This window comes from Lytechinus variegatus, chromosome 16 (genome assembly GCF_018143015.1).
Source record: "Lytechinus variegatus isolate NC3 chromosome 16, Lvar_3.0, whole genome shotgun sequence".
Classification (NCBI taxonomy): domain Eukaryota; kingdom Metazoa; phylum Echinodermata; class Echinoidea; order Temnopleuroida; family Toxopneustidae; genus Lytechinus; species Lytechinus variegatus.
Genome location: NC_054755.1, coordinates 3,475,952 through 3,548,040, shown reverse-complemented (window position 1 = coordinate 3,548,040; position 72,089 = coordinate 3,475,952). Strand labels below are relative to the sequence as shown.

The following is a 72,089-nucleotide window of genomic DNA, read 5'->3' as shown; positions in this document are numbered from 1 at the left end:
TTATGAAACCTGATATGTTTACATTGACTAGCACACTTGATTGGTGTCGGCACTTGACAGGTGAATGAACTTTCCTAGATTTCTTGTGTGAAGAAATCTTTATAAACTGAGACAGTCCCTGTAAACTGGGACGATCCCAATTTTCTGACCAGCGCCTCTACTGTCCATCCTATGAAAAATTCATGGCTATGACTATGAGGCATCAGATACATGATTTAAGGAAAAAAAACAAGGGGGCTCGGGGAGATTGCACCCCTGAAATGTGTCATCACATATTTAAAAAAAAAGTGCCCGAAGCCCCAAGCCCACCTGGAAAATAAAATAAAAAAGGGGGCCCTCACCTCTAAAAATCCCATTCCCAGGCCCAATTCATCTGATGATTAGCTGCACTAGAAAGTTTATACTGCAGATTTAGGTTGCAGGTACTGTGAAAATAGCCCCCCAGAACTAAAACATTTTCCTTTTTGCCTGCATGAATTATTTTTCACACTTTTTGTTGCATTTATACGAGGACGCCGTCACATATTCAAATTCACTGTCACACTCACATCAATTCAGGTGTGTGGGACTGATCATGCATATTTTTATCATTATTAAAACAATCATAGACTAATGTCTGCATATATTTACCCATGTGTGAGGTATCAAGAACAACCGATGGTATTTCTTTTAGTGGGACGTGTCCGCTTCCAAACCCAGCTCGCCATGGAAAGCATCGAAAACAGCAAAAACAAGCGGCCATCTCCACTTATTTTCATCAACAAAACCGCTGTGTCACCAGTTGAGGGCGTACCGTACGTAAAACCCAAATCTGCAATCGGGGTCTTCCGTCGATAAAAAGAGTGAACTGAAGTTTGTTTGTTTATTTATTTTTTAATAGAAATCTCTTTCAAATCTGTTTTAAAAATGTACGGAGATTGCAAGATTGGCCTACTGATAGATAATCAAAAGGCTTCTTCATCAGGTAACAGCAAAAAAATCCACATTTTGTTCTTTCTGGGCGAACAATAATGACCCTTTGTGTCAAGTTTTAGGCTTACTTTCTATAATACGACTCTTTCAAAGAGTAACTTTTATTGCATTACTATATAATTATGTTTGATTTATTTGCCTCTCTGATGATTGGTAAATATGTATTTGTATAAATTCATAAGTGAGACTTGGTGAGATATTTCACGGACAAGCGAAATGTATGTTGTGCACAACAAACCAAATCAACATGCCAGTCTGTCTATAAGTCAATACTTTCTTGTCATGTTCTTGTATTTTATTTGCACCGTCATTTTATTAAACACAAGTTATAGTATAATCATTATGTATGTTCTTGGGTTCCAACCACTGAACTCTGTCTAGTTCATTGATCTTGCACTTCTGATTGGATCGTGTTGTATTAACTGGCTACCATACCCATTAAGCCTATCTGACGTAAACATAATTGTTTTACCGAGACTATCTGAATCATTTAATTGTATACATTAATGGAGGAAGGGAAGTTTTTATATCTCTCTACCTTTCTATCTATCTATCTATCCATCCATCCATCCATCCATCCATCCATCCATCTATCTATCTATCCATCCATCCATCCATCCATCTATCTATCTATCTATCTATCCATCTATCACATCCTGCTAAAAAGTTTACCAAGTAGGCAGGCGGAGCCATGGACCCCCGAAAAGTTTCACGATTAAAGGGTATAGGGAGATGGAGTAAAGAAATGAAGGGGAATTATATCATTTTCTAAACAAAATGATCTATCATAAATGCAATTCTGTATTTAAATTTTGATTCTTGTAATAAAAATTTCGTTCGCTCGTCCATTTTGACAAACAAATTCGGCACCCACGCTATGTCTGGCCCCTCGAATTGTCTCGCTAGATTGCTATGATTTACAGTTTTCTGATTTTAAGGTAAGCCTGATTGAACTGTAGATGTGGTTTGACACGGACGTCGTTAGCAAGAGAAATCATGGGAACAAATAGTCACATACAACGAGGGATAAAAGAAAAATAACTTTTCCGGTAAAGAATCAAACGACTAACTCAACTGAAATGATATATCATGTGTATAACAGACACGTTTCGTCGATGTAGTAAACTTTAATTGTTTACAAACTAATGGCAACAATAATTGATTTTTGTTTTATCATAGCATGCATAAATAAGTGCATACTGAAAACAGAATAGCGGGAAATAATATTGACATATTATACGTTTCCTGATATGCCCATCAAGGATGGGATGGTAATTAATAATCAATTTCCTGCATTTTTTCTATTATGGGGGGCGGGGGTGCTGGTAATGTAGCCCGTTTGTTTATTAAATTTTTGGTACTAGAGAGTAGTGGCGTACAAAATTTAGTTGGGGGGGAGGCTACTTATTTGGTGCCAGTGCTAGAGAGGAAGGTTAATGTGAAACATTTTTTTTCTTTCTTTTCCTTTCTTTTCTTTTCTTAGCGCTTTGTTCAAACGTTGGTATAAACTCTTTATAAATTTTGTATATTATTATCATCATCATCACACTGTTAAAAAATTTATCCTTAAAATAAAAGAAGTTCCTGCAGCAAAGTCGCGAGAACACCTGTAATCTTACCAGATTGCGTAATCTTACAGGAAATTGGTATTTGATGTATGGAACCTGACAAGTTTCCTTGAAGAAAACACAATTTTCCCCTTTTTAAACAGACATGTTCTGTTTAATTGAATTTATGTGTTATGAATTTACAGAATGATTCTGTTATTGCTTTTTGCAAAATCTTCTTCTCATCATCATCATCGTCATCATCATCATCATCATCATCGTTTTTCGTATTGATCATATACTATAACAAGACAGTGTTTGTTGGTTTGATTTTCTTTCTTTTTACTTAATTGATACTTGAAATTTAAGTAATAAATCGTTGTCATTCATTCTGCTCATAATATGATTATGCAATTGATATATATGTTTTGGTTTGTCATAATTATATTCAAGCATTAATGCTTACAATGCCGATCAATCTCCTGCAACTGAATTTATATTCAATGATACATGTATATACGTCTGATTTATTGTCAAAATGTATTTGCTATATTTTTATTATAATTATCATATATGTGGAAGAATTTTTTTAAAATCAGATCAAACCATACTAGGCCTTATCAATATAAATTTGACTACACCTCCATCTTTATACGAATAACAAAGAACAAGAAATAGAATGGTCACATCACCGAGCAATAAGGAAAATTTAGACTTTTTGCAGTGATCAATAGACGAAGGGGGGGGGTGGGGGGCTTTTCACAATTAATGACAATGCGATCATTTTCTTACAGTATGTTTTTTTTACACGATCACAACTGTCACGAGTGGAGTCTCAAGGCACGTGGTGACTGCTCCTTCCAAAAGCTGACACTGTTACATGTTTTAGTTTTTACGAGAGGGGAGTCACAGAAAAAAGGCACTTAACATCGGGGGTGGATACAGCATTTTCCGGGGGGGGGGGGGCTTTTTGTTTATTAAAAATATTTAACAAGCCTAAAGATGTCTTCATGTCCAATTAATGGTCATCCATGACAAGATAAACTTGACAAGCAGAAAAAAATTTCCTCACTTGCGTATGCACGACGTTCTCATCTAACAAATATTTGTTTATGGTTCTCAAGGGGGGGGGGGCGCACCGGACGGGTATGCCCCTATCTGGATCCGCCTCTGCCTAACAAGTGTGATAATGGGCTTTAATGATGAACTATATCACCTACTACAGTTGAACATGCTTTAGCGACCACCCGACCTGCGTAGAAATACACAAAAAAAAAACAGAATGCAAGAGCACTGCCTCCGATTTCAACAATAATGATTAGTCTTCTTTGGCCTTTACTATTTGAATTTCATGACATCAAACATTTAGAAAGACTTCCATCCACTGATCTGAATATTACTATAGAGATCAGTGCTTCCATCTCTCGGAGCTGAACTATATAGGCAGGAAGGGGGGGCGGCGGGATGACAGGGGGAGATGACCGCCTGACCCCAATTATATTAAGTTGTGGAAAAAAAAGGGGAGGGGTAAGTTTTAAGAGGAGAGAGATATGGATTGTTTAACATAAGTTAATCACCAATATTATCACATTCATAAAAAAATGACGTTAAATTGTAGGTCGTTATTTTTTTCAAAATGACCTTATATAGCCCCGCTTAATTCTATGGCTGACTTTTAAAGCATGCATGGGGGCTAGCTGGTTATTCTGCAATAAATATTAAATTGAGAGTAATTATTGTTTATTCGAATAATTGGATATTATTGTCAATAATTGATAAACAGTTGGTTGTTTACAATCACCCTAAAAATCAACAAACACCAAATATTGTGGTTTTAACGTGTTATGCGAATTATGTCCTTCGTTTAGTTCCTCATTCGTTTCAATTCCATTGCCATGCCAACCCCACCGGGGCGTGAAAACTGTGTAAATATAATCCTAAATCATGCAAATAGTTCGATGATCATGAAAGAATGATTCACAATTGAAATAGCTAGCTCTCTCGACAATAAAACTGTGTGTGTCTGATGATACTTACATGATCATACATATTATCACATTGCTTGGGTAGGAATTGGGAATACAACATACATACACATTTTCTGTCATTGTTAGGCTTATTATGACTTCTTCTTTTTTCTTAGATGATGAAATGACAATGCGGGCCTAATAAATATTTCGCGCGTTCGTTTTTTTTTATGTCAAATCAAATGCGGGGGTGAGGACTTCTCTGTCATGGAGTTTGTTTTTATTATGCTTTCAAGTGGAACCTTGTTGTATACGCAATATTTAACCCCAAATTATGAAAAGGAAATCCGGTAAAAATCCGACAGAACTCGGAGATAAGTTTACAAAAATGAGAAACATCGATATTGAGCGTGTTTCCCATTCAGCGGTACATTATTACAGCCATCAATACTGAACTTGCTGGTAGTATAGAACGGTATTCTGTCGCGGATTGCTATTGGATCAATATATCAATTCTGACTTTGTACTTTTACTGAAGGACTCGTGCTGTAAACAGCAAGTGATAGTAAGTATCCATAATGAATTTTACATTATGTTGTAGTTTTGAGATATCATAATTGTATTTTCCAGCTATGCAATATGTTTGTTTGGTCATAATTGTTAAAGAAGCAAATAGTTACATTATTGTGTATAGAAGAAATGAAATAGGTATTTATAACTTGAATTGACACGTTTTTCTCTGAAAACGATTTTTTTTTTTTAAACCAAAGCTACATTTTTTTCTGTGAAACAGGAAGAGAATTCCATCTTTTTGTATTTTGATGTGATCTTTTCAGTGAATATCTGTATACTAAGATAGTCGTTTGTTTCATAAAAAATATCCTGTACAGTGCTTTATGCAGTGTATTTGTTATTCTTCAGTTTTTCTATACTAAAAGATTGATAATAATTGTATTTCCTCATCTTCCAATTCAGATAAAGATTTAAATCTTAAAAGATTTAGTCCTTGCTTAAAAACCTTAGATTTTTGTCGAATCCTTGAAAATTGTAAATTTCTAGGAATCAGATACAGCCACTTTAAAACTCTTAAGAGAGGAACATATTTATTTAAATAGAGAGGTGACGTATTGTTGAAATCGAAATGGTTGATATAAAGCAACGAGGTAAAACCATGTGTCTGTTTTGGATATATAGAGAAAAAAAAAACTTATGGGAATTCGCCCCAACTTTGTACTACATGTGTTTGAATTCGACTTTACTTTTAGTCTCAAAGACGTTTGTTTTTATCTTTCACATGTAATTTGTGACGGCTCCGTTTGTATACAATGCTATGGCATTTGCCTTCCGCAGTTCAGTGTCAGAATTAATCATAAGTAAACATGAACTATTTCCTCTGATTGTATACTAGATTATTGTATTTTCATCTTCGTTTGTTTTAGGATATATACAGAGTCATACAGTAAAATGAAAGTATGGAAGGATAATTAAAGGGAATAAAGACGTACACCTATTTTTGCCCCTTTGGATATATCCCGTTCTGGCCAAGACAATCTGGTAATTCTAGTGTTTCTCAATTTGTTGGAACCCTCATGCTCACTTTTACATTTAGCAACTCTCTGACGCCCACCTGCGTTGAGCCCTGCTGTTCCTGCACAAGATTTTATTTTCCTTTTTTTTAGAGGGGAGGGTGTCCAATCATCCCATGAGAGAGCGAATCGACCAAGCTGGCAACTTTGCGATTCCAATATTGAACGGTCTGGTGAACGCTAGCTGTGGTCGAGATTTTTTTGTGAAAGTTTCAACAACAAAAAATGAAACATCGAAAATTTTCTGGTCTATTTTCTAGTAGCACTATTAACAAAATCATAACCTTTATCTAAGTTTTCCAATTGCACCTTCTTCAATCTCATTTGGACATCATTTTCGTTGACAAGATAAATGAAATAACCAATTTTGCTCACCTGAAATACAAAGTTATATTTTTTCAAGAATCGGTTGGAGGATGTCGGATATCGAAATAAATTTGACTGCCATGTGAATTAGTAGCAAGGCTTTGCCTTTATTAGTCTGGTGATTCTCAAGCTCAGAGGCAGCTCCATGGTATTTGGAATGGGGGTGGGGATAGAAGACCTGGGGGTGTTGACCTAAAATGAAGTCACATGTTTTCTCAATTAAATTACAGGGGTATTGTAGAGTTATGCGATAAAACTCCTCTTTCTTATACCGTTTATTATTTCTTTACTCCCCCCTTTTCATTAAAAAAATCTTAGGGGGTGTTCGTCCCATATCCCTGTCTCCCTGTGCACCGCCCGGGCGCACCCCTTCTCGGCTTCTATCACTTAAGATTGTCCACCTTTTGTATCATTACAGGTGACTAACTATGGCCCACTTTGCTGACCACGAATGTGAAGGGAACGGATGCGATTCGAAGACCAATGTCTCATTCTGCGTGAAGGAAAATCAGATGCTGTGCTCCAAATGCGCCGAGAAGAAACGGCATTCAATCATCAGCAACGGCGATGGTTACGAAGGGAAATGGCTGTGCAAGGAACACGAATCAAGAATAAAATATTTCTGCCAGACCCACCAGAAAATAGCGTGTCAGTCTTGTGCTACCATCGAACATCAGATTCCTTGCAAGCTAATCGATATAAACAGCCTACTGAGAGAGGAACGAGAGCGCTTCTCAGCTTTCCTGCCAAAGTTGGAGCTGTCGAAAGAGAAGGTTGATCAATATCGGAATACTGTCGACTCCCATTCGGCTTACGCAGCCTCTCTCCTCAGGGGCATTCAGAAGTATGTCCTTGAAGCATTTGTAGAAGAGACCCAAAAGGTCGAAGAGGAAAGACTGAAAATGGACAACGTAGCAAGAGAAGAAGTAGAGAAGCAGATTCAAGAGTTGCAGGATCAGCTTCAAAAGCGTCTGCAGCAAAATGAGAAGGAGGCCAACGCAAAATATTTGTCGATTAAAGTTGAGGCAGACGCACTCCTTTCGAAATTAAAGCAGTCCATAGAAGAGGTGTCGATCATTCCAAAACGAATGCAAGAAATGGCAAGGAGTAGGTCTAAAAGTATTTTAGAATTCAGGGAGAGGATTGAGATGATGCTTTTGAATGATCCTCTGCTGTTGGCGCAACGCCACCTGGCGAGTGTCATCGAAGATCACATGATGGATAATCTTGATTGCAGTGTTTTAGAAGAGCTGGATCAGATTGTTGAAAGGATCTCGTTCACACGAGAAGGTGGTAGCAGGGTTGGGGAGCTCATAGGAACAGAGGGCTCTTGGAAGCTTGCTGGAACCATTGACCTCCAGCGTGAGATAAGACTTCCTCTGCTAGCAGGAAGTGCGGACGACAAGGAAGTTGTGATATCTGATGTCATGAATAGGACATTACACGTGGTTAACCTCAAGACCAAGAAAGTGACGCCAGTGATGCAATCGAGTAATCTTGGATGCGTTTCCGACTGTGCAACTCTTGACGAGAGTACCTGGGTGTGCGGAAACTTCTTCAGTGGTTCCGTCTGCTTCTTTAACAAATTCTGGAGACATCGGCGTGAGGTTCGTCTACAGAATCAGACAACGACATCGGGGGAACCTGTATACCTGGACATCGGGCCGAACGGTCAAGTCCTTGCAATTCTTTATGGCCAACCTGTCATCTTTGTCGTCGATGATTCGGAAGGTATCGTTAGAACTATCACACTTGCTCACTGTAAGACAGTCCTTGACGTCCATGCCTTGGTCTCAGGAGATATCCTTGTGCAGTCTGGTATCAACAAATTCACTATTTTTGACGTGAAGTTTGAAGAAAAGAAAGTGATACAGCGCGCTCACTGGGAAACAGCGAGCTGTTCCGTGGACAAGGCAACCAACCTTCTCTACATCACCTTCAAGGAAGTAGGCAAGGAGTCCTATGCCATCGACATCTTGTCTCCAGAAGGTGAGGTGTTCTCGGAGAGGTGCATCGAGTTCCCTGCCTCCCATCTCATGGACAGTACTCCTCGTTGCCAATGCTTGAAGAACGACAAACTCGTCCTCTGCAATGGAGACCAACTTTCCATGTACAAGAAGGTCCTTGGGGTGAAAGACATCCGGGTCCTAAACAGACTGTCGGCTAATTCTCCTGTCGCGGAGAAGTTCATCATACTCGATGACACGGAGAGTATCACATCTGATATATATGTGTGACTGCCTTAATTGATCATGGCTGAAGGAATTTCCAGGGGGGGGGGGCAACGACGGGTAGTATAGTCTATCTCAGTTGTGTGAGGTTGAAGCTACTTTTCCCAAAGCCCAAGAAAGGGGGAGACTCACAAAAGGCACAATATCCCTCTGAGGCTGCTGAAGTTAACAAGCACTATAGATGTTCGGGGTGCTCTTGCGATTTTTATGAGCCTCACTCCGTGTTTGGCTTCGGGAAAAGTAGTTCCCCTCTCAAACAACGGTCAAACTAGACTAATGTAACCAGAGAATAGAAACCAACGAAATTTTAGTTAACGTAGTCTAAAAAAAAAAAGAATTTGAAGCCTCAAAGTGATTACCCGGATCATGTCGAAAAATAACCAGTCAAATTTGTTCAACTGAAAAAGGTAGAACCTTTATTAAAACTTAGAACTCGTCTTGGAACGCTCCCCAGGGAGTGGAGAGAGTGCGTACATTGTGTGCGCGCATGCCAGTTTCTGATGACCAGTGGTCATAATTACATTATTATTATTATTACTACTACTATTATCATTATCATTATTACTATTATTGTCATTATTATTATTGTTATTCTATTATTATTATGATCATTATTATTATTATTGTTATTATCATTATTATTATTATGATTATTATCATTATTATTATTATATTATTATCATTATGATTATTATTATGATCATTATTATTATTATCATTTATTATTATTATTATTATCATTATTAGTAATATTATTATCATCATTATTATTATTATTATCATTACTATTATTATTATTATTATTGATGTTCACTATGTTCAGCGTGGCGTTCAAGAGGATGGATGCCATTATGGCAAAGTTACCATAGTCATTGTAGTTGTCACTCGGTATAAAGCGGGGCCCCTGATGCACAGCGCATGCATTCGTAATTCCGAAGTTTCGTTATTCCGAAGGTTCGAATTTCCGAAGGTTCGTAATTTCGAAGGTTCGTTAGTCCGAAAACGAAATGAGGTTCGTAATTCCGAAGGTTCGTTAGTCCGAAAACGAAATGATTAACGAACCTTATTTCGTTATCGGACTAACGAACCTTCGGAACATCGAACCTTATTTCGTTTTCGCATTATCGAACCTTCGGAATAACGCCACAAATGTTCGGATTAACGAACCCTTTTACGTTTTCGGATCAACGAACATCGAGGTATAGGCAATTTACGTGTTTTGGAATTACGAACCTTCGGAATAAAGAACCTTTGGAATTACGAAATGTAACCGATGCACAGCGTGGGTGGACTTCTGTGAATATTTCCAATAGAAATATATATATTTTAGTATTTAAATGGGGGAGGGGCAAGTATTGCCCTATTTTGCTTGTGGCCATAATCTGTATGGCACTTCTTTTCATTATGTATTCAATGGCACTTTGTTTTCAGGATAATGATTCATGTATATTAACAGATGCTACTATTTTATTAAATACGCTGGTAGAGTATATCAGCTTAATATATTTATGTATATGTATTTACGTATCTTTTGGTCTATCGCATGCAGCTCAATCCATGGTATCCTTATCACGAATGAAAATATCATTAAATACTTGCTTTTGATTGGTTGTCGATTCATGGCACCTGTCGGTTGCAATATTGATGACAGACTCAGAGTTAACATTACGTTTTATGCAACTGATCCCTTGCTTAAACCAGAATTAATCCAATAACATCTAGGCTTTTCATTGTCAGTATACAGTCATTATCATTCGCGTCATGATCTGATGCCATGTACACAGAGGTTGGTTGGTAAGTTGAAAAAACGTAACAAAATAAAGAATTATTTTAACAATTTAAATCTATGGCATTTTCAAATTGCAAAGACATTATTATGATCAATATCGATCAATTGATCTTATATATAATTATGGTGGTAGTTTTCTTATTGGAGCCGCGGATATAGAAGCCTCCAGTCCCTTGTTCCATGTGGCGGAACCACAAAACGTAGAGATTGATAATAAAGTTGACTGTCATTCTTGATTGCACGTACTAATCAACGTATTTAATGGTAAGCATCAACCCTTGCATCAATCGCTAAGCATTGTGTTACCGGGCCAAGATTTTCTGATGTAAATTAGGGGGAGGGGATTCCCAAAGGGTCTTGTTGATGGGTTTTCACGGAAAATGTATTGACGAAATGAAAACCTTGTTTCTTATTGGCCGAGGGCATCATTTCAGTGAGAAATCGATGTAATGTCGCTTGGGAAATCCCGTGTTGATGTTTTAAAAATCCATGAATAGGACCAATATTAATGTTATTCATAGAAATCTATTGATATATATGTTATAAAATCCATGAATATATTTCATATTATTTATATGTAAAAAAATCTTATATTGGAGCTTATACTTTGCATTTGAAATAAGAGCTTTTTCTCATTTGAAATATTAATGACTATAAATGCGTGGTTGGTATCGCAAGAAAGTTCACCTTCGAAAGTTATTTTTTGTATCTCCCTACCTACTGGTGTGATCTTTATCTGGAATATTATCTATTTCTCATGTATCTGGCAAACCGATTTCACTTCAAGTATCATCGCATAATTGGAGAATAAAATATTCTTACAGAAAATATGAGAGAAGCTTAGTAAAACTCTGTTCGTCGTCAGGCACATGAACCAGTGTAGTTTTGTAGAGATCGAGAGAGGGAGGGAGGGGGAGAGAGAGAGAGGGGGTGGGGGGGGGGGGGGGAGAGGAAGAAAGGGAAAGTTTTTTTTTTTCAATTTAGACTAGCCATTAAATTAAAGATAATTACACACACACACAAAAGCAAAACAAAAAATACGTCTAGATATGTTTTGGTAAGTTATTTTAACCCTTTCTATCTGTTAAATGTAATTCATATGATTATAACTGTAAACATTAATATTCATGCATGAATCCTCTTCACAGATTAATACAACTTTTAACCATCATATCAATGCCTATCAATCATATAAATCAGTAAAATATACAAATAAATTGAATTCAAAGAAAAGAATTCGGTCCTTCAGAAGAATATTGTCGTGTTTCTTTTCTTTTTTTTTGGGGGGGGGACATTTTTTAAAATAAGTGACGAAATAGTACCTACACAGAGAAAGAGAGACACTGCCAAAACTCCGGTGTTGATTTAACACCAGCTCGGAATCTATATACGTCCACACCAGAGAAGTATTGAAACAACACCAGTTTGAAATCAAACCGATGCTGTTTGATACTAATTGGTGTTGTATAAACACCTTTCTGGTGTAAGACTTATACCAAAACCGGTGTTGTATAACACTTCATTGGTGTGGACATATATAGATTCCGGGCTGGTGTTAAATCAACACCGGAGTTTTTGCAGTGTACTTGTATATTTAGATGCCATTAGGATTGGTAGGCATATGCCTTGTACTCAATTTCGTTAAACTACAATTTGGTTGAGAAAGTAACATTTGCAACTACATTTCTTCATCCTTGAGAAATTTACAAGATTGATATCAAAATTTACATATGCGATCATAATTATTCATCAGACACATTAGGTCTCATAGAATCAATACTCTGACGAGAATGCCCTTATATTATTCATAGTTCAATTAAATAAAATCAAGTTTCGTTCTCTAAAACGTATATACTACTATTTACTTTATTGCAAGTATAAAATTTGAGTAGTTTGCACGTGCTTACAACAATTTCCAAAAGAACAACTACGGAATTCGAGCAAGAGAACAAACAATTAGTAGATTAGAAAGGGGCGTTATAGTGTATGGTTTAAGGTATAGCCATGTCATCCCATTTCTTGAGAAGCACATCTTGTTGGAGATTCATCTCTCGGCTCTTCTTTCCCCGCCTGCTATGCTTTCCTTTGCTCTTACTCCCTTTGCTATGTTTCCCTTTGCTTTTACTGCCTTTGCTGCTCTTACTGCCTTTGCTGCTTTTGCTGCCTTTGCTGCTCTTACTGCCTTTGCTGCTTTTACTGCCTTTACTGCCAGAGTGAGAGCCTTTGCCACTGCTATCTCCACTGCTACTTCCACTACCACTTCCCGAAGAGGAAGGCTGAGGGGCAGGGGCGGGCGCAGGAGGGGGCTTTGGTGCCGGTGGACGGACTGGTTTAGGTGGTTTAGGAGCTGGGGGTCGGACGGGCTTTGGAGGGCGTGGTCTATTACCACCACCTCCTCCTCCTCCACCGCCGCCACCGCCGCCTCCACCACCACCGCCGCCGCCGCCGCCACCACCGCCGCCACCACCACCACCTCCGGGATTAGGTTTGGGCGCTGGTGGTCTTGGTTTTCCACCTCCTCCTCCTCCACCGCCGCCGCCGCCTCCTCCTCCTCCACCACCACCACCACCTCCTCCCCCTCCACCATTTCCGTCGCACTTACAACCTCCATCATCACCTCCTCCTCCACCACCACCTCCTCCTCCACCACCACCCCCGCCGCCTCCGCCACCCCCTCCTCCACCTGGATTTGGTTTTGGTTTTCCGCCGCCACCCCCACCGCCTCCACCACCACCACCACCGCCGCCGCCGCCGCCGCCTCCTCCCCCACCACCACCTCCGCCTGGATTGGGTTTGGGTTTAGGTTTTGATCCGCCGCCACCACCACCACCACCACCACCTCCTCCGCCGCCGCCGCCACCACCTCCTCCTCCGCCGCCACCACCATTTCCTTTACATGGTTTCTTTCCATTACCACCGCCACCACCACCACCGCCACCGCCTCCACCACCGCCGCCACCGTAACCCCATCCTCCGCCACCGCCGTATTTTCGATTTCCCCTTCCTCGAGCTTGAAGTTCCAAGTCATTTAGTTCCTCGCTCAAATTCTCTTCTTGAAGTGCCAAAGGATAGTTCTCGTTTGGTATCTGTTCACCTGCGCCCTAGTAAGGAAACAACACAAATTTTCGACATACTATCACAGCTTTAGGATGAAATTAAAAGAATAGGCGTTCATACTTTCCATTATTTATGTTATTGGAATATTTGAACAGAGGAATTTTCCTTTAAAAACACGCAAACAAGCTATTGAAAACCTAAGAGAGAGAGATGGGGGGGGGGGGGTGGAGAGAGGTTTTTAAGACGGATACAATCTTACATTAAAACACAAACAACATGTCAAAATCTTATACCGTGTATTGCTTTTTGACGAATTTCATTTTCTTTTTATACGTCGGCACTAAAAAATGAGCAAGGCTTGAATCTAAAACATTCAAGGTATACCCTTTCAGAACTTCACTAAATCGAGTTTATATTAAATTTATCAAACACAGAATGAACCAAAATATAATGGTGGACATAATGCAGTAATATTGTAACTGATAGTGGTCCTAAGAAACGTCCCACTAAATATATTTGACTAGATTTGGCTTCATTTGGCTTGTAATCGTATTAGTAGCGATATGGAGTCTACTTATGATTCTTCTTAAAAAAGCAACTATTTTCAACGAAATACAAATAATGCAATGGCATGAATTTCAAGGGTCAATGATTCTGAAGAGCGTTAAATGACGATTTAAAAATGATTTCAATTGATCAATGTTATACTGAAATACTTGTCTCGGAACGGCTGAAGGCAGTATTGTGAATGAATTCAAACACAGACTTTTATGAAAACCTAATTTGAAGGTATCGTATGGCATGAGACACATGACAGGCAGTGTATATGAGAATATTAAATGATTCATGCACAAACATCGAATTATTCTCTTTGAAAATATAAAGTTCTACTGAAAAGCAAAACTGATGCGAAACAAAATGTGAAATTATTTTCACACATAACATGATTACAGTCCCATCGAACAAACCGAAACCAGAACGACCAAAGATTTTGTGTTATTTCGAATGACACACCATCGTTCTGTTTAGAGTTTAAACTGAGTTGGTTTTTGCTTACTTTTGATGTTTTCTTTCTTATTTTTCTTCTCAGTTATGTTTATTTGAAGTAATAGAAATGCAAACGAACGTCTCACCTGGTCTTCCTTCTTGAGAATAAGTTCAATCAAATTCTTATCGCCGTCATCGTCGGTGTTAGACTTAGCCGGCACCAAACCGACTTCGTTCATCTCATTCTGTTGATCGTCGTCGCCTCCGACATCAACTTCGCCAGGCTTCGATTCAACTTGTCTGTGGACCTGACGAAGCCTCTCATAGCCTGGTCCGTACTCGCCTTCATCATCGGCAACTTCATTGATGTCATCGTTCAATGGTTCGTACAGGACGTCCTCGCCCTGATATTGTTCATACTCGTCATCTTCGTATTCAAACTGCTCATAGTCATCGTCAATGTCACCGTTATCGACCTCGCCATCGTAACCGTTCCCGCCATTTCCGCCATCCAGTGATTCGGCGTTTATGAGAAGGTCAGCCTCTTCGTTTGCCTCTGCGATGCCCTGGGGAAGATTCGCGGTGACTAGACCGAACACCACCAGGAAGAGCATCAAGTAGGGCGGTCTACCTCGCCCCGCCATGACTACAGATGTGTTGCACCATGAACGGAGCTATTACTTTTGACAAATCCGACCAGTTTTCGAATCGAATTTAAAACAAATTCTCCGATACCTGCAGATTTTGCATTGAAGCTTATTCCAAACTAGTTTCTGTTTAAGATGTTTGTTCTAATCTCAAAGGCACTTCTGTCTAAAGTGGATTGGATGGGCTACTGGGCTATGTGGGTTGGGTTTAACATTTACCGAATGCTTCGAATAAAGACCAAGGGTTTTCCAAATAAAGTGGAGACAAGAAGCAAGTAAAGGTATTTGTTGTTTGGAAAGGGGGTTTGATAATGTTATTATAATGCATTATTTAGCGTGCCAATTGGCACTCCAATGGCAAATGATGTAACAAGACAATTTGAGAAACACATGCTGATTACAAAAATAAAAAAAATAGAAATGATTATCACGATGAATACGAAGGTGATGATGATGATGATTATGACGATGGTTGTCATCTTTCAGTTGATTTTTATTACGATTGCGGTGATGATGATGATGACGATGACAATAGTGATGACGATGATGATAATGATACGGTGGTGGATGCTGGTATCAGCAATAATGGAGGTGGTGTTGGTGATTGATGGTGATATTGTTGGGAAACGATGGTGGTATCGGCGATTGGCGATGGTGGTGGTGATGATGATAATGGTGAAACATGCATCGTCAAAATGGAAATTAAAGTGTATTTATTTCATTTATACACGTTGCAGGTTTATCAGCTGAGAGGGTACTCAGGGATCCGTTGCCTTAAGAGCTGTAATGAATTTCAACTTCAAAAATCATTCGCTTCTTGACTTCCAGCCAATCATAATCCCGTATTTACGACTTTTTGGAATAATGTTTGAAGTCGCGCTTAAACGCCATTCTTCCTTCAACAGGCGCCTCAATGACAGTACAACCATTAAACCAAACAATCATTGAATCATAATTGTCATCAGACTTGTGATTGATAATGTTCTGCCAAATGTTACCTCTTTCCCATAAATAAATCATGTAACTATTAATTCATAGACTATACCTCCAATTTGCACACTTGAAAACCAGTAATTTGTGCTAATACTTGAGGAGCTGTGTTAGCTATTTGAATGTCAACAAGCAATCGACATGACAAGTGTTTGAGCATGGATGTTGTTTTTATAGACCCTTAGGAATAAGAAAAGGCATAATTCAAATAGAAAAGTAGTTTATAGGGGGCCGTGATTGAGTACCTTCTCAACCGCTGTTATTAGCAACTTAATAACTTCAAGATTTAAAACACATTACAAACAGTTCATAAAGCTGTATAATTATTTTCCAATTTAAAGATATGAAAATGTATGGTTCCGCTTAATATATAATTATTATAATCTTCTTCTTTTCTATGATCTACCACTTCAAATTATCTCAAAGAGAAATAGAAGTACGCTAGAGGAGGGGGGGGGGGGGGTAAACATAACTAGAAGCGACATGCATGTGATGTGAAGAATATAAATATTCTGATATAATTATGTATTACATGTATAAAAGGCCCTAAAATATGCATAACTGCCATCTTATTTGCATCATGCCCCCAAAAATCAGACAGCAAGAACATTCCATTTTATCAACCCATACCCGAACTTTAATACTTTACACACTCTAAAAACCCTGAGTAAAAGTTTACCCAATCTTGGGTAGAAAGGAAACATACATGATTGTTGGGTATTTTTTTACACCATATTGTGATTTTTTTACCCAACCAACATGCATGTTCCCATTTTACCCAGTATTTGGGTTAAAGGTATTGTTTAACTTTGTGAGCAGCCGATTTAAAAAATTCTCAAACCAAGATGAAACATGTGTACAAGTGCATGTATTAGAACTAATAAACCCTGAAAACAACCATTATTGAGAATGAAAAGCTATAACTACAAGGCAAACCCCGATTTTGTAAATAGGCGTCTTATAGACACCTAAATAGTACACATAAGTGTATGGGATGAAATGAAGATGGTGATTCCGGTCACTTTATATTTCAATTTTTGAAGCACTAAATAATTATTTTCGAACGCAATTTTTTCTGGGCTTCATTTCTGTAACATATCACAGACACAGGTGACAAGTGTGATCTTTTTTTTTAGAGTACAACTTCACTTTTAACAAAATTGATTGAGATAGTTTGCAATACACCAAACACAGACGGAAATCAACCATTCTATGAGTAGCAAGCAGTATTCATGTTGCAAACGATGAAGCAAATATTTGACAATCACCAAACCTCGGCTTCCTGAAATTAAACAATTTGAATGATGCAAAATTTTTACCTTTCTATTCCGTGTTATTCTGAACGCGTAACGTTCCGCTACAACTGCCATGTCATGAACCGAATTCACCAAGGTTAACTATTGTTAATGGAACAGTCACTCCGACCGATGGTATACCATTCTAAATTTTTGTTTTGTAGTGATCTTTATTATTCACTCAAATGAATTTCATACAAACATAATCAAGGAAATATAAAACAAAATGGTAATTGCAGCAGTGCAATACACACATTGAATAACAGTGTAATAAACATAGCAGGCATATCAGAACAGAGACATAATCCGAAATCATGCAAAAATAAAATTTCAACAACTAATGTATGCAGCTAAAGCAAAAGATAAAAAAAAGACGTAACAACTACGCAAATTGAAAGAATTAATGTATATTGAGCATTCTCCCGCCCCATGAGCCCCCCCCCCCCAGTGAGACCCCAAAGCTGAACAAACTAACACACCAACAACAAACAGGAGAAATAGACAGAAAAAACACCATACACATAAAGTAGAGGGAGAGGAAAAATCAACAACAAACAAACAAAAGTCAGGATCAATTAAAAGGAAAAAAAAACAACGAACCGATAACGCAATAGCTTTGATCGAACTGGAATGGGTATCGCTGGTGTGACTGTTGATTGGAAATGACAGGGCAATTTATCAAAATGAAACTATTCAGCTGCAAGAGAGGCTAGCGGGCGCAGTAAACAAATATTATGTACAAAATATCAATATTTTCACTTGTTGACAAACAGTCGGTTAATCACTTTGGAAACCCTTTGTTAATCAGAGCTTTATTTACACGAGAAGGATACTTTTTGGCAAGGTTGATTGATATTGTTCGGGTCTTTTTTACAATACTCTACCAATTTGTATACGATTTGAACAGATCAGATAAAGAGATAATAGAAAATGACATCAAAATGGGAAAGGAATAACGAAGATATGCCATTTTAAAGATTCGCATTATTTCGGTGAAACAGTTCTATCCATGTCTTCGATGAGCAAACTGATGATGTCATTTCCACTTTTGCTCCTTTGTATTGTATTATATGACATTGTGATGTACATTCAAATTTTGTCCTCCAAGAACTTTATAAAAAAATTAATTGGCAACTGCCTTTAAGCATTAGATATTTATTGCTGCAACTTATAAGGGAGACATATAATTATGGTTTCTTGTAATACATAAAACATAATAAATATTCAAGACGACGTGCAAATAACTGTTTACACAAAACATTGGCAAACTTTGAAATTCAATAACTTCGTTGCATGTTATGCTATTTTAATGAAACTTTCAGTGTTTTGCTCGTTGGATTTTTATTCTATTCATTTAAATATATAATTATTTTTAGACCAGATTACCCCTTTAATTGATAGACGATAGTGTTAAATTTAGGGAAATTGTTATCGGATGAACAGTAGATACCAAAGTGCAATAGACTTGGCATTGATACGGGAATTATGCCCCCCCTTTCTCACCTCCATATCTCTCAACCTCTATCCTCCATCTCTAAAATTCCATCTCTTCCTATACCTCCGGCTACCCATTATTTCAACCCCCCACCACCGAGTGCTCTATTGAACCGAAAAAAAAATGATTCGCAATATCCAAGCCAAAATCGAATGGAAGAGGAGAAAAAACTACTTTTTGGACATAATTATTCGTTTTGTTATCAGGATATTTATGAGATAATTTCATTTATAAATGGGAAGATTTGCTTCGAGCCTCTGTGCAGTAGGAAAAAACTTTTTGAACAATTCCCTGATGCCTGATGGAAAGCGGTATTGTAGAAACAGCTTGCATTTTGACCGAAGCCCTACAGTGGGATTCAAACTAATTTCAGACTAGTTGGTTCACACTCATTGTTCTGCAAGGCCTATTAATCATTTTTTATGGGATGACGTTTTTAAAAAAATGTACAAACAAACATTTTCTACAATGTATTTCTGATATGAAGCCTGCACCGTTACAACAATTTCACAAACTTCTCAATTAAAATACTGGTGCTACTTATTACGTAATAACGCACGTTGAAGACGTGTTCGGTGTTGATAATCAATAATATTGATTTTCTTCTGTAGAACCTCTCAAGAAGGGACTCGGAAGTTAAAGTAGAATGGAATTGTGTGAAATAGACACACTGTAAATTCTGCAAAGGTATATTCTTGTTTCCCCCGTTATGATGATATTCTAAGTTCAGTTCTTCGTTAAAAGTTTAAAATGTCGCATTGGAAGTGTCGTGTCGCAGGTTTGACGAATCGCTCTGGACATAGTTTTATTCTTCTAGACTGACCAGTTTATCGGATCGAAGACTTTGCTTGAAACCAATTTCAAACATAACAGGTGAGTATATCTCCTCCTCTCTTATTTATCTTCACGGTTCCAGTAATAACGATATTTATCTTAGTTCCGCTGGTTACAAATATGTGATTGCGAATCTGTTATTTTGTGTAGCATATAGTGTAATTCTGTATAATCACCCAGAATATTATGGCCACTACTTGAGACAAAACACCACTAACCCTATTCTATTTGCTCATCAGGCTTTGGCGAGAACCATCTATTAAATTAACACAAATTTCATGGTGGAAGTAGAAGTAGACATTATTTTTGTCGTTAATTCTTCCACATTCTATAGCTTTGATTATTTCAAAACATTAATAGAGTGTTTACACAACAATTATTTTTCAAAAGTTCTTCACGGGTTAAATTGTCACAGATAAAGATGGAAACAAATTTTAACTTTTTGTCCCACGTCTATTAACTGAGTTAAAAATCCAAACCTTTTCTTTTGGAATCATTTTCTGCCACTTTTTTCTAAATATTAACATCTCTCTTGTATTGATTCCATGTTTTAGGTTAAGAAAATTGGAATCCATGTTTGCCAACCCAAAATACTGCGTATCACTCGCACAATGAGGACAAACCGTGAAATTCGGATCGCCTCGTATTCGGTATTTATCGGCTTTCTTTCGGCTCTCATCCTCGTCCAACTTTACTTGTCGAGATCAGACGCCCGGAGGAAGCGCATCGACGAGATTCATCGAAAACAGGAGGAACGATTTCGCGTATTAGGTGACTACCAAGCAGTGCTACAAGAACCTTGTAAGAACCAGCAACCTCGAGCCTGTCCGCGGTGCCCGGATACAAAGGTTTTACTTCCGGAGTCACTTCATAAATTTGTGGATGATCATATGAAGATTCAGAGGGGGAGTCCACTGGTGATCGCCAAGGCGCAGAGTAAAGGGTAAGCTCAAACAAATTACTTTTATCACTAACGTCTTTTATCCCATGCATATTGACTGCAAATTTAAGATCATCGTATTGATTATATTCAATTATCACAAAGAGGGTGGGGATGTGTGGGTTGGTGGCAGCGATATACCCTTACTATTTCCACAACCAAGAAAAAGGAAGGTAAAGGTCACTAATGATTAAGAACAAAGGGAAAAGATATAGTGATTTCTTTAATATTATGTCAAAATGTATCATAAAATGAGATTTTCATTTTTTTCTCACTCGCTTCGCTCACACGGGATTTTTATGAAATATTATAACACATACCATATTGCGGCCCATTCATTTTTGGGGCTCATTATACGCTCTTGTTCATTATCTTTCATTATTTAGAATTCCAAGTTACTATCTATCAACTCATCCAAAAGAGAAAGACCAAGAGACAGCCCATCTACTATCGGGACAGACAGGTTGGCAGGATAAAACACTGATAAGACTTTGTCATCTAATGAACAACGCCCATGAGGATGCATTCTTTGTAGACGTTGGAGCATACGTAGGTAAAGTATATTACAAACGGTTCCATGACATTTGCTCCTCTATAGATAAATTCCACACTCTAATCAAATCGCCAACTTCAACTCTGGGCTGAACAATAAACCTGCTACACTGTAAATTCCACACACTAATCGAATGACCAACTTCAACCCAGGGTTTAACCATAACCAACCCTAACTTCAAACCTAAAACCTAACTTAAAAAACCATTGCAACCCCTGAACCTAACCCTAAATCTTAGACAATATTAAGTCCTGAGCATTTGTCGCAGGAGCAAATGTCATGTCACCCTCCAGACACACTGGCCCGTTTTCTAAACTCGGGTTTACTTTAAACTCTGGTGTAAAAAATGTGGTTTAACTATGGATATAGCCAATTGTGACACAAGTCACTAGCGGTACATGTTCATACCCTCTATAAAAATATTCGGGCGCCACTCGTGGTGGCTCAACTTAACCCGTTAATTCCGTAAGATGCAGCAGGTTAGGAAGGAAATAGTCCTTAATCAAAATTAATGGGAGATGCAGAAAATATAGGTAGCCAATATATCAAATAAATGGTCTACTATAAAAATGGGAAGCGGGGGGAGAGTATTTCATCAACACCTGTCGTTTCACAAGTTGTCGGATCTTTAAACTTTCATTGATCATCGTATTGATTTTGATTGGCTGTAAAGCTCAGGTGCATGGCCGTTACTGCTCTGAGATATTATCCGACAAGTCATTTCGTGAAACGCTTCCCCATCTTCCAGTCTCGTCTTACATGAGCATGATAAGTTGCGATTCAACTGCGTGCAAACGTGCTTTTATCCCTGGATCTATCTATCTATCTCGTTGCGTCATCTAGGTACCATAGCAATGGGCGTGGCTGCTTGCGGGCATCGGGTAGTTGCCATAGAGCCGCATCATCAAAACTTCCAGCTCCTCCAAGAGAGCGTTGCTCTTAACAGATTACCTGAGGACAGGATCTTTCTCTATAACATAGCGATTGGTAACCAAACGGGAAAGACATGCATGGCAGCTAGCTCCAGTGATCATAGCAATGCCAGGATACCACCCTCAGGTAAGAGAGAAGGTTGTGGGTTCAAATCCCAACCGTGTCGTGGTTTCCTTCCGCAAGGAATGATCCACATTGCGCCTCATTCAACCTTGGGTGGTGTTTCATAAAGCTGTCCTTAAAGTTACGCACTTTACGCACGACTGGAACCTATTCTGAGGCCCTAAATCAGTTACATAGGGATATCATTTAGAATCAAGAAATGATCACCAGTCGTGAGTAAAGTCATTCGTAACTTACGAACAGCTTTATGAAACTGGCCCCAGGTGAGGTTAATGTGTACCTGGCAGAAATCTATTCCTTGATGCGTGTGCGCTGTAAATAATTATGATAGCCATACTAAGACCTTGGTAATAATTTCCAAGTCCTTTGGAAGCGCATGAGACGTTGTATCATAATGTGATAAATGATGTTACTGTTTATCATTAGTAGTAGGCCTACTTAGGAGATAGAATCGTTTGGAAATATGACAGGGAGAGGGGGAATATATCCGGGCGTCCTTTCAAAAGCAGAACAATGGATTTGCCTTTGAGATATTTTAGTTTCATTGGTTTTCATTTGTAGGTAATGCATATTCTTACTATGAAAATTATAACTTTGGATTGCATAATGTATACACACTCTCAAACACACACGCACGATCAAAGAATTGTCAACGTCTTTAAAATCATTGTCCCGCCTCCTCTGATACCGATATTTTCTACTTCAAAAGGGGCCGCCGAACGGTTTTAAATGTGGGGGGGGGCTGACCAAGCAAAAAATCACAATAAGATGGTAATTTTTACGGAAAAAAGTGGAGGGGGCTGAAGCCCTCCACCCCTACGGTTCCGCGGCCCCTGCTCAATAAAACATTTCTTTCTTATCATTCTACAGAACTTAAAACATTGTATTACGGGGCCCAGATATTCCTTTTAGCATTTATTTTTCCTTTTTAGGGAAAATAAATATTTTGCAAGATACATGTATTCAATAACTTGAATTACCGACTATTATAACGATTTATAGAATCCTTCATCCTCCTGGCAAATCTAAAGTCTGCTGAATGGACTCTTTTGTGCCCTTTCTTTTGTAGATCAGAAAAGTCCGCTGTACTGCAAAAATGGGGAAATTCCCATCAGCAGACTGGATGACGTCACAAAGGAACTTCCAGTGTGGATCCTACACATCGACGTTCGTGGTTATGAACCGGCAGTCATCGCCGGAGCCGAGAAACTACTCTCCAGAGATTCCCCGCCAAAATACCTCATGTTTTCCGTTCAACGCCAATACAGCACAAATGCCTTGGGGAATACCCTAGACTTCTCCGATATTTTGGACTGGCTAATTAAGATTGGATATAAACTAAAGACAGCAAAACATGAAAGTATCAAAGTTGGTAAAGAATACCTCGCCCAATTGGGCTACGATACAGATTACGTAACTGCAGTATTTGAACCAGAATCATAGACACTTTCATCTAATCTTTATCTGCTCTCGACCAAGGTGAGGTAAATGCGTACCGGCAGGAAGTACTTCCTCAAAAAGCAGTGCGCACCGAAATAGGTAGACTAGCTCACCCGGGGTAATATAGGAGCGCCTTGAGAACCTATGTAGCAAAGTGGATATGTGCATGCGTTATACAAATCCTATATTATTTTAACTATTAGATGCGAAATTAATCTTTACAAAATATTCTACATGTATGTACAGGCCATATACTTAAAGGGGATGTCCACTCCAGCAACGAGTTGCTTTGTATTAAACGAGAAAAGGCGAATAAGCTATAGACCCCTGAAAATTCATCAAAATCGGATGCAAACTAAGAAAGTTGTGACATTAAAGATTTTGTTTAATTTTTCACAAAACGGTTATGCACAACACAGTGATATGCAAATATTCTAATGTATTTTAATAGTATAAATTGTATAATATTTCAATTTTTAGAGACTTGACAATAAAGAAACTTTTAATCATATTAATATAGGTCGTTTATACATTTTCAAGAGGAATCAAATTTAGTTCCTCATTGTGATGACGATAAGATAAAGATATATGCCATTTCATAAATCAAACGCACATACGCAGAAATAGTGAGTGTATAGTATCATCGGTTACCTTATTTTAATATAACTGTTTTGTGAAATTAAGCGAAGCTTTAAAATGACATAACTTTATTTTACATCAGATGTGAAGCTTGATTGATTTTCATCCTTTAATTTAGATGATTTTTGCTGGTTTGAAAAATCCCTTTACAAAACTAAAATGATGCAATAGATAATCGAAGTATAGTTTTCATTTTTTTTTTGGGGGGGGGGGTAAATGACAGTCCACCAATATGAACCAGACAAACACAATTTGAGTGATTTTATCAGGCCAATTCTCGAGTATGTTTTCAATTGTATGCTTAAATTTCTTCCCACATAATGAGGAAATGTATCGGAGTGGTAATATTTGGTAATACCAGGAATTCTCTAGTGATACGGAAAAGCCTGCTCAGCAACACACCGTAGCTGGGCTGTCAAGGGGAGCATTTTATGAACTAGAATTGTCGGACGTACGTGTCCTCTTGGAAAATCGATGTGTTTCTGAACGAACTCAAAACGCCAAACGGAATGCGAACGTAGATGTCGTAAATATTCTCTATGCGAGACCTCCAAAAACTCAATTGAGGAAACTGGTACGATACGTCTTTTCGAACATTTGCCAAATATGAAGAAAACAGTGTAATCGCAACTTGGGCTTGCCTCACACGTGTATTTACCGACTTGTTTTTAATGAAGGGGGGGTAATAAGCTGATGGGAAAATCCCTCCTTCTTCCAGGCTAATATTTTACTCATTGACACTCCTTTCCAATAAATTAGTAATCAAAATCAACTTACTGTTCAAATCTTCTGCCGAATGCCGTGGGAGGAATTCGTGCAGTTATTTTCATATGGAAAGTGCACTTAAAACGTTAATACTGATATATGAACGATAACGGATGAAGCTTAAAAGTGCCACCGAGATGTTGAGATAATTATCTCCGGAAGTCGACATCTTGATAGCAAAAGATAAGATGACGAGATCCCAGATCTCATCATGTCGACATCTTTTAGAAGAGATGATGAGATGACAAGATCCCGGATCTCATCATGTCAACATCTTTAAGAAGAGATGATGAGATGACAAGATCCCGGATCTCATCATGTTGACAACTTGTAGAAGAGATGATGAGATGACAAGATCCCGGATCTCATCATGTTGACATCTTGTAGAAGAGATGATAAGATGACAAGATCCCGGATCTCATCATGTTGACATCTTGTAGAAGAGATGATGAGATGACAAGATCCCGGATCTCATCATGTTGACATCTTGTGGAAGAGATGATGAGATGACAAGATCCCGGATCTCATCATGTCAACATCTTTAAGAAGAGATGATTAGATGACATGATCATGGATCGAAGATCTTGTCATCTGACCATTTCTTCTAAAAGATGTCGACATGACGAGATCCGGGATCTTGTCATCTGATCATCTCTTCTAAAAGATGTCGACATGATGAGATCCGGGATCTTGTCATCTGATCATCTCTTCTACAAGATGTTGACATGACGAGGTCCGGGATCTTGTCATCTCATCATCTCTTCTAAAAGACGTCAACATGATGAGATCCGGGATCTTGTCATCTCATCATCTCTTCTAAAATATGACGACATGACGAGATCCGGGATCTTGTCATCTCATCATCTCTTCTAAAAGATGTCAACATGATGAGATCCGGGATCTTGTCATCTCATCATCTCTTCTAAAAGATGTCAACATGATGAGATCCGGGATCTTGTCATCTCATCATCTCTTCTAAAAGATGTCAACATGATGAGATCCGGGATCTTGTCATCTCATCATCTCTTCTAATAAAAGATGTCAACATGATGAGATCCGGGATCTTGTCATCTCATCATCTCTTCTAAAATATGACGACATGACGAGATCCGGGATCTTGTCATCTCATCATCTCTTCTAAAAGATGTCAACATGATGAGATCCGGGATCTTGTCGTCTCATCATCTCTTCTTAAAGATTTCAACATGATGAGATCCGGGATGTTGTCATCTCATCATCTCTTCTAAAAGATGTTGACATGATGAGATCCGGAATCTTGTCATCTCATCATCTCTTCTAAAAGATGTCGACATGATGAGATCCAGGATCTCGTCATCTGATCTTTTGCTATCAAGATATCGACTTTCCAAGATAATTATCTCAACATCTCGGTGGCACTTTTAAGCTTCCATAATAACGGAAAAAACAAATACATCAAACTCTGGGTCCTCTTTTTCCTCACCGATGGGAGAAAAATGACGAGACAGCAATTTTGCAACCAGTATAAGGTCATATCTATCGTGGACAAATTTGATACCCTTTCACTATAGAGTGCGTATCAAAAAAAGTTTACACTTAGAAAAAATCCTGTCAAATTATGTATTTGTAATATCCTGAAGATTGTTCCACATTTTAACATTGGTAGAGATCCACTTAAGCAAATGACGATATGACTGTCGAAAAATATTTCCGCTTGAATGAGTACAACTTACTTTTGAAAAAATAGTGAAAATGATTTGCGCAGAACTCTGAAATAGTTATGCGAATAAAAGCAGACCTTAATCATGAAAAGCACGAGGGATTTAGATGATATGTTTTGCCTTTTTTTAACTTGCCAAAAACACTTCGAAGAGTGCGCGCCCCACCCCACTCCCCCACACACCGAGGCCATCGTGACGATATTTACATGATATGATTGACATAAAACAGCTTATGCTTCACTTTCATTTTGTTAATCATTGTCAAGCTTGGGAAAAGTGTGGAGAAACAAGTATTAAATGAAAATGAAATGTAAACCTACTTTAAATGATAAAAACTTAGTTTAAAAAAATGCTGGAGATGTCTGATATAAACTTTTGTTCAGATTCAATTATGTCCTCAGATCCAGCTGGTACAAAAAGAGTAAAGGTTGTGCTTGCTAAGTGTTGAAATTTCAATGTGGGTGGCAAAACTGTTACAAAATGCTTGAATGTATCCGTTTAATTTCAATTGACTAAAAGTGCAAGGGAAATGGATGAGAAATGTTTCGCAGGGTAAGTTTGATTTCGCCGTTCCCCCTTTACACAGCATGGAAACGAGCATTTCTGCGCAAACAGATTTCTGCAAGCTTTACAAAAATGGACAGTGCTCACTTATGTGTAACATTCTGTCAAAACTTTTACTTGCATTCGATAGATGAGACCCAAACCCAAGATCACATGTGAAAAAATACCCACATGTTGTATATTTTTTAATTCCCGGGGCTTTTTCAAAGTGTATTTTTTTATACGCACTATATAGTTGTCAAGCTCAGTGCATTGCTCACCGCTATACGTATAATTAGAAAGTAGAACACAAAATTTAAAACGAAAGTCAAAGAGGCAGGTTTGATAGTTCCGTACTGATCAGAACACATGCATGAGGCACGTAGAGAGCGTGAAAAATACTGCTGCCTGTTATCATGGGTAATATAGAAATGGATGAAATTATTTATGATGGAAAATAAAATAAGATGATAAACCCAAATTGCAGTGTACTATTCTATTCTATTTGTTTTTCCCCCAAGAGATGGGTTGTCCGTACGTGTCTACCTATGACCTACTCTACTTTTGAATAGGCCAACTGAGTGGGTGAGCATTTATCTTTGAAATATTTGTCTTTGTTAAAGTAAAGCTCGAGAGAGAGAAAAGGTGATATGGAAAGGAAAGGAGATGTAGAATGTGGAGAGGGGAGAAAAACTGAGACAGGGGAAAAGGGAGGGGAGAATTAGAGGAAGTGAAGAAGTATGTATGTGTGTGTGTGTGTTAGAGAATGTGAGAGAGTGTATGTAAAATTGTGACAAGGTTAAGTTGTAAGTCTTTATTTACTTTCAATATATGTAATACTTCTCCCGTGAGCTTGTTATATTCAAAATTTTTCATCGAATTGTTTTGTACTTTTAAACATGATTTATTTATAATGAGTGTGAGCAGATCTTCTGGGCAGTGGCGTGTTGGGTGTGTGTGTGTGTGTTTGGGTGTGTTTGTGGTGGGGGGGGGGGAAGTTTGGTCTTTAAGCATTTTTATAATAACTGATTTCATTGTTGATTTTTTTTAAAGATATATATGACTCATGATTTTGTTAAGTTAGTGGAAAAAAGTGAAAATATGAAGTGTAAAGTATTATATATGATTTGAAATGTTAAATTGAAATGTTATGTTCATGAAATCAGAATAAAAACATTATTCAAAACAAAAAAAAAAGTATGTGTGAGGGTGTGTATGTGTGTGTAAGGGAATGTCTGGATGTGTTTGTGTATACGAGAGAGAGAGAAATAGAGAGCGCGGTATGAGGATTCAGAGACATAAAGGGGTTTTAAATTTACATTTAATAACGACATTGTCTTTGTTAGCTTCTAATCTTTAAGAGAAATGACCCTAGCCCCTGCGCGACAATAAATTGCTCCCCTTCGAAACTGCACACGGTAAGCCTAAAAAAAATCGAGCTTCAAATCTTACCTATCCTATTTCTCACATGATTTTGGGAAAAATTCCCCCATATGACAACTCTCACCCTCCCCTTATATAGGGGAAGGCGGGGTAAGTTGTGACAGTTTTTGCTTTTTGCATGTTAGAATTGATATGATTAATAATCTTGTCGAAATAAGTACCTTGCCTTGAAATTTAATTCTTCTGAAATATTTTCCACCTATATATAACTTTCTATCCCCACACTGAAAGTCATCGTGACCTTTGAAAAACACGATGTCAAATGGCTCAACTTGCCCCATATATGGGGTAAGTTTGAGCCACCTTCTGGGGTAAGTTGAGCCACAAAAACTATGTACAAAATGTATGAGGGGAGAACCAGCATGTCAATTTTTTGTTTTAAGTCTTTTCACTTGCTAATTCTCTATAAATACTAACATCCTTTAAAAGGAAAAGGGCAGTCATGTAAATTTGCTCCTTTCAGCCAGCATTTCAATTGATTTTTATGGTTTGTTTGTTTTTTAAGATACATTACCATAGGAATTACCATGGCTCAACTTGCCCCATGCTGTTTGGCTCAACTTACCCCAGTCCGAACTTAGTGCGATAATTTTGTATCCACGCATTTATTATGCATCCATCATATAAATGACTATGACAAGAATGAAGATCCATACCTGGACTAATAATGTTGTTATAATGTCTTTATTATATTCAAAGACATGTGTGTTTATAAAGCACTTATCTATTTCACACTCTTTTTTACTTTTTTGGCTGAAATTCATGTTTTTCCCTCTAAAAAACTACTTTTTGTTTCAAAGTTGAAAACAATGTGGTGGGGTTAGGGGTTATGCTATGGGTCATCAATACATGACACCACCACAATGTCTGACTCATTCATTATTGGCCTGGGGTTGGTGGCTCAACTTGCCCCTATGCTCAACTTACCCCGCCTTCCCCTACTCTAATTAGCGGAGGAAAAGCAAATGTCGCGTAGCCGTTAACACTAATATCTTATTGAAAAAAACCCCCTAAGATATGCATGCAGATGTAGGCTATGAAAACGTTTGTTTGCGAAATCAAAAGCTCTTTCCAGCGAACAGTTTTGAAACGGACCAAAATGCACACGCAAACGTTGGGTGCCCATTTCATCTCAGTTGATTGATAATGGAGCCATGGGGTCACGTGGTCGCCAGCATTGGCGAATCAAAATAACGCGATTCAGCGACACCGTCTATAATGGTTTGTAAATGCATCCGAGTCGCTATTCTGCAAAAAGCTAAAGGGCAACAATTTGCGGGAAAGAAGTTTCGACAACCAAAACCTATACACGATACAACTGTCATCATGCTCATACGAGGCCTGGTCGTATTTCTGAACTTTTTATCGTTCGGTAAGAATATTTTAGAAATTGAAGAATAAACAAGCTCTACTCGCACATTTGCAAAAGAAATATATCGGGAAAGAAGAAGAAAAACAAGGAAGGATGATTGAATATGGATTAATGGGAGAACAAGAAAATTAATAATTATTTATCATTAAATCAATCATATCCATCTAATTGATATTTTCTGATAAAAAAAAAGAACAAAAATCAGAATGAAGAAAAAGTATATCAATAGAATAGTTTCCCTAATTTGTATTCATTTGTAATGATAATGCTGTACTGATGTTATCATGTCACTAAAGGCAATGAGAGGAAGACTATTACATTAATTCATGCTTATATCGGAAGCGGACTTTCCTGAAAATTAAATCCTTATTTTTCTTTAGTTATTTCTGTGTAATATTCCTACATTTGATTATGTTTATGTGCTTCCTCATTTTTTTTTACATATATTGATTAATAATATTCTGTATTTTCTGTCTTACAAGCAAACCTCACCAACCCAAAATTTTTGTTCAATCCTATTTGGAGGTTTATTAATCAATACACTGCAAAAACTCCGGTGTTGATTTAACACCAGCCCGGAATCTCTATATGAACACACCAGAGAAGTTTTAAACAACACCAGTTTCATTTTGGTCTAACACCAGATATGTGTTTACACAACACCAATTAGTATTAAAACAGCATCGGTTTGATTCCAAACTGGTGTTGTTTCAATACTTCTCTGGTGTGGACATAATCCGGGCTGGTGTTAAATCAACACCGGAGTATTAGCAGTGTATTAAAAACCTTAAGGGTTTCCATTTCATTCAAAGTCTCGTTCGTTTCGTCGAATGAAAACGGAAAGCCGGTCACCCGCTGTTCGGATGGCTTCGGTCTGGATTACACCTTGACAGCCTTCAACCAATGTAAGAAAAAACTCCATCCCAATGGGTCCATGGTCCAAACAATTCCAAAGCTCATTCCCTACAGAATGTTTACTGAAGGGGTTGCTTGCCCGAGAAGGGATAGACCAACATCATCGGGGAGTAAGACTGGACACCTAGTTTGTAGATTTCCTGGTAAGTTAATTTTAAAATTTTCATCATAAATAAACAGATCATGAAAAAAAAATTATAAACAAGAGCAATGAGGACGTGATAATAATGATGATAACCATGATGCTAATTTAAATTATGATATAATGATTCTAAAGATAATGATGGTGATAATGATGATTGATTGATGGTGATTTTTTTACCTGATTGCAAAGAAAGCATGAATACTTGTAGGCAAGCAACCAGAGGACCGACGGCTTAAGGACCTCCTCTCCGAAGGACCTGGTAATCAGGATAAATGCCTTACCAAAGGGCACTAGCGCACCCCAAGTGGGAATCGAACCCGGGTCACCGGAATACGAATCCCCTGCTCTATCGACTGATATTTATATCCTCTGAATATTTGACCAAAGTCTCCAGATTATCACAGACCCATGACAGATAATGTTTGCACTAACAAGCAAAGGCTAATTTTTCGTTTTTAAACATTCATATTGCAAAAGTGATACTTACCAAGGCTGCTGGTGTGAAGAGACTATAACTGCTTTCAAATGCCATTGCTCTGACGGATATGGAGGAAAATTTTGCGATCAACATGATCAACACGACGACCCTTTCCCAAGTATTTTAGACGAATTATAAGCCAACTCTATGACCAATCTTCACTCTATATTGAATAAATTTAAAGTAAATCCAGGTGGACCGTAGTCTATGCCAAACCGAATCGTGGATTTATTTTCAATCGTAAAACCATATTTTTCAATCTCGAGAATTTGAATTTAATTCCTTTGAGATTTGAAAATCAACCCTTAGGATTAAAACTAAAACAAAGATTCGCTTGGTTCCTAATTACAGTCCACCTGAATTTAATTTAAATCACTGCAATTTATTGAGTGTACTAAAAACTAGAATAGATACCGCACAAGAGGGGAGAATTTATACTAGCAGGGTGGCAAGATTTTTGAAATAAAATTGAATGTAGTATATTTTTGCAAATAAAGAAGACTAGTGTAAATTTGAGAGGAATCTCGGTTTTAATGACTAAAAATACTAAAAATGCCCCTGCAAAAAGAAGATATAAACGTGTGATATATGATCTTCTGAAGTGTATATTCAATTTGATTCATTTTCAATTAAGTAATGGAGAAGTTCAGCCTGACAAAAATTTTATTGTAAAATAGCAGAAAAAATGATAAAAATATTGACGGAGGTTTGAGGAAAATCCATGAAAGAATAAAAAAGCGATCAGAATTTTAGTTATTTGATTTGTGAAGTCATATGCGAGCAACTTTTTGACATATTGTACGGTAAACATTCAATGAAATCTCATTTTCTCAGAAAAATAAAAATGATTAAAAAAAACCTTCATTATATAAATACACAAATGATTTCACACTCGCTCCTAGAAAGAAATTAAAAAATGAGTTATGTTACGTAACATGTAAGGCACCTGCTCGTTTACGACGCCACAGATTAAAAAACTTGAAATTCTAAAACTTTCTTAGTCTTTAATGGATTTTCCTCAAACCTCCAACACACTATTTTTTTTTTTGCAATTTTTTCTCAATTTTTTTTTCATCAGGGTGAACTTCCCCTTTAGATATGAAATATATACAAACTTGCATTATTTCATATATTCATATTTTTATAAATAAACTCTTTGTATTTGTATATTCATAAGAAATGAATGTAAACAATAATAGTAATGATATAAATGTGATGATTTTGTTGTTGATGGTGGTAATAGTAGAATTTGATTAAGGTTTGATATAATGGTCATATGAAATGATAATTGGTATATTCAAAGCAAATGCATGAGGGACCGTATATAAAAATAACGGTAACATCAAGTGCAGTGATGCTTTTTTGTCGATGATGATAATGATAAAAAAAATAACTATGGTTTGATATGATGATGACGATGATGATGATGCTAATTGAAAAACTAGTGCAACTTACAAGCCCTCATCCACGGTGAAGCGTGCACAGTACGATTATCACTTTTTAAGGATCTATTATTTATCGCAATAATGCAGCTCCACCAGGCGCACAGTAATGGCAGTGCGCAAGCGAAGAAAATTATGTACAGGGTGGCGCCAATACGACGTCGCGACGCTTGTTTGTAACTACGATAACATGTTTTCTTTGTTTCTCTTTCAAAATCAGCTTCTGAAAACAGTGTTGTTACTATAGCCTCAAACGAACCGACCTTGTTTCCTACACCGCTGCTAATGCATGGTAAGAAAACTACAATTCCCTCCAATTAAGCTCTGGGATCCATTTGGGTGCTGGATTTGAAAATTAATGTTAAAACAAAGGGGAAAAACATTCCCCAACAAAAAGAAACAGAAAAAGCTCATAATTAAACAAAGAAAATTACTTTGGTCATGAAAAATTTTAGGAGCAAAAAAATAATAATGGTAATAATAGTAATAAGAAAGGTTTTCACTAAAAATTAATTTGGTTAGCAAAAGTTTATAAAAAGCAGGATATACACGTACAAGTTTTTTACCACAAAACGATAGTGATTTTTTATCATATTGCTCCTTTTTTTAGCACATCTATAATTTCCGATGGGTGCTCCCTATGGTGGTCGAATAACACACGCAGCACCCGGCCAGGCTTCCCATCGCCAAGACCCCCTCCATCTCCATACAAATGGACTGTAATAAATGAACTTGTGAACTTAAGAACTTATCTCTTTGTACCAACTGTGTCACTTAGAACGATCTGTTAGGATTGTTGTCGTAATTTTTTTAATGTTATCTTTATTTTGTTCCCACAATGTCGGGAAGATCTTGTCAGAAGAGTCAGCCTAGTTCTGATAATCACGCACATTATAAATTATTAAAAGAGAATCCTACCCCCTGAAGGAAAACAAAATTGTAAGAAAGAAAGAAAAACCCTACAGAAACAAATAGGCGACTTTGAACAATAGACCAGTTCGTAGTTACTTCAGGGACAATTATGGTCAAATTACCTTTCATTTCTTTCATTATGATAGGCAGATTTCAAAGCAAGATATTACGTAAGCATGCCTTACATAGCAGGATGAAGAAATTGAATGGACCAGGTGACTAGAAAAGCGCACCAATGAACACTTTATGAAGGTATTTGTTGCATTCCTATTTTGAATGCATATCATAGCATGTTGCACAATATACTTGGCAAACTGTGAAATACCAGTCGTTCGTGGACGCATTGTTGTTTTTTGTGGATGTACATGAAAAAACACAATTCAAAAGAATATATGCATAATCAAGACATCAAAGATGGTGCTTATCTCATAGGTCATCTCACCATGTCATTTTTAATTAGTACAAATGACCTTCCTCTGATCATGCGCAGAATCTTTTGATCATGCGCAGTAAGGAACTACGAACTGGCTTATATCCAACAGACACCATGATATCTTAGGACTGTAAATTTCCCGATCGGAGCCATTAAAGTAATCATTGGAATTAGAAAAAAAGCTTTATTGTGTTTTTCACCTGCCTCGATGACGTTATTCTGCGTTAAAAGCGTTGTGATTAGATGTTGCACACAGAAAACTATATTCTCACTTTCCAGATTATGCATTTAAGTTTCTTCACCCCTTTCGATTAGAGATGTCATAAATATATTTGAAGCACAATGCATTGGAAGCTTATCTTGATGAGATCTACATGTTTTGACTAGGTTTTGTCACATTTGATTTCATTTCCCGCTTATTTGTCGCAGCTTTCTAGCTCTATTTGCATTTAGATTATGTGTTACAGTAAAGAAATCACAAAAAACGAGTGAAGAGTATTAGGTCTTTATCCATTTAAGCATTGAATATTCTCGGTGTCATTTTCCTCTGCATATTGAAAAAAAAAATTAAATTCATAATATGGATATAAAGAAAAATAATCCTTTTTTACGTACAAACATATGCACTTACAACCCCCTGACCCCGGGGGGGGGGGGCACTTCCATTCACGAGTGGATACCATGCGTGACCATGGGGTCTCGAAAAGCACCCTAAATACGTAATTTCCATATTCTGAAAATGCACTCCTTAACAAGTATTGGGGTGTCAAACCCTACCCTTAACAAGTATTGGAAACAAAACGATAATCTTGGCAAATATTCCCTGAAATGAACCCCTAAACAAGTACAGGAATGTTTCATTGTTACGGGTCCTTCGGTCGTCGGCTTTACCTTATTTGGTTTAGTACGACTGACCCCACCTTCTACACCTCGCGCAAATCGGACTCTAAACACGAAGGGTTGGGGCAAAAAGGACATCCTTTATAAAACGTTTTAATTTTGTTTTCTAATCCCCGCAAATTCGACCCTAAAAACGTAATTGTCCTAGCGAAATAGATACCTTTTTTTCATTATTTTTGTGTTTGTTTACACCCTTATCACGTTACGTACGTAACGTGCCCTATCGTGAAAAAGACACCTTTTAACGTGTTTTTTTGGTCGCGCATGGTATCCACTCGTCAATGTAAATGGCCCCCCGGGTCCCTGACACAATGTGACCCGTGTTTCTGACATGTCTGAAGAAGCACAACAATATAAAATCCTATTTAGGTTCTCTCAAGCGACATAAACAGAGGCGCCAAAAAGTTAGTGAGCACCTCCCCGAAAATGATCATAATTATTTTAGAGTGCTCAAGTTCTGCTATTTAATTTTGAAGTCAGGTGATAAAATATTACATTACTTTGCTTGTTTCTCTGGGCTTACCGAACATTGTAAGGTTGTTGTCTACATTCAACACTCCTCATGAGCATGCTGACGATGGAGTGCATTTTGCGGCGGGGTTTCACAGGCTTTTGAGCACAAAATGTACATGTAAATCCTACTTTGTTTTGCTTTGTAGCTTCTATAGATTTCCTTTCGTTGACCTTTAGCCCGGATCTTAAGCTCGGGTTTAATGATATTTAACATAGCGTGGATTTGATTTATTTCAGCTACACGTCCGCTTGAGTCCTGGACATCTTTTCAAGGATCTTGCTACAAATTCGTAGACACTCTACTCATCTTTGAAGAGGCTTTATCCTTCTGTAGGAGTTTGACTAATGAGCCATCATGTCCTGTAGATCTCATCTCCATTCATAGCCCAGAAGAGAATAATTTCGCTCAAAAATTAATTGTTTATTCTGTGAGTATTCACCAAAAATTCAGCGATTCACTAGTTTTTAAAGAAAAGGGTATGCCTACAAGATTCTCTTTGATCTGTTTTAGATAGCTGTTTATAAAAGCTATACACATCCCGGGATAGATTATTGTGTACCTTGATCAAAACACAAGACATTCTCATGGACCTATCCACGGAGGATTATTCTATTGTTACTTGGGGTGCTGAGCATTGGCACAGTACCACCAGTAACAATAGATAATCCTCCGTGGATAGGTCCATGGACATTCTTATTCTGGAATAAATGATGATGAACTTTCTGTTGACTGTGCCCATGCATGTAGTTTTTCTGGAACAGACCTTACCAGCTAGCAAATGTTTGAGACTGTAGACTTTGTTGTCTCAGTCACTCATGGGTTAAGGACCAGACAGTACACTGCAAAAACTCCGGTGTTGATTTAACACCAGCCCGGATTCTATATATGTCCACACCAGATAAGTGTTAAACAACACCGGTTTTGGTATTGGTCTAACACCACATAGGTATTTATACAACACCAATTAGTATTAAAACAGCATCGGTTTGATTCCAAACAGGTGTTGTTTCAATACTTCTCTAGTGTAGACATCAGGGCTGGTGTTAAATCAACACCGGAGTTTTTGCAGTGTATCCGACAATACCTGAGACTCTGTACCAATACAGACCATGGAATTTTTAGTCACATGGATTTAGATCATATACTGATAGAGGATTTGTATAGCGCACGTATCCACCTTTGCTAGATGCTCAAGGCACTACTCCTAAATTACACAGGCAAAGCTAGTCTACCGATTCCGGTGCGCACAGCTTTTTGGAGAATTACTTCCTACCGGTACCCATTTACCTCACCTGGGTTAAGTGCAGCACAGTGAGGGTAAATTTCTTGCTAAAAGTAAAGGAAAACACGCCATGGCTTGGAATCGAACCCACATCCTTCAGATTGAAAGACGAGAGATCATAGAGTATTAGTCAATATCTGACAGTAACTTTATTTTACTACAGACTGGCTCTGACCACCTTCCGTTTTGGATCGGCCTGTACCAGCCTGAATCAGACAGTGACTTTGTTTGGTCAGATGGCACCCCGCTCAACTTTACTTCGTGGAAACCTAATGAACCAAACAACGCCCGTTCGTCCGAGGATTGCGTGATTAGTAATTTCAAAGGATCAGTGTCAGTTAGGTCTATATGGAATGACGTGAACTGTGATGCATCCGCATCCTTCATCTGCAAACACCCATTCCTCTGCCAGAGTACTTCAACTCAGTTCCCATAGTCAGATGTCAGTAGTCATAATAACACAGCACTCGGATAGAATATGTGAGAGGAAGAAGGGGACATGGGCGGATATCCCAGGGGGACGCGTCTCCCTTACCAAAAATAATATAGGGGGACACAATATAAAATGCCCCCACTATTATTGATACATCATTCACAATAGAAATAATGCATTTATTTACTAAATGACCTTACATTTTTGGTAGAACCGCCTTTATTTTTTGCTTGTCAAATTTTCCAGCCCCCCTTCCCCGTTCCTTCGGGGATATATTTCTGCCCTTGGGGGAGATAAATGCCATGATGAGTAGGTATTCACCTGCATTCTGGTGCGAGTTGTACATTCTACTTCTTATTTGGAACTGGGGTATGATACCAAAGGTAGAAATCATAACTTTGATGTAACAGTTATCAAGTATAGGCCTACACAGGTCAGTATCCTTTTCTTCTTTATTGTATGTTTCATGGAGCTCTGTTAATGTAAGAAATACTAACATATATCCTATTTCTGATGGAATATTAAGAAGAACTTATCGTGCATATTATGTCTACATGAGAATTTATTGTAACATGTTTGTATATTTCTGAATCTAAACATACAACTTGTTGGAATAGACAATGTGGAGCATTTGTATTATTTCCATTGATCAACGAACATGCTGCATAATTAAGTCAAAGGAAAGTGAAGTGAAGTAAAAAAAAGAAAGCAAAAGAACAGGAAAAGTAAAGTAAACTGAGGTAAAGTAAGTGTCGAATTTCAGGCGTTTCACTGGGGCATTTTTAGGGCAAGACCACTTTTCTATAAACAGTAAAAACGGTGTTTAAAATTTTGTATGACTCTGTTTGCTATATGCACTTAACAGAAGTTGTTCAACAGTTTAAATTAAACTTTGTTGTTTCAGATTTTAAACACTGTAATGTTCATATAAAAAGTGTTGTATAACTTTTTTTACAGGCAGTTTGACTGTATTATTGAAGGCCTTACATTTTTTCCTCATAGAAATAAATGAGGCACCAAACATTTCTCAGGACAAAAGAGAGTCAATGGGGATATCACGATTATAGTCATGGGGTCATATATGTAATAGGTTATAATCAAATTAATGGTTAATTCAAGGGCAAATTCACCCAGCACCAATAGAGTACCGAAGCGATGACGTCAGTTGCCATGGTGTCATGGCGGCCTGGTCCTAAACAAAATGAACCCGCCGAATGAAAGCGTATGTTTCTCATAGGAGAAAATGGCTGCTATCGGAATTTGATCGCTTGTAATCTATTTTTCAGATACAAATACAAATGTGTACAGACGATCGTCAGCTGCGACTCTGTTTAGATCCGGGCCGCCATGACACCATGGTAACTGACGTCACACTTCCATGTGATCATGGCGACAGCCTCTATCTAAGGTGGCGGCGCCATAACACCAGTTTGTTAGGTCTGTTGACCACTGGGGTGGTGTCGTGAACAATTGCATGGGTGAACGTATTGAACATAAAATCAAAGTACAGGTCCACGTACGCAGGAAGAATGATCTCATACTACACAATCTTGTAATCTAATTTCAAGAAGGCACTTTTTAATAATGAATTTCAAATTTACACTATATCACTAGGCCTAATAATTCATTGAAAATTATTTGAAAAAGATAACTCTACAATAATGCAGCAATAATTACCCTGCATAACTTAAAAAATCGACAATATTTATTTTAAAAAATGATATAATTAATCCTTTTCCCCTTCCTCTTTTTTCCCCTCCCCTTAGCCATTGAAGTTATTTTAACATTTCTTTTAGGGAGGGGGGATGGACCCCCATACGTCAGTGACCCTGTATGACTTGGCAGGGTAGCTGTTATACACGTCCTGGGTTTCAGGAAATGAATTCCTGCCAGGTCACCATTTACACATAGGCCTATTTTAAATATCAACACACAATAATTTATTGCACAAAACATCGTTTTAAGTACATCTATGAATATCATAAATTGGCTTACATATTGCCCAACATTATCAGTATAATCTTCACACGTCTTTCGTAGTCAAAATAACGCCTTACGATCGAACCTGGGGCCCGTAACCGAAAGCTTAGCAATGATCGTAGAACATTTTCTACGAATTATTCCATAGACTATAATGTACAATCAATCGTAAAAATTAAGCGTACGATCAATCGCTAACCTTTGTGTTACGGGACCCTGCTCTGAAATGATCAGCAAATGGTCCCATAACTACACATTATCACATCATTGATATTTAATCGATCGTAAGCTAATCTTTACTGGAATGTAATAGTGATAGATAAAAGAATAGGCTTGTATAAACGACTAACGCTTACTTTACTAGAAATACAAGTACATGTAACTTTTGTAAAGTGAATTTATTGCCATCATTTTTAAACGTGAGCAAAAAAGGAAGCGATAAGGAAGTAGTGGAAGACAAAAACACATTACGTACACGAAATTGCAGAAATATATATATATAAATGTAGAATCGTATAATTAAGTTAGTAGGATATATATACAAATGTAGAATCTATCGTACAATGTCAGATTTTTTCCAGACAACTCTAAAGTCCGTTTAAATGCTCGCCAACTGTTGGTTAAGAAATCCGAACACATTTTGCACGCAATTTCGTTTTTACTAAGAGTTGGTCGATTCATATTTGGACCAACTGATAAAAGCTGAGAGTTGAATAAAAAACCCTGTCTCTCATTTGCTCAAATAAGCTTTAAATATAAAATAAACATATGATTCCGCACTGAAGTACCCTTTGGGGAAAATTTGTATATAAATGACTTAATATTGCACATACATTCGTGAAGATCTGTAACAGCATGATTTCTTTGGATTAGTGAAATCAAACTGGTACGTGGTAGAAAGACAACTATACAAAAATATGAACTTTGATTTTTTTAAATCTCTTTTCCTCAGTTAAACAGCCATCATAAATACTTATACCAACACCAACCATACATAAGAATAAACATTTTATAAGCTGTATAGCTAGTTGTTAATTTTCACACACTGTAAAAAAAAATTGGGTAAAATTTAACCAGCAAGAGGGTAATTACATGTATGTGTCCAATTTGGGGCAGTATTTTACTCAATGCCGGAAGCATATTGTCCAGTAAGGTTGAAAAATAGGCAGCAAATACTTTAGAATGGGCAAACTTTTCATCACACTGGAAAGATAAAAATGCCCCAAATACATGTCCAATGTTGGTTGGACACATAATTACCATCAAGGAGCATTTGTACCCGATATTTTTAGAGTGCGCTTTAAGTAGTAAACAAATGTAATACTTTATTTTCTAATTGCTACTGATAGCCTTTTAGAAGAAATAGAATGCGATTGTTGTTTTCTCTATTTGCTTTAACTCTGCATTTGTTACAGAACGGGACCAGACCCGACTATCACTTGTTCTATTTTCTGGTCCCATTTACCTTTTGTATTATGCTTAATTCGTGTAGCTTTTCCGTTCTGATTAGTTTCATTATAGACACATGAGTATTGTTGGTAAATGCCAGTAAATGAATTAAAAAAAAACTGTTGAAAATAAACAGGTAGTTCATATTTTCAATTAATGTTTTGAACAACATTTTATTCATAACACACAAATTAAACGTGAAGAAAAACCACATTTTGTTATAGCAATACTCCATACTTGTTTTCAGATTTATCATTGATCTGCAGAAAAAAAAATGTAAAGGCCGTCCAAATTTCACGTGTTTTCCACTAGTTCATACTGCTGGCCAGGTGATGCGATTCTGTGAGAGAGAGAAAGAAAAGGGGGGGGGGGGGGTGGTAGATGGAGCAGAGTTGAATAAATGAAACAAATTTGCTAATATCAGAACATAAAACAGAACATTCATTATCAAATAAACACAAATAAAAACACCCAGCGTTCCATGAATGAAAACCAAAATGAAATAAAATCTAGCGCATGAACTAAAAATATATTTTTTTATTTATGTTATTGCAAAATCATCAACCGAATAGTATTACGCTGGCCTTCATCACAGTAAAAGTGAGTGACGTCAAAATTACGCATTTTTAGCCATAGTGTTTCACTCGGATCCAGGATTTTCCAAGGGGGATGGGGTGCATTATTTTGACAAGCCACCCACTTCCCTTCTCCCCCCCAAAAAAATAATAATACAAAATCAAAAGGTCTTCACTACCAAATCGACTAGAGGTGATTTTGTTCTAGGAGAAATTTGACAGACATTTCTTGCGTATACATAAGAACAAATTTTTTGAGGGTGTTCTCAGGGGGGGGGGGGGGGGCACGGGCCGGATATGCTCCAACCTGGACATGGATCCGTCACTGGTTTCAATGTGGACATACATGCATTGGCACACCTTTACGCGAATACTTTTTAATTTTACAGTATATGATAATGGTAATATAACAGCTAAAATGCAGAAAATAACTTACTCCGGCTTTTTGGATTTTGTTCTAAATCCTAAAGCGATGAAAACTGTGACGACGATGAGAGCTACGACTATGATAGATACGAAGGATATAAGAACCCACCATACAATAAACTCTGGATATGTTCTGTACTCTTTGGATATGATTGAATCGATCCTCACTGTACGAAATTTAAACAGAAGTGATAGATAAATTAATGAAAATATGGAATTACGCCGTCGCATTTTAGAAATATGTTTAGAAGATGATTGACAATAATATAAAAAAAAACATTATTTACTATTCACACAATATAATTCGCAAAATTCAAGTTTCAGCCGTTTTTTGTTCTTAATACTTTTGTAAAAAATAAAAAAGAGTAAACCTTTACCATTGGGTGTCTGTCCTAAAACTTCATTAGGCATATCGGACCCGTCTCCTTCAATAATTGGCGCTGCAGTGCTGGTAACGTGTGTCATGTTGGGCGTGGACTTTGTTTTTGTTGTCGTTGTTATTATTGATGTAGTCGATTCTTTAGCCGTCGTCGTTGCTGCTTTTATCATCGGTGTTGTTTCAACATTTACTACGCATGTCGGCGCGTCATAATCCCACGAACCGTTATGACACGTGATCTGTTCCCGACCAATCAGAGCGAAGCCCTCATTGCAAGAGAAATTTACGGTTCTATTACAAGTAGCCAATCGAAAGGTACCATTATCAGGCTTTCCAGGAACAAGGCAAGTAGCACTGCCTAAAAAGGGAAAAAAGAAATTGGAAAAATAATAATAAATAAACGTGTTCCATTAAAGAAAGTGTAACCGTATCCAGCAACAGTCCTTTTATTCATAATTAGAATGTATTTGATTTGAATATACCTGTAAAATGTCTATTTTTATTGGACAATATTAAATTTTATAATCCAAATTGGCATGTGGGGTTTCACATGCCTATAGAAAGGGAAAGATATTGAATTTCGTTAGCTGACCCACATACAACTCTCTCTTATCTTCGTCTTTATTTTACGTTTTTTATTTTGTATGTTCATATTTTACGGTCGAATAAACTACTATAATTATTATAAAAACTGGATTTCAATATAAATTTGCGCTTAAAATCTACACTGAGAATAATACACATTTTTATATGTAAAGTAACATACATCATACTTTAAAAATTTGCATGCATTGTGCAGTAAAGATGCATCGAAATGCATCAAATTAATATATATCAAAGAGTACTATCATATGATTTTTTTTATTTGCCTGATGGAAGAAACAACAGGAAAATTTTTAGTATCTCTGTATGGTGGAATTGTACTCATGTAATTTACACACGTGGCCATTGCCTCAAACACTCATATCACTCACACAGGACCTGCAAATGCGAGAATGGATGGGGGTACCGAAGCTGTACTGTGAGAATTCGAAGCTGCTAGTCGCTATATGTAATTCCCTGGGTGTCATGCGCGTAAATCATTCCCCATAGAATTGTGTGTTAAAATGGCACTTAAAAAAATTCATACAAAATAAATGTGAAATTAGAGGGTCGAATGTTTACTACCTTTGGATAGGATATATATCAGACATCCCATATCTGGCCAGATAAGGGTATCATAGCAAGCTCATTTTAAAAATAAATCGCCATTTATGAAGATAAGTATGATGTGATCAGATTTATCAACTGAAATAGTAAAATAGCCTCAATTCTTTCGCCAGTCAAATATTGGTTCCAAATCACTGATATATCTTCCCAACTTAGGCAAAGGAAGTTCAGTAATTACCATTTCTAGAATCAGTGTTAGATTTTGAATCATATTGTTGGCAATTGCCAGTGACGTTCTGTAATAAATTCAGTTCAATTCATATTCATACACTTTTGTCAATCAGTAATATCAAATTGAAAAAATTCGAATGGGTTGGGTCTTTAGCCCTCCTGATGTAATTAGGCTCTTGGCACCCCTGGAAGTCTGATCAGGTAACCACAAGGTGGCGCTAATTAAAATACATCATATCCGCTTCGATTGCATCAGTATAGTTCATTGATCCTCTAAGTGACCAAAAACAATAAACCTTTGCGTGTAACCATTGTTAAAGCATTCAAACGTTTTACCTTCTCGAGAACAGACTGGTAAATCATCACTCCACTGCAGATCGTATTGACACGAGAGTGTTGAATTCCCAGTTAGTTCGTAGCAATCATCGCATGAGAAAGTATCAGAGTCTTTAAAATACCTCCCAGTAGACTCTACTATGACTCCATGAGGAGGTGCAGATAATTCGGAACACATTAGAAAACCTGTATTAGATAAATAAAACGCCTGTTATTTGTGTCGCATTGGCGGATCCAGGGGGGGGGGGGGGGCTCAGCCAGCTGAGAGGGGGGGGGGGGCGGCTGTGCCCCCCCTGGATCCGCCAGAGGTCTGATACAAGGTTTGCCTTATTAATATTATCACAAATTTTTACATTTACAACTTTGTATCCTTTGAAATCATAATGCTAGCATAATTACATTCAATCTTGTATATACTCTTGATTACCACAGGAGAGAAGTGTAATATTGAAAGTTTGAAGTTTGGTTTTTGCTGATTATTTGCCTTAGTGAAGAATATTGACGAATATAAAGGAAGTTTGATCAATATTCAAGATTCAAGATATATTTCATTGGTCAATGTACACATATACAAAGAAACTTGGTTTCCGATGGCTTCAACAATAGATGAAAATATAGCACAATATATAAAACACAAAGAAGAAAATATAGCATGGTGAAAGCTTTAGGTCCTATAAAAAACCAAGAAATTTTACACACATGTATTTATAATATAAGGAAAACAGAATATTAAAACAAAACAAGTAAAAAACTTACTCTTATCCACTTCTTTCAAGTCATTCCTTGTAGCTTGGAGCTCATTTTGAGCATCTAAAGTACCCCGAGCAAATTGCCTATTATTCGTGCTTACGGCAAGGTCCACGGCACACAGTGTACTGTCATCGCAAATAGTCAACGGATCTGTTTCCGGTTCCGGGTTAAAGGTGATTGGTGGTTGCTGAGAATTCAAATATACGTCACGTGAGTACCCGGGGAGATAGTAAAACAGAGATTCAGCATCTTCTTGTATCTGCCCTGCAAATTTTTTTAAAGAAAAAAAAATATACCTTTATATATCTTCCTAGAACTAGGCTTATGTCGAAAGGGTGGGTGCTGTCGCGTTAGGGTGCGTCAACGCGAACGCGAAGATTCGTCCAAAGCCCCCCCGGTTTGGCCGAAAGGGTGCGTTGGGAGCGCCACGTCGCGTCGCGTTCACTGAAACGCGCCCTTTCGTCCAAAGCCCCCCGGTTTGGACGAAAGGGTGTGTTTAATAATAATGAATAAATAAATACAAATATTTATAAGAAAGCTGAATATAAGGTATTTTGTCAAACATTGCCAATTTGCACGTAAAATAGTGGATTTTCAATCATTTAAAGCATTGACGATTTGAGGAAAAGAAAGAAAAGTTCAACTAAGAATAATAATGATAATAATAATAATAATAATGATAATAATAACAATAATAATAATGATAATAATAATAATAATAATAATAATGATAATAAAATCAGATACCCACCCTTGCAATAAGCCACTTGGCGCCAATTTTTCACTCCAAATTCATTTCCATAAATTCACTCTTTGGGGTGAAAATTATTATTATTATTATCATTATTATAATTATTATAATTGTTATTATTTTTATTATTATAAGTATTATTATTATACACACAACACGCACACATACACAACAGATACATCTCACAAAATATACTGAGGCAGGGTCTCAAGTGTAAAATATAGTAAGGTAGGGTCTGAAGAGTTAAACGTTGTGAATGCTGACCCGACATCAATTTTGGCCTTGCCCTTCCAGCACACATCTGCCGTAAGTTTTATAATTTGGGGGACACCAAATATCTCCAGGTATACGAATGTTTTCCTTTGTAATAAATACACACCTGCAAAGTATAAAATTGAAGGTAAGTTACCTTTTTTATTTGAAAGAACCTTGAAATCAGTCATAATTTTTACATGTATCAATATTACACCATAAAACATTTCCACCGAAAAATCCTCATGCAGCATGCCTTCATTGTTTTTTTTTTTTTACCTTAAAAAGAATGTTTGTGCCATATGATGATTTATGTTCCTATGCAAATTTCATATATCACTCGTCTTTTTTGTTTGTTCAGCTTTCTTATATTTGTATTTATTTATTCATTATTATTAAACACACCCTTTCGTCCAAACCGGGGGGGCTTTGGACGAAAGGGCGCGTTCCAGTGAACGCGACGCGACGTGGCGTTCCCAACGCACCCTTTCGGCCAAGCCGGGGGGCTTTGGACGAATCTTCGCGTTCGCGTTGACGCACCTTAACGCGACAGCACCCACCCTTTCGAAATAAACCCTAGAACTATTGTTTCCTTTCTTCATGCTTTTTGGTTATTGACTATTAAAAGTTCTCTAATTTCGTTTAATGAATAAGTTATTTGCATTTACGAAAATAAAAGAATATTTTATTTATTATTCAAAACTGTAGAATTGTCGCACTTTGTCATGAAATACTCGATGACGTCCGTTTAACAAGTTTTATAAAGTTAAATTGTGAAAGATTCAAACATTTCAAAAGTAAACTTTTTTCTTTAGGTGCTAAAGAAGAAGATAATTTGAACAACAACAATTTTTATTGAATTATTTTTTAAAATGGTGAAAACACTTTATATTTATTTGTTTAAAGTTCCAAAGAGTCATCGACTCCGCGATTCTACATAAACAATACAAGCAATCTTGACCAGGGGCCGTTTAAAAGTCAATTCCAAAGTAATCACATGCCTGGTATTTTACTTTTGCCAATTCTAGGGGAATCACTTTGGGGTTAGGTTTAGATATTAGCTCCGTTTGTATTTATATGTTGGAAATGAATAAAAACGAGTTTGATTCTCACACTGAGATCCAAATGACGTCACAATGTCCTCTCCTAATGAATCATGGGATAGAATAGTGCCATCATCAAGCCTCAGGTCATCTTCCGGATTCTCATTCCATGATCCCAGCAAACCTTCAGTTCTATTCCGGAATTCCGGCGGAGCTATGGTGATTAATCGGATCGACTTGCCGGTGGTTTTCACCGTGATCGCCACCCCTTTGTCGAAATATAGTTGGACACCATCTTGGTAAACGGAGTCTGAATAAAACACGTCGACACCTTTTCAGAAAACAGAGTCAGTGAGAAAGAGAGAGGGGTAGGGGGTGAAAGAGGTGAATATTAAAACCTGCGTTATAGTTATGTTAATTTTTTATGCGAGATTTGGAAACAGAAATCAAAATCATGATAAACTATAAATGTGCAGGCACTGCGGTACTTTATATAAGATTTGTTATTTTGTATGCAGGTGGACCTTGCCCTGTATGACTTATCTTTAAAATATTACCAAAATGAGTCTGTTTGACAAATCATGCACTATCAAGTAAATAATTATTTTTAAGAATGGTTGTAAGATTTGTAAAATTATGAAAACGCCTTTGGAATTTCTCTTAATAAATCCTTTTGCAGTTTCCACTTTAATTTCCTCACATGCTCTTGAGGATAAAATACTTTAACAAGATAATCAGTGATTAAACACAAATGATATACAGCTTATATCAGCAGAATATGCATTTACTTTGCCCCATGTCTCATATATGACTAGACATAGCCAATTAAATTCATACTTCAAGTATGTTCAAGAGCTAAGGAATAGTTTACAGTTGCTGTGCTAAAAGGTCAGAATCCAGGCCCTCTTCAGAAGGATAGATCCAGGACCCGTAACATAAAAGCTTAGCAATGATCGTAGAACATTTTTTTAACAGATCGATTGCATAGACTACAATATCAAACAATCGTTAGAGTCAAGTATGGAGGAGCCGTGGCCGAATGGTCTAAGGCGCCTGGCTATACATGGAAAGTCCGGGGTTCGATCCCCGGCCGCGACACCAATGCCCTTGAGCAAGGCATTTAATCTACACATTTCTTTTATCCTGCTATTATTGGTAACTAGGTGTGCATTTGTTTTTAAAAAATGTACGATTCATCGCTAACCTTTGTGCTACGGTGCCCTATACCACCGAATTTTAAGATAATTAAACCCCATCTTTTTCAAAGCGACACATTTTACTTTAAATATTTATTTACATAAATATCATAGTTTGCATACACCAAGCACATTGAAATTTTGAATATCGAAATCATTATTTATATTTTTTTTCTCTCTTATCATTTCATACATCTTGTTAATATTTCATTTTGTAATTGCTGAAACGCATTAGTATTAATTTCCAGTATCTTTGAAGTTTGATGTATAATTTGTTTGATTATACTTGTTGTGGATGTATTGTATCATTTATACTCATGTTCCAAATAGTTTGTACAACTTGCTTATGGAATGTGAATGTGTATTTTGATTTGAGAGAATACAATAAAACATCCTTGAAAAATATAAATATCATTAATAATCCTCACTGGAGCGTGCTTATCACCACAGAGAGCAAAAAAAGGTGGAAAATTACCTTTAAAAGACCATGTATGGGATTGGAATGAGTCCACCAATGTAAACTGTTGGTTCTCTCTACCTACGAATAAATCTAAGTAGAAACGAGGACTGGTCTGTACATGTATGACGTCACTATTACGCTGCTTTATGGCAATGGCAGTCAAAACGGAAGATGTGGCACCGCCTCCTGTGTACAAACATATCGTAATAAACACGATAAAAGAGAAAATTCTAAATCAGATATAAAAGAGAAACTTCTAAATCAGATATAAAAGAGAAACTTCTAAATCAGATATAAAAGAGAAGTATGAACTATTAAAGGGGTGAGGGATTAGGGAATAAAATATAGAGATAGATAGATAGATAGATGGAAAGCGAGAGAGAAAGAGAATGGCAGAGGGAAATAAAGAGAGAGGAGATAGAGAGGGTGAATTTTGAAAGAAACTAAAACAGTCATCACGTTAAGCTATGGTATGTATACTTAAACCATATAATAGTCAAATTTCTCCCGCGGCGTCCGTACGGCGAGTCGAAAACAGCCGTTTTATTCATTTTTATTCTAACCATCTGTATGCAGCTAGTACAAAAAATGTTAAAACGGCTGTTTTCTGACTCGCCGTACGACCACCGTAGGGGATAAGTGACAGGTATTAAATCACATATTTCCTCAATTTTCGTCACTGAAATATTTTTGCATATTGCTTTGTACTTTATGGCAAAATATCATTGCTCAGTCCTTTAAGGGGGTATAAGAATGTAAAAAAGGGGAATAGAGAAATAGTGTGAGAGAGAGAGAGAAGATGGGTAACAGAAAGGAATAGAAAAACAAGACGATTAGATTTTTTTTAGATCAATAAAAACCACCTCATTATAACGAAGTAAACTGATTTTATTACCCAGTTAATTTTAAATCAAAATATTCATTAAGCAGCCGATGTAGGCATCTTTGACACACATGCTAAATACATTTCAGTTAAAAAGTATTATTCCTTTGTATATTTTGTGTACATATTTGAAAAGAAATAAAACAAGTACAATGTAGGCTGTAGCTACTAAAGGCAACATAAAAATAACCCGACTTGCCTGTATCAATACGTTCAAATCTACCCTGCATCAGAAAATCTTTCTCTGTTGTTTGAAGGAGTATGTATTCTCCTCTAGCGGGGAAAGTATATCCCAGACCGTCAAAGGTTGAGATGTGCGAAGCGCCAAATACTGAAGCTGTCACAAAGAAAAATTACCAAAATAAAGGAAACTAAACAAGACAGCTTGGCAGCTGAAATGATAAATGTTTCACTAAAATACAATATTAAAATGAGTATGTTAAAAACAGAAAAGTATATACACAATGAGAAGAATATTGTTGTAGTATAATACCACATTTCTAAACGGGATCACTGAACACATAAAGAAATACAGTATACACAAAGTAAAAAAAAGTTAGGCGTACAAATTGTGTTCTTTTTAAGACAGATGAAAACAATTTAAAAAAAAAATGATCAGTTGCACCCAGCTAGGTGAGCTAACCCGTTCATGGAGTAAACTTTAGTTGTTTTTTTTTAGTGTGGCTCAATCCAAACCCTATATAAGATATGCGATATTGTCCCAGGACAAATATGGGGCCCGTTGCAGAAAGAGTTGCAATCAATCGCAACTCTGAAAATCATGCGCAACTTGATTTTCAACCAATCAACAGCGCATTTGGGACTTGCGATTGATTTTTTGACTTGCGTTTAAACGCAACTCTTTCTGCAACAGGCCCCTGGTCATCAAGTACATCGCTCCTTCTGAGCGTTGACGTGTACACAGTCAAATACTGTCCGTTTTATTTGTTTCCTTACCCGTTTTCGGCACTTCATAAAATCTACACGATTTACTAGGTCGGCATGCCATAAACCGATCGCAGTGCACATTCAAAACTCCCGCCACATCTTCGGAAGACGAAAACAGACAGCAATGCATCTCGGGAATGACGTCACGGTAAAAATGAGAGAAATATGGCACCCCTTGTTCGATTCCCTCGCCATCTGGAATCAGGCTCGTGATAGGGCTCTGATGGCGGGCAACACCGAAACCCGAAGGAGCGAATCGGTCTTCGATCAGAGTGCCATTTCTGTCGTAACAGCATTCCTGGTCGGCAAGTTTTTGTCTGAAGAATAAAACAAAATGAAGTCATTTCTAAGCTAAACAAAGCTATTGTTACCTTTGCCAAAACAAATACAACATATTGTCTTCTTATTTGGAGAATGGGGTAGACATTTATAAAGCCATTTTGTTAAACCTATATATTTGACAATCTATTTTTTAAAAAACGCGTGCCAAAAATTAAACGGTTGTTGGAAAGTTGACTAGTAAAGTACACGAATCAAGCCTTTCTTAGGACATGAAATTACTGTATTCTATTTCTTGTCCTTAAGTTATGGTGTGAATTATTAAATTAACGTTCGTTTTACCACAATATCTAAGTAATAAAGCGTATTCTTGTCTTGTCACCGTGTTCTGGATTCATACTCGGTGAATTCAAATTGGATCACATGTATCGAGAAATTTATAAAGAATTCATACCCGTTTGGCCTTGCGATGACACAGTGAAAAGCACCAGGCCTATCCTCACAGTTGTCGGGAAACCTGCTCCAAGCATCGTCTCTGCAGTCCTGTCTTGGCATGTACCGTCCAAGATCTCGCTTTGCCTGACGTAGCAGACACGGGCACGAGGTCCGATTGTCGGAGAAGCCATGGTCTTCTGGAACTCCATTGGTGTTTGTCCACTCGGTACACCAAGATGAGGAGTTTTGAGGGAAAAGCCATTGGAGAGAATCGACCTCACTCCATATGGACCTTGGGATTCTGCGGCCGAGAGAAACATTGATAGGAATAAAGTGTAAATTAGAAAGAACCCAGAAAAGAGTTTTTAAAATTGTCCTAGGTAAAAGTTAATTAAATTATGAAGATGCTTTAAAACGATTGAATCTGGATACACTAAAAGATAGACGTGAACAATTATTTGATTGATTGATTTTGCAGTATCTGTTAGCAAAAATCCACACTGTAAAAAATGGCTACCGGAAAGGAATTCACGTTGCTGGCGTGACTTTACAAAATAAACAAAAGTATATGCAATACACATACAGGATTTCCAGTTTTAAACATAGTGCAATACCGTATTTTCTTAATCTCCTCAATGACTGCTGAACTGCACATTTTCACTATTATTTCATATTTTTTACTAGATTTTTCTTAATGTACCATTAGTTTTATAATCATTATATTATTGATTTATGCTACATGATTGTGAAATTGTTAAACCTCTGTGAATGCATACATTTCAGCCTTTTGACTGCAGTATGTTTATGATTGCTTTACTTGAAATAAATAAACCAAGATTCACCAGGGTGAATCATGTTCTACACTGTGAATGCACTCTGTGACACTGTTATCTTTTAACGCAAGGATAATTATCTTGACACGACCTTGGTTCTTGAAGTCGTGTGAGATGTTATTGAAACTTTTGAAATGGCAAACATATTTCAGGTATACAAATATTTTTTTACATTCACATTTTTTTCTCGAAATTTCGTTGTCCTTCTCTTTGTTTGCAAAGGACTTTGAAATTTGATATTGATAGATTTCCATATAGTTGATCGGATCAATCTTATCTCTTTGTCAGAAGGGGTCCAGAACTCAAAGGTTACATAAGAATACAGTATGGTATTTTCACTTAGAATATTTAGTTGAGATGTGATGCTGTAATTTTTCCACTGATCTTTTTCAAACTCGGAGCAATAACTCTCTCTCTGAGAACAAACCTATTGTTGCCTTCGTCGATATCTTCAACAACACCTATGACACCCATCAGATCCGATCCGTCTTCCGCAACTTGGTTCATCTCAGGTTTCACGAAGTTCAATCCTCCCTGGCTGTATGCCACACCTCTGGCTAGCGTCTGGACTGTCTCCCACTGGAAGCCGTTGTGGCCTAGAGGTTCCCAGTAGGAGTACACAACCACGTTTACTGTCTCTATACCCTCAAGAACTTGCGTATCCCACATGAGTTCAAGTTCGTTAGATGTCAGCCATTTATCCTCCTCGACCTTGAACACCATAGGTGATGACGGAATTTCTGCGAAACATGAAACGAATTGATCATGTAAATAATTGCTGATTTATGTTCGTTGGCCTTAAGCAATGCACCACCTAGGACATCGAGGAGATCTTTGCGGTAAATCCCAAATTAATCTTAAACTATTTGAATTGGAGGAAACAAAACTATGTTCGACATTATTAGTTCTACATCCCGTGCCAGTATCAATCAAAGAGACAAATGAGAACCTGAAGCAGACAAACATTGACATTAATACTCTGATAATACTGAGGATGTTCTAATCATGATTGTATTTTCGACCCCAACTGACACGAATCTGTGGCATACCTTTTCCTTGGGTGAACAGAGTTTGGTTCCCCTGTCTAAGGATGTCTCTGTTACAGGAATTTCCGATGCTTTTTCACAAAGTCTTGGGTCAGCAAATAACAATCCATTCCCCCACTACAGATGATGCCAATCTTACTTTCAAAGTGTACTTACCAACCTGCAGGTTTCCTGTATAGGGAAAAGTGTTGCCTCCATCCAAGGAAACATGAACTGCCACATCTCCTGCAGTGAATAGCGTTGGACTCACACAGGACGCCCTCAACGGTGATTCAACTGTTCCAGCTGAAAGTGTGTCTTTAAACTTGCAAACGACATTGGATGCGGTGACATCATAACATGGACCTTGTATGAATATTTTGTTACCTCCTAACATCGTTTCAATAGCTGGGTACAGACTGATAGTCCCTGTCAAAAATAATAAATTATGAAAATGAAAACTACAAATACTATCAGGACAAAGTGTTATATGGTTTTACATTTAATCCAATATTCCACTGAACCGGTGAATACGTGTATTTCGATGAACACTTTTCAGGATTAATCAAGTATAGTCTAAAGAATGTCTCTCACTATCCAGAGTTTAAAAAGGAAGATAAAATCATACTACGAAAATGCCCATTCCACATTAGCATAAACCACCGTGTCTCACAGTGATAGATACAGGGTGAAACGTTTTAACATTGCTAAAACTGATAATTTTGACAGTGCGAATCACATGCATTTAACATTGTCCATTTTATGAAAATATCGAACATTCACACTGGAGACTCTCTGGTGTGAGTTTTCAGTGGAGAGGCGTCCCCAGTGTGAAATTAACTTCCCATTAAGTATTTTGAACAGTGTGAATAAGAAAAGTCCACTTTGTGAACCCTCTATGAATACTCACACTGGAGATGTGTCCACAGTGTGAAATACTTTCACACACGGTGAGATATCGCCTTTAACACAGTTTAATCTTCATATAATCCACTATGTAAATGTGAACACACAAAACGCACTGTAGAGGTGTCGACAGTGTACAATCAAACTATTGAATTTGAGTATTTAGTAGTGCATGTGAATGACGTGTTCACACGGTGTACTATGTGAACACATCGTGAATATAGTGTGTCACACTGTGTTCTATCCAGCAGGGATGTTTGTGTTCACACCACTAATAAGACGGTTCAAATGACATGTTTTACCTGTATCTTCTTTACATGCAGGATCAATGATCTCGGGTAGGTCCACTCTAAAGACAAACCGACCAGGCACGTTCACATTTGATAAAATAGTCATGTTTATCACCTCTTCAGTTTGTGACGGATGCAGTGTAAAAGCATGAATGTCGTCTCCAGCATTGAAACCAACCTATAGAGCAAATCGCAGGGGGAAGGGAATGGTTATGCCTTATGGCCTTTTGAAGGGGTGCTGTTTTTTGTCGAATTTCTTTGGTACCAAAGTCTTTAAAAGCATTACTATTCATTTAATATTATGAATTGAAGTTGATGAGTAATCGACTACAGTTAGTGGGATATATATATACATATATATTGCAATTTTAAGACCAATAATTTATGTTACAATGATTTAAATTAAGACCAATAATTTATATTACACGCCAAACTGTTAATACTTTCAAATAATGTGATTTGACCTATAACATGACACCAAAATCTAATAAAATCATCGCCCCTCCTATTGCATATTTGGACCGAGTTTTCAGTTGATCCGTTAGATGGTTCTGGAAGTATTTAGTTAATGCGAAAACGGAGACGAGACGGACGGACGACCCCGGCGGAGGCAATGAAAATAGATGTAAGTTGAACTAAAGACTTTTAGATTTGTCAACCCAACAACCCGAATACCAAACGAAAATTTGTAACATTTAAAAGACGAGCTGTAATCCAGTAAAAGAAAAGAAGAAAAGAAAACAGTCCCCGTAACAATACCTTCAATTCTTTCAAATTGGAGTTATAACTTTTAATTGATTTGTACACAATTCATGTAGTGAATCCATTTTATTTTGACAGACCTGAGCTGGAACTCCTCCAAGTCCAGTGAACTGGTTCCCGCCATTGAAGATGTCACTGGTCCACCGTATAGAGTCGTAATTGAATATCACACCATGAAATCGCCCGCCAAGCACTAAGATGCATTGGAAAGAATTGACCTGAATGAAATCATGATAATAATTGTTTTAGATAAGCAAAAGGAAAAACTTTCATTCTAGCCATGTTATCTGGAAAGAGTTGCACAAAATGACTTGCAAGATGTTTTATCCCTCATTTACCATAGAAACAGTAACATATAATGTGCTTCTTAACACTAGGGAAGTTGTCAGATCTGGTATCTTGCTTGAAAACAAGCGTTGATGAATTTTCCCCAAGATTACATACCCTGATACACCGGCATGAGCCAGTTTTCAGTTCATGTCATTCATTTCTTAATTTTATTCATGTCCTAATATTTGTCTTTTATTTTTTTATACAAACATGAACTACACGTATAAAACACAATAAAAGACAATGGATGCTAATTTGATATTTAGACACAGGTTTAATCCAAGTTTAACCTCAGATCCCCAGTTTTATCCCATAAACCAAGTTAAACAGGGGAAGTTCCTTGTCTAGATAACGTTTTCGAACAATATACGTATTCATGCTTCACATAGGAAGAAAAAAAATGTTCGCGTTATGCTTTATGCATACAAATATATTTCATTGAAAGGGTGAAAGTTTATCAGCTCGAACTGAAACACGTTTTTACTCTTATTATACGTACTAAACATTCCGTTTTCACAATTTAAATTTGATCTATTTGGTATATACACCAAGTTCAAGCCAGAAAAAAAAAATACAGAATCATTTTTGCTCACTGATCTTATTTTACATTTTATTGGCTCCTGAAGTCAGGTATATACCTTTTCGAGACAAATCAATGCGAAAACATCAATGGAAACCAGACCGGACCAATCAGGGCTTTTTACGTTATTTCCAGTGACATATCGACGGTCGGTTTTTAGTCGGTTCCGTTGATTTGTTTTTATCTTTATACAAAACATAGTCTCAAGTTATGCAATGACATAATTAAATAGGAAAAATATTCTACAACGTACTCGAGAAGAATCGATCTGAGCATTGAATCCCACTTTATTCCACGATACCATGAAGATCCAGTCAACCGAAAGATCCTGCTGATCTACGAAGGCTGATCGAATGATCTCAGTAACTTGATTCAAAATGGCGTCGTCGCTTCCGCTCCACGACAGCTGACGAAAACTTATGGCGCCAAAATCGCGCGTGTCCACGTCCGCCCAGTAAGGCGCCACGAAGGGCGTGTCCGCGACGGGTAGCGTCTCGGTAGAGAAAGTCGGTAGAGGATTCTTGAATGAGATTAAACCATTTGTATTGACCTGAAGAAATATTAAGTGAGAAAGATTACTATCAACAATAAAGTTTGCAAGATTAATTTCAATTTGCATTATAATCTATTATTAAACATTATGTTTATTTCATTTTTTCCATTATTGTTGATTTCTGCATATTTGTATTAAGAATGCTCTAACAACCACAATAAGTCTATATTACTAAAAATCTATTGAGAAGCAGAATACAATAATACAGGTTTTATATTGGATATATATTGATTGTCAATTATTATCTATTTTTACACGTTGTAATCGTATTTGTAAATTTGTTGATAACCAACGAACAACAAATTTCTATTTAATTGGACAATTAATTCATTCAATTCAGTTCAATTCAATGCAAATAAGAGGGGAAAAGCAGGCCACTTACGTAAAGTTTTTGAAAGCTTTTACCCAAGAAGGTAAAATTCCTTAACAGAGTTACTGCCTCATGCGAATAGTCATCAGCGTTACGAAGAAAGATGTCACCTTCTCCAGTACCAAAAGGTAACATAACTCCTAAATAAAAAAAACAACGAAAGGACATCAGACTAGGACAGATCTTAGGATATTGCTAAACGTTGCAAATAAAATGACACCGACTGTCATAAAGTAATGTGACATTTTCGAACATTTTATTACTTTTGATTTGGTTTTAGTTTTTTTATTATATAAAATTTCATTATACATGATAACAAGATATGAATGATGAAAATGAAAATGGATGGATCAATCTATTCTAATCCGAAATGCAAAAGTCAGAGGGAAATTTTCTTTTCTTTGTTTTTAAGGATAAATGCATCATTTTCATTTATGCTTTAGGGTAATCTGCCTATTTTTTTCATAGGGTAATGTACATGGCCTATATCTAGAAACATGAACTTTTCGTCTTTATTCGGGCTTTGTAAAAAAGAAAATGATATTGTAAACATATTTATCACTCCAAACTTGTGCAGGGTAAGCAATTAGCCACTGCTCTATAATGTGAATGAAAACTAAAGGTCATTGAAAGACCAATGATGGCAATACAAGCTGCCATACAAGCTGCTGTTAACGGAAAAGATGTGATTTTAGATTTTTAGTGAAATAATTGCGTTCTTTGTAGAGTTGGGGACATTGTTCCAGAAATAGAGGACACTTGAAACTCTTATTTTCCTATTCTTGTTATTATTATTTTTTATATATATGTATATGTGTATCAGTTAAAATGAAATATTATTATAAACAAATATTCAGAAAATCCCATAGGCTCGCCGGCAAAGCAAAGACACTGCTGTGCATGCATTTCTGGTCCCATTCAAATAATGCTCAGTTCATACATGCAACAGATTCACGGAATATCACGTAATTAGGCCTGTACGCATTTTATATAACGATAGAGTCACCGTGGAAAAACAACAACCCATACATTCTTATTGCTTTTTATTACTGAGCAAAGCCACATATCCACGACCATTCTTATTATATACACCAATAAGCATAAATAGAACCCGTATAAGTATTCCGTCAGGCTCTGCATTCACATTTTAGATGCTTTATTGAACATGTTGAACACTTTGCAGGCATGCATTTCCACGGGACCTTTAAGTCTGATCAATGTCCCGTACAGCACTACAAAGGATCAGTATAAACGAGCTTGGATTAGAGTATCATTTAGAATTCCAATCTAGCGCATTAAAGTGTGACCTTTAGTATTTTCAAGGAACTTCCCCTTTAAACTCCTTGGCATTTCCTTTCTTTTCATCTGTTGATTCCTTGAGAAATAGCTAATTTTAGATTGACATTCAGTGTCCTTGACCTGCACTCTTAAAAGAAATCAGTCAAATTGACCAGACCAGTAGTCAACTGGGTGCAACTGATATGACAATGACTGATAATCACATTTCTGACGTATATTCTAGTCAGAAATAACTGTTCTAGTAAAATACGACTAGCAAATAGTCAATGACTAGAATAACAGTTGCTCAATCTCAGCTGACCCTATTAACTAGTCATTTTTTACTGATTTGTTTTTAGAGTGTGGGTGATGCTTGTATGTTACTTTTGACCCCCTCCCCCTTTTTTTCAATCTGAGAATTAGGTCCTACATATACTCTAAACAAGTATTAACCAAAATGACTAGTAAATCGGGTCAGCTGGGTGCAACTAATCATAATTATTTGACTATTTTCTAGTCGTATTTCACAAGAACAGTGTTGTTTATGACTAGAATATACGTCAGAAATGTGTGTAGACATATCTGTTGCACCAAGTTGACTATTAGGTAAATTGATTAGACTAGTCAATTTGACTGATTTGTTATAAGAGTATGCATATTCATACGTACATACATATATATATATACAGTTACTCAATGGATGCTTTCATGAAATATTTACAACTTTTTCTTCAGTTTTGATTATTAGGCCTACCTGTAGCATTCGACTATTATAATTTCATGACAAGTATTTTCTGGGGTCATATCAAAGTCCAAGGTGAATACTCGAGTGCACTACGGAAATGAACTCTTTATTTCGGATGTTACTTGTATATTCAATAGTATCTGATGCATTATTTGTAATTCAGTTCATTCTTGTACCGCAAGACATGTTTTCAATATAATCCATGTGAAAAAAGAATATGTTATTCAAACTCATTTAATTACCTCTACCCCATTATTAACTATTTCCCAACTGTTATAATACTACCTTTACCGTAGTGAATCGTACAATAATTCAATACTTTTCAAATGATATTAGAAATAAATAGTTATACAAAATCAAAATAAGCTTAAGTACGAAATTGAATTTAATTGATTACATTACCTTCAGTATACTGAACGTTTCCATTCCCGAGAAGCAGAAACCATACGGCCACTAAAGTGAAGTCACACACATTAATCATTTTGTTGTACGTGTTCATATTATGGAACATGTATGTGTCTAATCCCATATATTACAAAAAAGGGTCAAAATAATTCATTCCAGCAAGCTACCACGACAAACTTCGAGGCCTATATATAGCACCACATCAATCATTAAAGCACTTGATTCCCATAAGGCACTCATTTTACCCTCCGTTTTCAAGTTCGATGCCATCGGGGGTGACTCAGTCACTTCACAAACCCAGCCACGCTGGAAACTAGTCGATTTGCATTGCTCTTTAATATTTAAATACCGTTTTAAACGTGAATGTAGTACTTCATGCTCTCACGCGATGCATATTGTAAACAGAGAACATTTTCCTATTACTTCAGTGATTGGGAACGGTACCTGTTGCTGAGCTTATGATATTTTCGCGGCTCTCCGCACACCGCACGCTTGATCGATTATCATATCTGTGGTGCGAATTTACTAACGAGATATTATATTGTTTTCAAGTGAAAATAATACGCGAGGTGAACAGCTGTGGCGTGTTGTAAGAGAGAGGGAGAGAGAGAGGGAGAGAAAGTGGGAGGGGAGGGGGAGAGAGAGCGGTCATGCGTTGATCACGCCGTTAATCGCTGCATGACAATAATCAACACTTTAATAATTGCATTTAAAGAAAAAACCGCCACGTAGAATGCAGCCAAGCCATGCCAGTTGCACATAACGACATGGAAATAGCAATTACATGTTGTTGTTGTTTAGCTTATACGGCGCGTATCGTTCAGTCGTGAGTATTTGCGCCAAATGTGTGTGTGTGTGTGTGTGTATTTGAGTTTTGTCAGACGTTTATCAATCAGATATTATTTACGTCTGGGACCGACCTTTAACGTCACCATCCGAAAGACGTGACCAGGGCTCGAACCTCTGCATCAATTTGTAACTTCCCCACAGCTTGGATTACAGGCGCACGCCACAACGCCCAGTTGTGATTGATCATGACTTAGTCTTGCTTTGAGTCACCGGGTAATGATTTGTTTTAAAAATTGAGATTTTTCGTCAGACAATTAATCAACGATCAACTTAACATTCTAAATAAATAGAACTAGCATTTCCATAGATTTCTTACTTTTCGTGTTTATCAGATAAGTCACGGAGATGATTAAATGGGTATATTATGGTCCTGATACTAATAATTCTGATTCCAATGAAGTGATGATGATGATAACAATAAAGAAAATAACGATAAAAATTATAATAATAATAGTAATAATAATTATTATCATAATAATTATAATGATAATAGTAAAACGATAATAATGATAATAATAATTATTATTGTTAGTTCAAGAGGAGAGGTGTAAAGGATAATAGGGGATAGAGAGAGGATAATAATGTATTATGAATGTCATATTTGTTTTTTTTTTAGTATTTTCATTAAATTAAGTCGATTGATTCTGCAGATAACCGCAGATGGCGCTAGAGAAACAAACACTTTATTCGTCAAAGAGATGCCAGAAGCCAACTGTGTATATTATATATAGAGAGAGAAATTTGAATGACTTGACATGCACTAAAGGTCTGTTTCGTAGGAACAGCAAGAGAAGCTGCTCCCATTCTTCAGATACAAAGTGAAGTATACAATATCTGTAACAGGGAGTTCATAAATGGATTACAGAGATTTAAGGTCCATTATTTGACCGTTCGTCGGATGAAAGTAATCTTTTTGGTTGAATTTGATTAGCGCTTTTATTTGATATTAAATATGAGATATTTGCCCTTATTGATTTGGTCCTTTAAATGAACTTGGATAACCGATTAAAAAAATCACTTCACTTCGTACCTGAAGAGAGGAAGCAGCTGTTCCTACGAAACAGGTCTAGGGCATGAAGTCATTCTAATTTCTATTTGTTTATTGCTCCTGTCCGTCTATACGTATTGTCGAGCACTCTTCTTATGCACTATTCATAAGTGGACTATTGTGGATGTTCTGTGCGGGGTGTGTGTGTTGACTTTCTGATATTGTATATTGTGTATATTATACGTGTGTATATTGTATCAGATTTGTTATATGCTTTCGGTCATATATGGGCCTTCTACAGGTATCTGAAGATATATATGAGAGAGAAAAAAATTAAATGGCTCTAGCCCAGTTCCCCGTCACATCCCCATAGAATTGAATTCAAATTTGATTTATAAGTTTTATTAGTTTAATTCTAGTGGAGCCTTGTGGCCCAGTGGACTAGTCTTCTGACTTTGAAACAGAGGGTCGTGAGTTCGAATCCTATATAGCCATGGCGTAATTTCCTTCAGAAAGAAATTCATCCACATTGTGCTGCACTCGACCCAGGTGAGGTTAATGGGTACCCGGCAGGATTATTTCCTTGAAATGCATGAGCGCTGAAAGGCAGCTCGAGCTAAAGCCGGAGTAATAACGCGCCTCGGAATAGAATATTAATAGATGGCGTTATATAAATGCCTATTATTATCATTATTACAAAGTATTTTTTTGGTCAATTGATATGGGTTTTCCCCTCTGCTTTCACATTGTTTTAGAAGATAAATTTGGCAGTTTAAATTTTATTTTTAATCATTTAATTTGTAATCTCATTATTATTGATATATTAATTTGTTTGTTTATTTATTGTATAAATGCAAAGAATCTTTATTTATATGAATTGTGATCGTAAACTTATTGATTTGAGAGAGGAAGAAAATAAAATATTAAAAAAATATATATTATTAGGGATACAATCATGACACCCATATAAGTAGAAATGAGCAGTACGTTGATATAATCATACAAAATCAGAAGAGAAACACCCACCCCACACACAAATACCTAAAAAAATCGAGAGCACTTATAGTTACAATGAATGTATATTTGGATGAATAAAAGAAGGACGCACACATGCGCACCCCTCCCCCATACACTCTCCTTCTCTCTCCCTCTCTCTCTCTCGCTCTGTCTTTATACAATTTCCCCTTGACTTGGAATAATTGTGTTTGATAGGTTAAAAATATGAATAAAAACCTTATACATCACTGCAACTTATTATTTTTATGACTCCATGCCAATCCTATTGATGGAACTTTCAATAGACCAATCCCCGAAGAATGGTGCGTTTTGAATTCGATTAGATTTTCCGCGTACCAGTGATTAATATGAATGGACATGCTATGGGCCAGGGTTTTAACACAGATTTTCTGAACTGGTATCATTTCACCCGCGACTGTGATGCTGGAAAAAAGTAAAATGACATGTTTGACCATACGAAATCCAGGTGCCGTGAAATCGACCCTGGCCATGTTTCTGCAGACTTGTTACGTCTTAGGAGTGGTCAAGTCTATTGGTGTTTATTTACCGGCCCTAGAACGGGATTTAGGTCTTACCTCAACAGCGATTGGCGTCTCTCTTGGGTTCTTTTACGCGTTTGCATTTGGTCCGGGTGAGTATAATACCGCATAGGCCTACAGTTTGGTAACTCTGTGTACGTGATTTTTTCCATTTTTCACGTTCCCATAATTAAATCTGACAATGATGTAATGATTAATTTTCTCCGCCGATTCTCTGTACAACTGGACTTTACTAATTGGACTGATTATGAGAGGCACATGGTTAATTGTTTCTAGAGGCTCAAGGGTCTGGCCCGTACGGTACCCGCGAGCCGAAAAAAAACCATACATCGTTTTACAACTGCTCCCTCTTATGCTATCCCCCCCCAAAAAAAAAACAGGCTGGTGTCAATTCTCATTCGTCACATCTGTTAACAAACTCCAACTTAGCGAAGCATTACGTCCCGTCGCCTATTCAAAGAGCACCAGGAAATGCATCTAAATATTTCTAAATCTTTACTTGCTTTATGCATCAAACAAGACTTTGTATCTTCCGGAAAAGACGCTACATAAACCATAAAGAAATGGAAAATGAAAAGAGAGAAACAGAAAATACAATAGAAGAATATCTAAAGGGGTGCAAAACGTCAAATTTCTGCTCTTGGTTGAAAAGAATGAAATAAATGCAGTCCTACATATAGTCATGTATATAAAAAGACATTTCTGAAGAGTTCAAAGTTTCATGCTTATGTCATATCTATACAGGCGGGATACAAAAGCCATGTTTGTACCCCATTCATTTTATAAATATTAGCGTGACCAAGAGTCCCTCAGCCAAATATATTACAACACTAATGCCGTAAAAATACTACTATGCTACTACTATATGCCCAGGTGGGTGTTTCATAAAGCTGTTCGTAAGTTAAGAGCGACTTTAAGAACGACTGGTGAACCTTTCTTACGCGGGTAACCATCGCCAATGAATATACCATTTACCACAAGAAAGGATCACCAGTCGTTCTTAAAGTCGCTCTTATCTTACGAACAGCTTTATGAAACACCCACCCGGCCTACTAGTGCTACTACAACTATTACTGTTGTTGTTCTATAAGGCCTTTTTACGCTACTTCCACAGCTATCACTTCTGCTTCAATACTTAATTCACAGGGCCATTGGTGGCGTACCTTTACCAAAGACTCCGTGGTGGTTATCGAAGGTGTCTTGTGATGACTGGGGCGGTGTTAGCAACATCGGGAATCATACTGACATCCTTAGTCATCAATGGTGTTCAACTAGCCATTTGCCTTTCTCTGGCCGGTACGGACATTGTTATTGTAGCATTGAAGTTTTAATGTAAAGAATCGATGATAATGGTTGAAGTGGTGTTGACGATGATAATGATAATAACAATAATAATAACAATAATAGTGATGGTGATAATAATAATGGCGATGATAATGATAATAATAATAATGATAATTAAAATAACAATTACATGCTACAATTTCTACCCAAAACTCCACATAATGGTCAATTTGAGAAATAGTGACCTTTCAAGTATGATAAACTAGATTATGCTGGTACCAACAAACACTCAACATTCACTTCGCTCTTACCCTTCACAGAATAGATGTGAACAACTAGACAATAGATACGATGAGGGTACGGTAGATCCCGAATTAGAGAAAGCACTCATCTTATTTTATCTGAAATTTATCTGACTAAAGTTAAATTATTCTGGTTTAACTTTTAGTCAAAATTCCACGGAATATTTGAATTCGAAGACTAAACGGTAATAGGTCCCCGGAATAGAAGAGTGGGGTGCCTCAAGGAAGTATCCCTGGACCGCTGATGTTTATCATTACTTTGAATGATTTGCACACATCAACAAGGAAGTGTATCGATGACATTTATATGTATCGTGGCGTTAGCCTCAAGGACGCATTAGAGAAAGTAATAAATGCTGATTTAGAATCAGCACCGAATAACGAATTGTTGCTGAAGGTTGACGTTATTCGGTTTGAAGTTCGAATCGGGTCGCAATAACTACAGCAACAAAAATTCATAGTGTTTTAGAACAAAAATGTCTTGGGATTATTGCAAGACAGCAATTACTAATGGAAATTCACAGGTAACCTCTAAAAACAACTTTTCTTTGAAAAGAATAAGGCAACTCATCAGTCCAGTCCCACTTCACTTAACGCAGTAAAATATGGAAGAACGGTCGTACGACTTATTAAAAAAAAAACATACACTGCAAAATAGGTGTAAATAACAAATTCAAGAATGAAATCTCTCCCATTTTATACCAACCCCTTTGTATAGATGAAGTGATGCGAAGAGTGCTTCAAACAAGGTCAGTTTTCAATACATTTAATTTATTGCAAGTCTTGGTACTGTTTTATCTTCGTTTAGTCAATCGCCGCTTAGTAGCCACGTTACACGCTTCGTCACTTTATTTTTGAAATAGCCCTTACAAGAACCCACCATTTTTTTTTCAAAACAGTCTAATCTATCGGGGCATCTGAATTTTTTCGAATCCTTACTCGACAACATTAGAGTGTATAATGACACTAGGTGTTTGCGATCAATTGCAAATATTCTGTTGCAATTTTACAACTGATAGATCAACGTTAGCTGTAGCAAATTAGATTAAACTTCTTGTTTCAAGGAGCAAATTTGCAATCAATCACTAATTTGCATTTCACTGAAAGACATATGATTGATTTAGGGACCAAAAATAGACTTGCATTTGATCGCAAGTTTCTTGCAATACTCCATTAATCTTTTAGCACTCAATCCAGCAAAAGTGAAATTATCACTTCTCTCATCAACTTCTTTCTTCCTCTTGTTATTGAAAAAACATTGTTGCTTTGCATTTTCTTTTTATGTTACTATGATTTGTTTTTATTTTCTTTGCTGTTTCTTATTTTTTCTTTAATTGAAGTAAATAATTTTACAATCACTTAAGTTGTGGTGTTGATATTGTATTTGTTCAAATTTGTTTAATTTGAATGTTTCACCTTTTATAACTTTCTGTGTACTTGCATTTTTTTTAATCAGGGCCTTGCTGAAAAACAGCTTTATGCAGATTGCGGGCATTACTATAGTACATTGCATCCTTTTAACCGTGAATACAATAAAGTATAAAAAAAAATAAAATAATGATGAAGATGAAAATAATATCATGATGTTGATAAAACGGTATTGGTGATAATGATGATATTGATAATAAAGATATGAATATAATGCCTATACAAGTAAAGTATTAAATCATATAATCATAAAATATTGACAACAACAAACATGAATAACATCATGATATCATTGATAATGATAATCCTGATGGCTATTATAAAAATGAATATATGATTATACTGACAATAAAAATGAAGCTCTGTTTTAATTGTCAGAGATACAAATTCACAATGTCTGTATCCTGTGCTGCAGCCTATACTTAATCAGTTCCTTTTTATATACCAAACTACTTATTTCATAGAAAAGATTAAACCTAATTATATCCCTTTTTTATCTGTTAAGGCAATATTGCTTCATACATCACATACATTACCTTGAACACCACCAGATCTCATTTCATGTTCTTGGTCAGGTAAAAAAATCTAGATTGGTTGTATATCTTTGACTTCTCATGCAGGGCTCGGTTCCAGCACTATGTCAATTTCGCTTGTAATCACCCTGAGTAACCAGTCCGGAGATGCCTTTGGAATCTTCTACGGCATTGGCAAATCAGGATATGCCTTCGGAATGGCCCTTGTGCCACTACTTGCTGAATACCTGATGGGAATCTACGGCTGGAGAGGGTCCTTATTGATCATCGGAGGCATCATGGCACACCTGATACCTTTGGTATTGATGGTGGGTTTCGACGTAGAGGGCGTCTCAAGGATTGACCATGACAATTCACAACAAAATGAACGAACGACTGGCGATCCCATAGATACGAAGACCGAAGTAACAAGTCCTAGCACATCAGGAATGCAGACAGCGCCACTTCATCATTTGGATAAAGCACAAGCGGAAACAATTAACACCGACGTTGACAACATCACCTCGCTGGAGGAATCCACTGCAGAGACAAGCGAAGATACATCTTTACTAGTAAAGGGGTCATCCACTGGTAAACGGGATAAGGACGTAATTTGTAATAAGTACAATTTGCATAATGGGAAAGGACGTAACATGATAAGTCAAACTATCATTTGTTGTGATCTTTACGCCTCTGGTTGCCGAATCGTCAAGGACTCCATCTACAATCAAGACCGTTTGATGATCCTTCTTATGTTCCTCGCTCTGGTGTACGCCATTCTAAATGGTGGTTGGTACTCCTTCCTCATCCCACGCGCCGTGGCACTGATTGGTAAACCTATATCCAGGGCCTTAAATATTGTTTACTCAGCGGCTGTTGCAACCTTCATTGGCCGCTGCTCCAGCGGAATACTCGTGGGGTCCAAACTATTCGACGGGAAATACCTGTTTCTTTCACTAAATTTACTCAACATTACGTCAGTTCTTGTAGATATCTTTGTTCCGAAATTTCCAGTAATGATTGTAACGTCATTCATTACGTCACTGACGATTGCTGAAAGAAACGTTCTTGTATTGGTGATTTGTAAGGACAGAGCTCACCATTCCCACTTTCCAGTCATACTGGCCTCTTATGAAATTGTGTCTGGAATCGGAACTTTCCTCGGATCTTCATTTGCTGGTAAGAACCCACTCATCCATATTGGGCTTTTCGATTTGCACATCCACTTGTAGACGTGACATAAGTCCGTATTATAACCCTGCCTTGTGTTAACGAATGCAGAGTTTGGTGGAGTAAAGCTCCCAGATAAACAGCGCAAGCGCAATCATAAAAGCACACCCTGATTGTCCGAAAAACGTGTTTAGGAATCCTACCTACTTGTCACAAACAGTTGATATGTTAGGCAAAACTTAGGCATGTTGCAGTGCTTTGCTCTCAATGGTGTCTGTATACCTCGAACACAAAGTAGATTCTTTTCATGTACTTACGCCCTCTCGTACAATTACACTGAAAACTTTCGACTATGTTTGTAGCAGAAGGAATAACATTAATGATATTTATATTATTAGTAATGGTATGCATAACGAAAATGCTGACGAAAATTATTTTAATAATATGATAACAAAAAGTTAACAATGATCTTTAATAACACCAACAATAATGATATTAATTATAAAAATTGTAATAAAAATATCGATAATTATAAAATAATGATGATATTGATGATGATGAATGTATGACTAAATATTTCATGAACTGATTTTAGTGTTTGTTGTGTATATAAATACGCAGTTTATGATTTGTTCACGCAGGTTATGTGGCAGATGTGACAGGAACATTCAACGCCTCCTTTGTGCTCATCGCAGCACTTGATGTCCTTGTGTTCTGCCTGATGCTTACTACAATAATCATAGACAAGTGGCAGGACCATAACTTTGATTGATTTCAACTGAGTGGAGCTCATCCAGTGGATAATCTAGTCCAGATTGGACGTTGACAACTAATCTGTCAGTGGAGTTGGCAGATGAAAGCTACCTCTATTAAATTTTACTGGATCCAAGATGCTTTGGAGTGTGATGAGAGGATTAGCACTCACATTTTTAAATAATAATAATAATGATAATAAGCATTTATATAGCGTCATCTATCTAGAAATAATCTATTCCGAGGCGCATTGTATATTATTATTACCCCGGCTTATGCTCGAGCTGCCTTTCACCGCTCACTACATTCAAGGAATTACTCCTGCCGGGTACCCAGTCACTTTACCTGGGTTGAGTGCAGCACAGTGTGGATAAATTTCTTGCTGAAGGAAATTACGCCTTGGCTCGGATCACAGCTCATCAACAAAAGAGAAAGAAAAAAAATCACCCCCTCAATAGAATTCATGTAAATGCACTGAGATGAATTAAAATTTACGGTGCAACAAATGTGGAACTTGTCCCACCCCAAAAAATGTCAGACCCGATGCAAGACTAACCATAAAATTCATCTCTATGGTAAGAACATAGCTAGAAAAACTGTCCTGAAATACATTGCCGACAACAATAATTGAAATAGCATACAAAATAATACAGATCTAAAGATCTAATTATGAAAGAGCATCAATATAGATTTGATTGAATTATTTATATTTAATGTATTAATATATTGTTTAATTTTGATCAAATATTTTATTCAATAAAATCATGTGATCTTTACTTATGCCTGCCCGAAATGCAATGAACGCGGATGAAATGTTCTACGATAGCTTTGGAAAACGTGTGGTGTATCGAAAGAAATCAAGTTTCTGTTAAATGACTCTCTTCATTAGCTGGTGATTAAAAGAGAGCATTAAAATGCAGTCAAAGATTATGAACCAATAATCATAATTCGCAAATGCTGGTCCTTACTACTTTTTTAACCTCTCCCTAGGGTGTAATGAATATGGAAAGGCCAATGCTCCATACAATTATCGAAAAGAAATCCAGACACATACAAAAAACTACAAATAAAATACTAACAAAGTTGTATCTATCCTTCTTATGCTTCGATGATAATACCAATATTGTTATAGTGATGTTACATCAATGATAATGATAATAATTATAATAATGGTAACAATGATAATGATAACAATAATGATGATAATAATAATAATGATGATAACAATAATAATGATAATAATAGTAGAAAAAAATAGATATAATAACAATATCAACAATAAAACTATGAAAAAATATACCTACTACTACCGAGAAAATAAGAACGTGCATTTATGGTGGATTTTTATATTGATCTGCTCTCCCAAAATTACATTACTGGTAGTCTAAATACATTGTTAAATGTTCATGGTATGCTCTCAACAATTATCAAACCTACAAGAATTGATACAAATACTAGTACCTTAAGTGATCATGTTTTACATTGTAACATTGAAGCAGGACTTAAATATTCTCAAATTTCTGATCACTTGCCTATCTTTCTGCTTTTTCACAATGCTACTAATAGTCAAACTAATAAAAAAAGAAAAACCACTGAAGTTCGTAAATTCACAAATGAAATTATTGACAAGTTGAAAGCTGCTTGGAACTTGGAATAATACCAATAACATGGATTTTGCTTATCATAACTTCATCGAGACTGTAACAAACCATTTGAATATGAAAATACCAAAAATTCAAATCAAAATATCTAAAAATGTACTCAAACATCCTTGGATTACCAGAGGAATATTGAAATCTATCAAACATAGAACCAGGCTATAGACCAATTTCACGGCCGGTTTATGTATTTGGCCCTCTATCGGCGACGCCATTGCTGCGGTGGGCAAGTGCGCTGACCGCGATTGGCTCTGTGTACAAATTCAATGAAAGATTACAGACAAGCTCTGATATTGTGTCATTAACTTCATCATAAATCAATAAAATAAAGCATGGACACCTGGGTAGACGATGTAAGACAATGGCCATATCTGACCGATGAAGGTATGATGAATTTTTGCACTTTGGCTACTTTTTCCCCTTAGTTTTGTCAGTAAAAGTGAGTTGTGTTAGAGTAGCGGGAGAGTGAACGAGAGAGAGAGTGCGAGAGAGAGAGGATGAGAGGGGGAGAGAGTATGTGTGAGAGGAGGGGGATAGTGAGAGGGGAGAGGGGAATAGTGAGAAAGGGGGGTAGTGAGAGAGAGAGGGGGGGGCTAGCGAGAGAGTGTGTGAGAGAGGGAGAGAGAGGGATAGTGTAATACAGAGGAGGGGATAGTGAGAGGGAAAGAGAGGGAGGGATAGTGTGAGAGGGAGAGAGAGAGAGAGAGGGACTGATATTTCCATCTAAGCATGATCAAATAAATCCCCCTCCCTCCCCCCCACAAAAAACCACCACCACCATATTTTATGCAGGCCTATAAGTATCCAAAAGGAGGGGGCAAGGCAAGAGAATAAAACAGAGAGGAAGGAGAAAGGAGGAAGGGGAAGAGAGGGCCAGGGCCCTGTTTCATAAAAGTTGTTATGATAGCAACTCCTGCTGAAATGTTAACTACCATGGTAACAGTGAGAATGCCCATTTCATAAAAAAGTTATGATAGCAACTCTTGCTGGAATGGCAACTTTTATTATAAAAGCCAATCAGGAAGCAGAATTCTCACTTTTGCCATGGTAGTTACCATTCCAGCAGGAGTTGCTATCATAGCAACTCTTTATGAAACAGGGCCTTGAATGGCTTTTTTGGGTGAAAGTTGTCATTCCAGCAAGAGTTATTGTAACAGCTCTTTATGAAATGGGGTCCAGATCCAACAACATAATGCTTTTTTCATCTAAGTAAATCTACCTATGGGCCATCCACCCCCCCCCCCCCCACTCTCTCTCTCTCTCTCTCACACACACACACCTATGCAGGGAGTACGGCTTCACACACAAACAGGCTTCATGAGTCCAAGGCGAGTGAATTTCACATTCACTTTGCTTCCAATCCTGAAGCTTTCTCCAATTGTTGTGGCAATTGAACACAGCACAGCTGCGACCTGAACTTCTCCGATTAATGCCCATTGTGAATCTTACAAGAAATCTGCTCAATTGGTCCAAAATAAAAAAAAAAATCGAACGAATGTACCAAAAACCCTATTGACTTGTGTACTATAAAAGTTGATTCGCCCACCGCAGCATGGCGACCAGTCTGCTGCCCTCTCACGTTGTGAAATTGGTCTATACCAAAAAAGCCTCGGTAATCCTACTGACGCGAGGAAGCAGGAGTATAGGCGATACAGAAATAAATTAACGCATATTATTCGTACATAAAAAAAAATGTATTACACTAAAATATTTGAACATGCGAATGAGTCTTCTTCTAAATGGAAAGTTGAAATGATATTTTGAAAAAAAGTGAAGTTTCACCTTCAAGTCAGTTTAAACAAGGTGATCGAATTACATGTATAAATTATCCACACGAAATTGTAAATTGCTTTAATAATTGTTTCGAATAGGTGTTGAATACAGGCCTCGAAAATCAAAGGATTTAACCAAAACTTTCACGACTTCCTTCTTAATTTTTCTGTGAATAGTATGTTTTTTAATTCCACAAACCCTGTTGAGGTAAAAAGGATTGTTGCTTTACTTTACTCCAGTCATTCATCTGGATGTGACGAAATAAACACATAAAACGTATAATTGGAAGCGTAATCAAATCCCTTGTTTGCATTATTTTTAAGCTATCATTGTCTTCCGGTAGTTTTCCCTTAAATTATGAAAATTTCCAAAGTTATACCTATTTATAAGAAAGACGATGCTAGTTCATTTACCAATAATCGGCCTATTTACTGCAAATACTCTCATGTTTTTCAAATTTTAGAACGACTGGCTTATGATAGGTTATACCACCATGACCTAGACCGGGCTTGTCAGGATAACGTACTAATACAGGGCAGGAGAGGTGGT

General features: G+C 37.0%; 6 protein-coding genes across 6 annotated transcripts in view; 3 read left to right on the top strand and 3 right to left on the bottom strand.

The window, feature by feature from the left end:
* LOC121430145 (SPRY domain-containing protein 7-like) overlaps positions 1-780 on the bottom strand; it is a 7,921-nt gene extending 7,141 nt beyond the window's left edge. The window contains exon 1 of the mRNA XM_041627424.1: positions 631-780. Within this exon, the coding sequence (XP_041483358.1) occupies positions 631-742 (112 nt within the window). The 5' untranslated portion in view covers positions 743-780. The remainder of the gene's footprint in view (positions 1-630) is intronic.
* A 3,945-nt stretch (positions 781-4,725) lies between these two features.
* Positions 4,726-9,196, top strand: LOC121429882. The gene is made up of 2 exons (XM_041627138.1): positions 4,726-5,051; positions 6,857-9,196. Exon 2 carries the CDS (start codon positions 6,867-6,869, stop codon positions 8,673-8,675), a length of 1,809 nt encoding a protein of 602 aa, XP_041483072.1. The 5' UTR covers positions 4,726-5,051; positions 6,857-6,866; the 3' UTR covers positions 8,676-9,196.
* An 11,124-nt stretch (positions 9,197-20,320) lies between these two features.
* On the top strand, positions 20,321-24,157 carry LOC121430325. The gene is made up of 4 exons (XM_041627603.1): positions 20,321-20,706; positions 21,090-21,256; positions 22,100-22,315; positions 23,382-24,157. The coding sequence occupies exons 1-4, from the start codon at positions 20,375-20,377 to the stop codon at positions 23,753-23,755; spliced, it is 1,089 nt and encodes a 362-aa protein (XP_041483537.1). The 5' UTR covers positions 20,321-20,374; the 3' UTR covers positions 23,756-24,157.
* A 16,700-nt stretch (positions 24,158-40,857) lies between these two features.
* LOC121430176 (sushi domain-containing protein 2-like) lies at positions 40,858-56,115 on the bottom strand. The gene is made up of 15 exons (XM_041627454.1): positions 55,975-56,115; positions 55,087-55,224; positions 54,257-54,422; positions 53,226-53,477; positions 52,451-52,763; positions 51,210-51,491; positions 50,486-50,793; positions 49,728-49,865; positions 48,661-48,831; positions 47,060-47,320; positions 44,950-45,207; positions 44,194-44,379; positions 42,476-42,835; positions 42,109-42,265; positions 40,858-41,437 (listed from the first exon to the last, which is right to left on the bottom strand). Exons 1-15 carry the CDS (start codon positions 56,113-56,115, stop codon positions 41,392-41,394), a joined length of 3,177 nt encoding a protein of 1,058 aa, XP_041483388.1. The 3' UTR covers positions 40,858-41,391.
* On the bottom strand, positions 56,110-59,855 carry LOC121429774 (sushi, nidogen and EGF-like domain-containing protein 1). Its single transcript, XM_041626994.1, has 3 exons — positions 59,265-59,855; positions 56,852-56,979; positions 56,110-56,466 (listed from the first exon to the last, which is right to left on the bottom strand). The coding sequence occupies exons 1-3, from the start codon at positions 59,389-59,391 to the stop codon at positions 56,125-56,127; spliced, it is 597 nt and encodes a 198-aa protein (XP_041482928.1). The 5' UTR covers positions 59,392-59,855; the 3' UTR covers positions 56,110-56,124.
* Positions 59,856-62,512: 2,657 nt separating this feature from the next.
* On the top strand, positions 62,513-68,347 carry LOC121430018. The gene is made up of 4 exons (XM_041627290.1): positions 62,513-62,752; positions 63,807-63,956; positions 66,295-67,365; positions 67,998-68,347. The coding sequence occupies exons 1-4, from the start codon at positions 62,542-62,544 to the stop codon at positions 68,126-68,128; spliced, it is 1,563 nt and encodes a 520-aa protein (XP_041483224.1). The 5' UTR covers positions 62,513-62,541; the 3' UTR covers positions 68,129-68,347.
* Positions 68,348-72,089: the final 3,742 nt, after the last annotated feature.

What these genes read in the sequence shown, in the direction of transcription:
- LOC121429882 (XM_041627138.1), top strand. Translation starts at nt 6,867, where the DNA reads ATGGCCCACTTTGCTGACCACGAATGTGAAGGGAACGGATGCGATTCG.
- LOC121430325 (XM_041627603.1), top strand. Translation starts at nt 20,375, where the DNA reads ATGAGGACAAACCGTGAAATTCGGATCGCCTCGTATTCGGTATTTATC. An exon ending in GCCAAGGCGCAGAGTAAAGG is followed by an intron (nt 20,707 to 21,089) that starts GTAAGCTCAAAC and finishes TTCATTATTTAG; the next exon opens with AATTCCAAGTTACTATCTAT. An exon ending in TGCCAGGATACCACCCTCAG is followed by an intron (nt 22,316 to 23,381) that starts GTAAGAGAGAAG and finishes TTTCTTTTGTAG; the next exon opens with ATCAGAAAAGTCCGCTGTAC.
- LOC121430176 (XM_041627454.1), bottom strand. Translation starts at nt 56,115, where the DNA reads ATGTTTTGTATAAAGATAAAAACAAATCAACGGAACCGACTAAAAACC. An exon ending in TGCATGTAAAGAAGATACAG is followed by an intron (nt 53,478 to 54,256) that starts GTAAAACATGTC and finishes TATTTTTGACAG; the next exon opens with GGACTATCAGTCTGTACCCA. An exon ending in TACAGGAAACCTGCAGGTTG is followed by an intron (nt 52,764 to 53,225) that starts GTAAGTACACTT and finishes CATGTTTCGCAG; the next exon opens with AAATTCCGTCATCACCTATG.
- LOC121429774 (XM_041626994.1), bottom strand. Translation starts at nt 59,391, where the DNA reads ATGGGATTAGACACATACATGTTCCATAATATGAACACGTACAACAAA. An exon ending in AAACGTTCAGTATACTGAAG is followed by an intron (nt 56,980 to 59,264) that starts GTAATGTAATCA and finishes TTTTTTATTTAG; the next exon opens with GAGTTATGTTACCTTTTGGT. An exon ending in AAAGCTTTCAAAAACTTTAC is followed by an intron (nt 56,467 to 56,851) that starts GTAAGTGGCCTG and finishes ATATTTCTTCAG; the next exon opens with GTCAATACAAATGGTTTAAT.
- LOC121430018 (XM_041627290.1), top strand. Translation starts at nt 62,542, where the DNA reads ATGCTGGAAAAAAGTAAAATGACATGTTTGACCATACGAAATCCAGGT. An exon ending in CGCGTTTGCATTTGGTCCGG is followed by an intron (nt 62,753 to 63,806) that starts GTGAGTATAATA and finishes CTTAATTCACAG; the next exon opens with GGCCATTGGTGGCGTACCTT. An exon ending in CATTTGCCTTTCTCTGGCCG is followed by an intron (nt 63,957 to 66,294) that starts GTACGGACATTG and finishes CTTCTCATGCAG; the next exon opens with GGCTCGGTTCCAGCACTATG.